Genomic DNA, 72089 nt, shown 5'->3' with positions numbered 1-72089 from the left:
CACACACACACCAGCGAGAGCAGCAGCGCATTTACAACTTGGAGATATAACCACTATTTTCAATTTGTGGGGATAAAGGACGCACTAAATATTACGGTCAAATGTAAACTGTGTGCAGGACAGAAACCATTGTCCACATTGAATAACAGCAATGCCAATCTCCTGAAGCACCTAACTTGTTACTTTATAATTTAGTAACTAATAAAGTAACTAGTTACTTTTTGAGGGCAGTAACTATTACTAGTTACTTTTTAAAAGTAACTTACCCAACACTGGTGATATGATATGAATGATAATGGGACACATCGACGTCTGCACTCACAGTGCCGCGGAATGTACTGTAGGCTACACTGTAAAAAAAAAAACTCGTAAAAAAACGGTCAAAGTACTGGCAGCAGCGGCTGCTCATTTTTTGTAAAGCACTTTGAATTGCCTTGTGTTGAAAAGTGCTATATAAATAAATTTGCCTTGCCTTAAATAAAGTTCTGATGAGAAAAACAGTTTACATTTTTTTTATTAGATTTGTATGATCAAACACTAAAATATATACAGAACCTAAAGTTCTACAGCTAGAATACTGTTATCTTACAGCTTTTTTCTAACATTTTCCAATCAAACAGGTTCAACAAAATGACATCACAAAATGTTCTGTAGGAAACAATTACTCTGAAAACTTAAAATATAAAAATATTTGTAGAATTATAGTACAACTAATGAATACAGCATTTAATATGTAAAGATCATACTGTACTTATAAACAGTAGAAACAAAAAGTAAGTTGCATTTTTTAAGATTACTTTGAAACATTCTCAACTGAAAATAACAGAAATTGCAAAATGGCGACATATGCTCACATTGTCAATTTGAAGGAGCAGTGTGCAGGATTTAGTACGTCTAACAATGGGGATGTAGGTTCCAACCAATTGATAACTTGTTCACTCACCCTCCTATCCCAAGTTTGTAGGATAATGAATATTGGCTGCAAAAAACTTGAGGCCCAATCATGTTTCCTCTGTCCATTCTGCGCTACTGTAGACGTGGCAGTGCAACCTAGAGGACAAACAGATCAGAATCAGAAACGGGTTTATTGCCAGGTAGGTTCACACGTACGAGGAATTTCACTAGGTGTCGTGGTGCATACATACAAATAAAAAAAATAAAAAAGTACACAGATAGCGAACTATATTAAGAACATTGTAATACAAATATAGTAAGATAGAAATAAAATAAAGCAGTAACTTACATCGAAATAGAATGCAATAAATTATAGAATATAAAATATGTGCAGTAAGCAATATTTAAACATTGCATTATTTACCATCCTGTGATCTCCATTATGTAATGCATAGAGTCTGCGTTGTGGCTGAGGTAAAGTGTCAGTGGGGGGGGGGGGGCTTTGTTGAGGTGGCGAGAGGTTTTGATCCTGATGGAGAGAGGTTTTGGTCCTGATGGAGAGAGGTGTTGGTCCTGATGGAGAGAGGTTCTGGTCCTGATGGAGAGGTGTTGGTCCTGATGGAGAGAGGTGTTGGTCCTGATGAAGAGGTGTTGGTCCTGATGGAGAGAGGTTCTGGTCCTAATGGAGAGAGGTGTTGGTCCTGATGGAGAGAGGTGTTGGTCCTGATGGAGACAGGTTCTGGTCCTGATGGAGAGGTTCTGGTCCTGATGGAGAGAGGTGTTGGTCCTTATGGAGAGGTGTTGGTCCTGATGGAGAGAGGTTCTGGTCCTGATGAAGAGAGGTGTTGGTCCTGATGGAGAGAGGTGTTGGTCCTGATGGAGAGAGGTTCTGGTCCTGATGGAGAGAGGTGTTGGTCCTGATGGAGAGAGGTTTTGGTCCTGATGGAGAGAGGTTCTGGTCCTGATGGAGAGGTTCTGGTCCTGATGGAGAGGTGTTGGTCCTGATGGAGAGAGGTTCTGGTCCTGATGGAGAGAGGTTCTGGTCCTAATGGAGAGAGGTGTTGGTCCTGATGGAGAGAGGTGTTGGTCCTGATGGAGAGAGGTTCTGGTCCTGATGGAGAGAGGTGTTGGTCCTGATGGAGCGCAGCCTCCAGCCAGAGGGTTGTGTTGAAGGCAGAGCTGAAGTCCACAAACAGGATCCTGGCGTAGGATCCTGCTGTGTCCAGGTGCTGGAGGAGGAAGTGAAGTGATAACTATTAGTAAACCATAATGATGGATGTTATTATCAGCAGCTGCCAATAGATCCCCTACATCTTGTATGATGGACCTTTGAAGCACAAGCGCACGCACGCACTATTGTGGGAACTAATCAAACGCACCCTCCCAGGCACTGCGTGTTAGCGAAGTACAACTGAGATTTCGAAGAGGAAGATATGCTTGGTCAATTCTTAATAAAAAAAGAAAAACCAACAAATTGAGCACTTGAGTTTTCATTAGCAGCGCCTAGCTACAGCTGCGGAGCTTTGGTAAATACCGCTAACAGTCTATTTCCTTAAAATGGTACATATCGCTGAATCTATATTTTCATCTTCAGGTGATGAAATCTGCATAATGTTCCTGTACAATAAGATTCAAGCATTTTGTAATCCAGTGAGGAAATTCAAGACCAGTAAATATTGATTGATTAAACAACACTAAATAAAATGTTAGTGTTTTCTTCAAACTCAGACTCTCTGCTGCGGCTGTTGAACAAGGTCTGATTGTCCTGTACATGTACAATGTGGGGTATTTTTTAGGGATGCACCGAATATTCGGCCACCGAAAATTATCGGCCGAAAATGGTTAAAAAGGCCCTTTCGGCTTTCGGCCGAAAGGGTTTTAGCACCGAAAAAATATCACCGAATGTCAGAACAGGCTTACGTTGGTAACCTAACGTGTTGTTGTGATGACGTAATAAAGACGCGGCGACCATGCTCGCGGCTGGCTCACAGGGGGGGGGGGGGAATTGACCTTTGTCATCGAGATTGCCCTGAGCCTTTAACAAATCGTATTAAATAATCTGATGACAGACTGTAAACAGAATAGCTGAAATTTTAACAAACTAAATAACTCAGTTACCTCTAATCATTAACCCATGTTTGTATAATGTAGTTAACTCCGTGTGTTGCTGCTAGCATACATAACACCTGACGTGGAAACGTTACTCGTGGATGGGGCTACAGAGCTGCTAGAAAGACGGTCGAACCCGGTACATTCCTCCGTCTGCATGCGGTGCACTTTTGCTAAATGTTTAGACAAATTGCTCGTGCTTACATGCTAAACTCTTATTGCACTTATGGTAACAAGTATTCTCCACATCGAGACGGGTAAAGTTTAACCACACCTCGGAGCGCGTTCTCTCCGCCATCTCCGCAGTGTGCTCCGCTGCATGTAGCAGCTGCGTGTGTGTAAACTGCCCCGCCCCCTCGCACACAGACGGGGGAGAGAGATCTCGTCTGATCGAAATACATCATAGACGCATTTGTTGTCTTTGCATATTAGAAACGAGTTGGCGACACTAAGACTGCGATATAATGTTTTTTAGCAATAATACATGACAGTAGGCTACTGTATGCATTCAAAAGTGCTGAATAAATGTTTTATGGACCCATAATAGTGATTATTATTTAAGTTAAGTTTTGCCATAATCATGTCTATTTCCATAATCAGGTAGCTGAACAACATTGGTAAAAAATGTATACATTATATATATATATAATTCTATTAATCATTTTCGGCCTTTCGGCATTCGGTTTTCGGCCAACTGTTTCCTATTTTCGGTATCGGTTTCGGCCAAGAATTTCCCATTCGGTGCACCCCTAGTATTTTTAAATACTTTACTAAACCACATTCAATATTATGTTAGACACAAGTTAGTTATTACTCACATATCAAAGTATTTTCATCTGCAAGATGGAAGAATAGCTGGGTGCTGCCTGGAGAGACTGATGAGAGGGACACAGGCTGGCTTCAGCAGCTTTCCACACAAAGCCATCACATATTTTCTTCCATAGTCCTCACTGTCCACTGGTGCTCTGTCAAAAGAGTGAACATCACAGCTGTCATGTTAACCCTTTGTTACACAACATACAACCAACATGTGTCAAAAGTGACCCGAATTAGTTTTAATTGTAAATATATTTGCAATAAATTACTTTAACCTTTCAGGATCCCAGGTATTCCTCAATTAACATGTTTTGGATCAACACCCATTCTAATTTTTATTTTTCCCTTTCTTACTTTTTGAATAAAAATCATGTTTGTATCACTACACTTCTAAGGCACAACATGGGTCAAACATTACCTGTATTCTTTTGTTATGTTATTTCATGCATGGCTGAGTGTTTCTTTACTATACATTTTCAAAAATAATAAATTTTAGCAGTGATTTGGACCAAGCATGTACGATGTAGTAATACAAAAAGTATTTTAGTTCACAGTGTGACATTAGCTATAGTCATGTTAGCGTGTAATATATCAGAGCTAACTAAGTTAGCCGAACGTTAGTGGTTAGCTGTTTATGCTATGCTAGCTGTTGGCTACTGAACATTAACAAACTAGATTCAGCTGTAAGAAAGCTGTGAAACTTGATATTAAACTTGGCGACAACACTGTGATAAGATAGCAAGGGGGGGCATATTGTGATGGCCAGGCCTGTCATAAAATGCCCCCCCCCCCCACCAAAAGAGGTTTCTATGAATCCCACCCTCAAGCATTTTTCAGGGTATGGTTCTAGGACTGGTACCAATAAATGGAGTAAGTTTCATGAATGTCACACTTTTATTTTGTAAGATAGCAAGGCGGGGGCATATTGTGATGGCCAGGCCTGTCATAAAATGCCCCCCCCACCAAAAGAGGTTTATATGAATCCCACCCTCAAGCATTTTTCAGGGTATGGTTCTAGGACTGGTACCAATAAATGGAGCAAGTTTCATGAATGTCACACTTTTATTTTGTAAGATAGCAAGGGGGGGCATATTGTGATGGCCAGGCCTGTCATAAAATGGGCGCAACATCTTGCAAGAAACAGCATCTCAGGGCTTCTTAACATTTAACAACCTATTAATGATGCATACCAACTTAACGGGAAGAAACTCAGCTAACTAGAAGAAGAAACGTAACCTTAAATAAAAAATAAAACATTCACAAACTAAGTAAGGATTATCTAAATACATGTTTAACTCCATTACAGTTGCAGGACTTAGTGATGGCAGTTTGACACTGAAGCTTCAAATGGAGCTTCAACCCTGGACTTCCTATTCCATAGAAGCAGTGCTTCGAAGCTTGCTTCAAATCACGTGACATATGACGTCCGAAGCAGCAACTGCTTCAAATCACGTGACATGTGACGTCCGAAGCAGCAACTGCTTCATTTCCTGAATGAATCACTTGACTGGTTCACGGTCCATTCACGCGATTCAATGCACTGCCTCGTCTCGATTCTGACAGGTGACAGGTTGAAACAGTTTCAAACTTGAGTGCTTCAACACTTTATGACCGCTCTAAACAATGCACAATGTGTGGGTTGTTGTCATAGTTTGCGTTGTTGCTGTTGAGTTGTTGTTGTTGTTATTGGATTTGATATCATTATAGAGCAAGCCAGGACGAAAGATAGGTCGTTCTGGCTCGGGAAACACTTTGAAATGTGGAGAAGTTGTGAACAAAAAGACAATTATCAGTAATATAAAAACAGTTAAATATTTCAAGGAATAGTTAGCCCAGTGGGTACAGCCGGCGGCCCGAATGCGGCGATGTCCTCCGCGCAGCTGGTTCAAATCCCGGAATGGACGTATTTTAATCATTGCTTTTCAACTTTAATAACTGATAAAAGGCCCTCTCCGCCCAAAAACATGTCTAGCACTCTCTAGTCTCTTCTCAATAACCCAATACACACAATTATCAATCTTTAATTGCAAATAGAACATGATATTCAGTCTTAGTGTGTGTGTGCATCGAATATTTTTCAAGGCAAAGATACGTTAAACCCACTGCAGCCTTGCACTTCGCCAGGAGAGGTCGCTGTAACTGAAGCTTCGAGAAATGAACCTATTTCCGACACAATTGTCCAAGTGGTTCGACGCTTCATTCAAAGCTTCATTTTGCCATCACTAGCAGGACTCACCAGATCTCAAGTATTCTGTTCTTTGTTGACGTCCCGATGCTCATATTTAACGTGTAGATGTAAAACGATCCCGATATTAATCCATAAACTCCTGTAGCAGACATACAGACAGCTGTAGCTCCAGCAGGAGGAGACCCGCTCAAACTGACTTGGATGTTTCAAATGTGAACGACAGGCGTGGACAGTTCTCATTGGCAGGTTTCTTCGATGACGTTTATATTAACCAATCAGGAGTGTTGTGGACTCATTCCAAACATGCCTGACTTGTCTGCCGTGTTTTGGCTGAATTCTATTTCAAGTGCCGTAGCTCTGGCTGTCGGCCAGAATCCGAAAACCATACATTATACTGTAAAACTAAGGGTTATTACTGTAAATTGACCAATGGAAAAAAAACACAGCAACATAAATAAAACAAGGATAACTGTGACTTATTGTTGAGTAAATAACAGTGTGTGTTTTAAACCTTGGTCCTCCCTGCAGAGATTTCTCCACATTCTATTAATTTAATTTTTTGTAATGATATTGTCAACTGTAGATGTCTACAAGTAAGTTAGGAATTTCATGAAAACATATTTATTTACTTTTGTTTCAACATTGGATATTTTGTGTTTGTGGTGGATTCAATCGAATATTGAGAAAATGATTTATGTAAAAATGTTTTACTTACATTTTACGTTTTTTTTATTTTACGGTTTTTTTACAGTTTTATGTTTACCTTAAAATTACAAAGAAAATCTTAAAGTCTTATAATAGTAATACACTTTTATATTACAAGTTACATATTTAATTAGAGATAAAAACATTTAATTTTACGTACATCTGCATGTATTTTCTGAAAGTGCAAAAATACTGTAAATATTATATAGTAAATTCACTGTAAAAAAAGGAAATAAACGTTATTTGTTGTTATTGTCAAAATACTTAAAATAATGTTTTGGGTTGTTAATTTATAGTTAATATCTGTCATTTTACAGGATTTTGCAAGTTATTTAAAAAAACATGATAATTACTATACAAATGTACAGTTATTTCCTGTAAAATTACGATCTTTTTTTACAGTGTACGTAATGTTATTTTGATCCGGTTACTTATGTTGTAGCAGATATTTAAGTAAGCTTTCTTAACGCTAATGTTATAATAGTCAGATTGCTCTGAAGATGGGAGGTGATATTCTATTCATTTTCGCGTTCACACAGTCAGTTGATTTTTGCCGGCCGTCTTTCCAGCAACGGCAGTTTTTCTGTATTTCCTCTATCCTGTAATATGACTTGATCGCATTAAACTCCGCACACGGAGCTCTGATTGGTCAGCAGGCGGTGCTTTCACTGAGTTCAATCAATCAATCAATCAATCAATCAATGTTTATTTATATAGCCCAATATCACAAATGTTACATTTGTCTCAGTGGTCTTCACAGTTTGTACAGAATATCAGTATGACAATACGACACCCTCTGTCCTTAGACCCTCACATCGTACAAGGAAACACTTCCGGAGAAAACCCACAGTTTAAAGGGAAAAATGGGAGAAACCTCAGGGGAGGAGGGATCCCGTGTGTAAATTCAAAAGATAATACATTTGCAACATAGGTAGTCCAAATGTTTGGAAATGCATGTGTGTATAATACGAAGATGAATCCACGAGGATATCCATCCAGGACCTATGATCCAGGACCACAGCCACGACTCAAGATCCAGGGCTCGCGATCCAGGACACAGGACCGCAGGATCATTCATGACTCCGGATCCCGGCGTATATAGACACTAAAAAGAAAGACATTTGGGGAAGCTGGGTTAATCGGAACATGAGAGTACACAGGTATAGACAGAGAGAAGGAAGAAGTAAGATGTCCCCTGACAAACTAAGCCTATATCAGCAAAACTAGGGGCTGAATCTTATCAGCCCTAACTATAAGCTTTATCAAAAAGGAAGGTCTTAAGCGCACTCTTAAAAACGGATAGGGTGTCTGCTGCCCGAACACAAACTGGAAGCTGATTCCACAAAAGTGGAGCTTGATAAGAAAAGGCTCTGGCTCCCATTGTAGTTTTAGAGACTCTAGGAACAACCAACAACCCTGCATTATTGGAACACAATGCCCTAGTAGGACAGTAGGGTATAATGAGTTATTTAAGGTAAGATGTCGCCTGCCCATTAAGGGCTTTGTAGGCGAGAAGAAGAATTTTAAATGATATCCTGTGTTCTATAGGGAGCCAGTGTAAGGCAGCCAGAACAGGAGTAATGTGGTCCCTTGTCCTAACTCTGGTTAGTACACGAGCTGCAGCATTTTGAATCAGCTGAAGCGACTTGACTGACTTCTTGGTACTCCCTGATAATAAGGAGTTACAATAATCCAGCCTTGAAGTAACAAATGCATGGATTAGTTTCTCTGCATCGTTTTGAGGCAAGATATGCCTGATTTTTGCAATGTTACGTAGATGGAAGTAGGCGGTCCTTGAAATTGATTTTATGTGGGCGTTAAAGGATAAATCCTGATCAAATATAACACCAAGGTTCCTTACAGTCTCACTGGAGGCCAAATTAATGCCATCCATAGTTAGTATATCTTTAAATAATTTGTTTCGTAGATTCTTCGGGCCAAGTACAATAACTTCAGTTTTGGTCGTGTTTAACATCAAAAAATGTAAGGTCATCCACGTTTTTAAGTCCTTGAGGCAGTCTTGAATTTTATTTAGATGATTAATTTCATCAGGCTTGATTGATAAATATAGTTGAGTATCATCCGCATAACAATGAAAGTGTACAGAATGATTCCTTATAATATTGCCTAACGGAAGCATATATAATGTGAACAAAATAGGTCCGAGCACTGAGCCCTGTGGCACTCCATGGCTAACTTTGGTTTGCGTGGAAGATTCATCGTTGACACGTACAAACTGAGAGCGTTCAGATAGATAGGACCTAAACCAGCCTAAAGCAGTTCCCTTTAAGCCAACTAAGTGCTCTAGTCTTTGCAATAGGATATCATGGTCGATAGTATCAAATGCAGCACTGAGATCGAGCAAAACAAGAATAGAGACAAGTCCCTTGTCTGAGGCTATTAGAATGTCATTTGTGACTTTAACCAGAGCTGTCTCTGTGCTATGATGTGTTCTAAAGCCAGACTGAAAAGCTTCAAATAAATCATTGTTTTTTAAGTAATCACACAGCTGTTTTGCCACCGCTTTCTCAATAATTTTTGAGAGGAACGGAAGATTAGAAATAGGTCTATAGTTGGCTAAAACCTCTGGATCGAGGTTGTGCTTTTTAAGAAGCGGTTTTATCACTGCTACTTTGAATGATTGTGGAACATAGCCTGATAATAAAGACATATTCAAAATATTTAATAAAGAAGTGCTAATTCATGGAAAAACTTCCTTCAACAGCTTAGTTGGAATTGGGTCTAACATGCACGTTGATGGTTTAGAAGAGAGAATCATTGAATTTAATTGTTCAAGGTTAATGGCTGAAAAGCATTCTAGTTTACTATCTAGTGTAATATTAGAACTTAGGTTTCCGGGAGCTGTTGATCTGGTCAAAGGCAAGAGGTCATTAATTTTGTTTCTAAGAGTAACAATTTTATCAATAAAAAAGCAGATAAAATCATTACTACTGAGTGCTATGGGAATAGAAGGCTCAATCGAGCTGTGGCTTTCTGTCAGCCTGGCTACAGTGCTGAAAAGAAATCTTGCATTATTCTTATTCTCATCTATTAATGAAGAGTAGTAGGCAGCTCTTGCTTTACGCAGTGCTTTCTTATATTCATTGAGAGTAATATGCCAAATTAAACGAGATTCTTCAAGTTTAGTGGAACGCCATATCCTTTCAAGTTGTCTCTCGACTTTTGCTTTATTTTGAGGGTTTCGGCATTATGCCATGGAGCTAATCTATGTTGTTTTATTTTCTTCTTTTTCAAAGGAGCAACAGAGTCTAATTTTATTCGCAGCGCATCTATAGCACTATCAACAACATGATCAATTTGGGGTGGTGTACATTTTGTATTCGTTTCGTCCCTTACATGCAGACATGCTATCGAGTTAAGTATTGGTGGAATCTCTTCCTTAAATTTGGCTATAGCACTAACAGAGAGGTTTCTGCTGCAGGAGGTTTTGACTAATGCTTTGTAGTCTAGTAACAGTACTTCAAAAGTTACTAAGAAATGGTCGGATAAAGCAGGATTATGCGGTTCGACTAATAGTTGCTCAATTTCAATACCATAAGTCAGAACAAGGTTGAGAGTCTGATTATAGCAGTGGGTTGGTTTATTTACACTCTGACAGAAACCAACAGAATCTAATATAGAGATAAATGCAACAGTAAGGCTATTTTTATCATCGTCAACATGAATATTAAAGTCACCTACGATAATTACTTTATCTGTTTTAAATACCAAAGTTGATAAAAACTCAGAGAATTCTGATAAGAATACTGAATAAGGACCTGGTGCACGGTACACTGTAACAAATAAGATTGGCTGCAAAGTTTTCCAGGTCGGATGCGTAAGACTAAAAACGAGGCTTTCAAAGTTGATCTCTTAGCCTGCAACCTAACCTGCTCCGGAGCAGGTTACCCGCTCAGCATGAGTTACCATGGAGATCTAGCCCGCTAAAAAGAGAACCAGCGTCGTAGGACCGGAAACCCCAAGTTTTCCCTGAAGTTTTCCCTGAAGTTAGCCCGCTAAGCGAAAATCCTGCTTCGTAGTACAGGCCTCAGGTTGAAGGCAATGTTAGACTGAAGATAGAAGGATAAGAAGTCTGACAGCATGGCAACAATATTTTGTTGCCAAACACATCAGTTAGTCGTTATCCTGAAAGCCTAGTTCTTGTAAAACATAAAATGAAAATAAACTAAATCTGATAAGTAGGCTTGTGAGGAAAGAAGGGCATACATCTGAGATCTCTGGCGGGTTTCTCATTCATATTTGTTTTTAGGAGTCGACCGCTAATGGTCTTGGTAATTATGATTGGAGCCATGTTTCACAACATATTTAAAACTGTGAATATTTCAACTGTGAATGGTCAAATGTGTGTTTTTGGGAGCCATTTGCAAACAACCCATTCTGTTTTTTAGGTATGAGGATGTGTTGGTGCCATCCTACAAAGCAAAGGTTGATAGGCGTAGCAGCAGTAACAAAGCAGGATGGGGCTTAGTGAAACTGTCAAAAACCCATTTTCCACCTTATTTCGATTACTCCCCCCTGCTGTTTCTCAATCCCCTCACATTCTTCTGTCCCAAATATACTCAGAGGAACTTTGTTCCTTCCTCTCACAACTTCCTGTCCCTCCGTCTATAATCTGTCACCTGCCGGATGAAACTTCTCTTTTACTTCTGCTACTTTGCACTTTCACTCCTATCTTCCTCCCCACTTTTTTTCTCCTCTGTCCTTTATTCCACTTCTCACCTCTGCTCTTTTTCCTCTTGGCTCTATCGCGGCCTTTTCTTCACACCCAACAGGGTTTTGAAAATGTTATATTCCCTTTTTCCCTTTGCTACTTATTTTCTTTGTAATTCTTTTTAACACTTGTTTTCCTCACTTGTAATGTCCTTGGTTTGATGCCCCGCAAACCCAGGCTCAGGGAAAACTGAGATGAGCAAGTGGGGTGCAGAGAAACAATAACACCAGGATGCATCCGGGAGAAGGGAACCATCTTAGAGTTTCATTACAGTACGCTGGTCTCTGTGATAGTGTGTGTGATAGTGTGTGTGTGTGTGTGTGTGTGTGTGTGTGTGTGTGTGTGTGTGTGTGTGTGTGCGCGTGTGTGCGTACATGTGTCTTTGTCTGAACAATGTGTGTGTGTGTTGGTCTCTGCATGGGGGCAAATGTGTCTGCTTGGAATTATGGTTGCCCTTGAGATATAAGACAACATTTGAAGCTGCAAACAGCCTCCATAAGCACTCCTGAAGTGGCTAAAAAACAGTTCTGTAAACTATTTCAAAAGTACAGATAAAGATGTTTGCTTTTGAAACTGAAATGACACCTGGGGGGTATACTACGAAGCAGGATTTTCGCTTAGCCGGCTAAATTCAGGGAAAACTCCGACTTTCCGGTCCTATGAAGCTGGTTCTCTTTTTAGCAGGCTAGATCTCCATGGTAACTTATGCTTAGCGGCTAACCTGGTCGGGACCAGGTTAGGTTGCAGGCTAAGAGCTCAACTCAGTGAAAGCACTGCCTGCTGACCAATCAGAGCTCAGTGTGCGGAGTTTAAAGCGATCAAGTCATATTACAGGAGAAAGGAAATACAGAAAAGCTGCCGTCGCAGGAAAGACGGCTGGCAAAAATCACCGACTGTGTGAACGTGAACATTAATAGAATATCACCTCCCATCTTCAGAGCAATCTGACTATTATAACATTAGCGTTAAGAAAGCTTACTTAAATATCTGCCACAACATAAGTAACCGGATCAGAGTAACATTAAGTAGGCTACAGTCCGCGGCATATCACTTCATAATGTATCATATATTTTCTTATCTGAGTCAGCTGAGCCGTATCTGGCCGTGCAACACTCACAGTGTCACATACTGTATGCAGAAGTATTATTTTAAGCAACACATTAAGTTGACGAAACACTCGAGACAAATGTAATTAAAGTCAAATCGTGTTTTAGACGGGGCAGTGATATCATAAACCTGTTAATGTATGCATTCAAACACTTTTTCTTTTACCAGCTGTATTCACCTTGCAGGTGCAGCTATGTGGCTTTTATCCTGGATAAAGTGTTTAAGTCATGGATGTTTAAAGTTTAACTTCTTCATTTTTGACTAATATTATAGTTCACTTTTCATTCAGGAAGTATGACGCTGTGCTGTCAGTACGCTTCTCCATGTTTGTGATTGGTCGAATGCTCCAAATACCACCCCTTTCATGTGAACGGGCACCTAACTAGATAGGAAATGGCTGGCTTGAGCGATCCACTTGATAACCAGCGTCGTAGTACAGTTTAGCGAGAGCGCGTATGTTTTGGATTAGGCCAACCGGCTAACTCAAACATATCCAGGTTAGGTTGAACCAGCTTCGTAGTATAGGCCCCTGGAATTGTAGGCACAATCAACGTTATCTTGTGCTATTGTCACTTTGAGGGGAGCAAGGTGTACTCAAATGCAGGGGCCACAACCCAGTATCACAAAAAAACGTGTAATAACTACGTTGGTCCACAACTTGGGACATAGTATTTCTACAAAAACGCCTCTGAAATTATAGGATCCCTACGTTTTTTTTCACCATTCATTTCCAATGGCTGGCGTCTATGTCATGTGATCTTTGCATTTCTCCCTGCAGAAAAAAAAAACATGGCCGACATTTGTTTTATTCTCGGTGGAAAATGCCTATTTTAAGGTTAGTTTGGCCATTAAAATGTGTTTTGATGTAATTTGATGCAACAAATATGAGTTGTTGTTTCAGATTATGTGTGCAGTGGATGAACATGATCTTTAGTTTGCTAGTTATTACGAAGATTATTTCAGGAATGGTGGTTGCTAGGGACGCTGCCACAAAATACCACTTACAGGCCCGGCATATGTACTACAACGTTTCCAGCGGGTCGAACGGTCTCGTGGGAACGGACACGTTAAATGAATCGAATGCGTATGACCGGAAGACTTTTTTGAAAACGCATACGGTGCGTAAACGCATACGGTGCGTAAACGCAAACGTTCCCGTGTAAATGGGGTCTAAACCAAAGCCAGGAGTTAAATACAGGCAGAACTAATGAGGACATAATCTGTAGTGTACAGTTCACGTGGTTTACAGGACTAACAGGAAACAGGAGGGACTACAGTGGGACACGACAGTCAATCATAAAATGTGGGAAAACATACAAAGACAGGAAGTTCAAACAGATATAGCAAAGGGGAAGAAAGCTTTTCAAAAATAAAACTGAACAAAGAAACCAAGACCATAGCAACTTTGCGTTGAATGAATGGAACTATTCTCTAATTCAAAGCTTACCCACTGACGAAAAACGAGTCTCCTATTTCCCCTATTATGTTTTATTACATTCTTATTTGTGTAGCAATAATATAGAATATACAATAGCTGGAATATGCAATACATTAATTATAAAACTTATTTTTGAGGAGGTCTATAGTCACACTACCTTTTTCCCATGACAATAACCACTTCTTTGAACTCAGCAACAGGGACTAGCTTTTCAACAGTTTTAAGCTTGCTGCTGTTTTTCCTACACTCAGGTGGCAGAGATCATGGCAGCTTATTCCTTTGGTCTTTCCTATCCAAACTTTATCAAACAGTCAGTAGAATTGGGTCCTCACATTTGTGTTATACTTGACAATGGCTGTCTCTACATAGAAATAGCACTACTAAGTGACATACTGGAAAAGAGGATTGATCCAGCCCCTGAAAGTCTCTGTAAAGCTCCCTTTGAACTCTCAGATAGTATTTATTGTGTCTTCACCTCTCTAGAATACATTGTCCTCTTCTGTTACCTGACATTTTATTCTGATGGAGTCTGGTGTTTGGTCTGTCGTAAAGGTAAGTATCCTTGAGGTGCCTCTGAGAATTCACTCCTCCTTTCTGTTCTGCAGAAATAAAGGCACAGCATGTACTGTTGCGTGAATCAAATACATGTACATAGTCAAATCAAGAAGTAGAAAGTAGAACAAATGTAATGTCAAGCCACGCATTGTTCTTTTATTTGTCAATCTTATCAACCTGGAATTGGCCAAACGTAAGCAACCACAACTGCAGTGATCATTTAAGGCACTATTGTATGAATGCAAACATAAAACAATTCAAACAGCATAAATAATTTGACGCAAAAGGCTTGATATAATGGTGTGTTTTTAATTAAAGGTAAGGCAATTTGTTGGCCTTAAGATTGGGCTCTTCATTTTCCCTGATGGTCCTTCTCACCTGTGATCATGAGCTTTCTGAGATGAACAAAGACTGGGTTCAGGGAATATAAAGTGGCCAAAATGACTTTCCCTTGCAGGGTGATTGGGTTCACCTTTAGAAGTAGGGTTGAGTAGAACTGCTTTACCTTCAGGTTGAAAGGTCAATTGAGGTGGTTAGGGCGTCCGATTCAGATTCGTCCTGGACACGTTTTGTCTTCGTATACATAGCACATCCAACTGGAGCAGTGCTTCTCAAAGTGTGGTCCGCGGACCACTGGTGGTCCATGAGCGCCCCCTAGTGGTCCGTGAGTATATTGGTAAAATTTCACATTTAAAATAAATAAATTGATTTAAGTTTTTCGCACTCTCGCGGGAATATCTCCGCAATGGAACGAGCTTAAGTTTCACTTTGATTGCATGATATAGCCCAGATAAGCACCTTCATCACACATGTTGCCACTTGTTTGTACAATTTTCAGGCGATTTGTAAAAAACGATGTGTTTTTGGATATTTGTGGAGTTAGGTGGTCCGCGAGTATTTTTTTTATTGGTTAAGTGGTCCTTGGTATGAAAAAGTTTGAGAAACACTGAACTGGAGGAAGACCACAAGGCATGTGGAGAACAGGCAGGAGGGATTGCATATCCCATCTGACCTAAGAACACCTCGCAATTGTTCAGGAAGAATTAAAGGATGTGACTAGGGAGAAGGACAGAAGGGTTACATCAGAACACTGGTTGGTCGGACTGATGACCCTTGGTGGAGTCAACAGATCTATCATTAAATTGAATAAACCTAAACAAATAAATATTATTTAAACTAAAATATCTTATATCTTCTTAAATCAGCATGAAGTTTCTTGTAGGGTAAAAGGTTATTTTCTTGATGAAAAAATGGCCATTAGAGGAACTGCATAATTCAAGCCTCATTATGCTTCAAACTAAGTGTTTGAAACCTGTCCAAATAATACAACTTTTTGAAACTGGAATCTCAAAAGCATGCCTACTTTTAGAGCAAATATTTAGCAAAGATTAAGAAAGGTTCATGTTAATGTTCCCGTCTATTCCAGTTAAACTTTACTGTGAGCATTTTGTTAACTTTTCTTGCCTTTTAAGTATTGGCATTATCTCTATGTGTGCATTAGCCTCAGAGAGAAACAGTCTTGCAATATTCAGAAGATATACATATCTTGATGTGAACCCTGGTTAAACCCAATATAAGCATGGATGTCTGCTTTCTTATCTTTTTGCTTTCAATGTAGAACTGTTTCCTGCACTGTGAGAGTCTGAACTTTTGGCGCACTGAGAACAAAAGTATTTGTTCCTTTTTACTCTGGAGGTTGTATAACTGCTGTAACACAGTAATGCTTCTTCATCCTCTCTATCTGTCTCTCTCACTCTCTGTCTCTCTGTATATATCTCTCTCCCTTCATGGTTGGAGTTTGACCTGAGGGTTTTCTCTTTGCAGCATGCTGAGGTTCTGATTGGAAGCCAGGATAACTCCAGCCCTCCTACCGTTATTTTGTGCTGAAAGCAGGCGGATTGACACTGAGAGGGTCATCCTTGTGCATTTGTAGCTATGTATGTGTGTGTTTGTGTGTGTGTACAGTTGTGTCAACCTATGAAGTTCTCCTTTACAGAAGACATAGTCTCATGGACTAGAATACAACACGACATGCAGTATATAAGAAAACTGCATACTGGTCCCTTTTTATAAGGAATATTTCTTACTTGAAATTGTGAATGTTTTATAGGATCAAACTTTAGAGTTCAGAAGTTGTTGTATTTTTATGATCTTTTACAATATTTTTCTCTCAAACAGACAAAGCTACAATTGCCAATCACACATTCCCAAATAACTTGCCCTGACCTTTGTCGAACATGCCTGAGCTTGAGGCTAACGATAGTTAAACAATGACAACACTAATAAGTAAAAAAAAAAATGCAGTAAACACTGAGCTGTGATGCTACTTCATTTTTATTTTAGAGCAATTTCTATTTCCTTTGTGTGATTCTCTGATTTCCACAATATGAAAATCTTGTGGAAATCTCTACTTTAAAATAAAGGTTTTTGTCAACTGTCTTCATGATGTTTTGTAAGAACTGCATTGAACCACCATAAACTTGACATGGACAATCTACTATTATAAAATAAATTGTCTATGTGTGAATATTTTAGAAACGCACGTTATTTAGATATTTAGATTGTTGGTGTAAAGCTTTTCATAAGTCAATTGATTGATTTGTAATTGATCCGGTTCAAATCTGGTCGTATCAGGTCAACAACAACATGTAACAGAATACCTCTTCTTCAATTACAACAATAGACAATTAACATATATTCAACACACTTCACACTTTTGCATTAATCTCACATCACACGATGGAGTTAAAATTAGCTAAATGTTACTTTTAGTTATTAAACTCTCAATTTAAATTAGCAATCTGTGTTGGTGAAATATTGCCAAAGCTTACTGTAGATACTATTAGATGTAATACTGTTGATGTAGTTGCATGCACAATTAATAACTTTAAAATAATTGTACAATATTAATACAGTATGTTGACCTACATTGGTGAATGCCTCTATTCTTTATTCATACCTTTCTTCGAAACAGTGTAGCACCTTTCATATTCTAACTGTTTAATGTATGGTGCACCAAGGTTTTGAGTTTAAGGGTTGAAAACCCAAAAGGGAGTCACATGATGATCTAACGGGTTCACACAACGATTAACAGGGTGGAGGAGGATTACAATGTTGTTTTGCTCCTACATCAAATGATGTCTTTTTGTCTGACTTTTGTCTAATAAAAGATTTCTTGTGAAACACTGGAAACTTTGATCAGCCCCTTTAACATTCAAATGAAAACCATTTGAGAAAAATAACTTGTTTAAACCTGCATACCAATGTCACACGTCAACATTGCTTTGTTATTATATTAGAAGACGCATGCCAAAAAAGTTGTTTCAAGAAAACTCAGGCTATTTAGTTTGGTTGGAAACTTTCTTTACATGTTTGTTATTATTATTATTATTATTATTATTATTACTATTACTGGAGTCGGTGGACGCGCCGGCGCGTCCAAGTGCACATTTATTTAATCATAGATTTTCGCTTGTAAGGAGTAGAAATATGATTCAGATATCTGCGGAATCGCTAGAATCGTAGCTTTTCAAGAGTATCTCCTGTGAGACTGTACCCAGGGCACAGCAGCCAATATTGCCGCTCAAAGCAGCTTGATTCGGCGTTACACTGTGTGTGATTGGTGGATTTGTGTGTCAGTCAAGGACATCTCGGCCGGCCGGCAGCCATGTCGGTCTGAAATGACCACACTCTAGAAATCTAAGGACCTACCCACCAATAAAAAAACATATAACAGGTGTCTCCCATCAGTTTCAGTCTTTTAGTCTGTGAAGAAGATAGAGAAAATGGCTCGAAGGAACTTTACCGTTGCGGACGCGCTGGATTTTATTTTCGCGAGCGGCAGTGAAGAAGATGGCTCATCAGAACCTGAAGGCTTCGACTCTTCTGAAGAAGAAGAATACAGGGACAGCAGGGATCCATTTGAGGATGGGTAAGTGTAAATATAACTTGTAGTGCATTTGCCATTTTGTGAGGAGTACCGCGAAAATGAACAATGGATTTATCAACCTATTTATTTTCCCCTCATGAACTTTTTCTCGGGACAAAATAGACTCTTGATTAGTAAACGTTTACTCTGTGTTAATGTTATTTATGTGTAAACGTTATTTTGGCATGTATAAGTAAGGTATGGAAGCCCATTTCCGCCACTTGAAAAAAATAAAATCCCCATGAAAAGTCATAATTATGAGATAAAAAAGTCGAAATTATGAGATAAAAAGTCATAATAATGAGATAAAAAAGTCTTAATTATGAGATAAGAAAGTCGAAATAATGAGATAAAAAGTCATAATTATGAGATAAAAAGAGACACTTTGTCACAACAGACAAACTAGCAGCTCTTTGGCTCGAATTCTCCTATTTATCTTGATACGGAAATGGATTGTGAGTACATTGAGGACTACTTTAAACGTGGATTTACAACAGATGAAATACTTAATTTGCTTGCTGATTCACATGGAGTTGTACTAAGCAAACGCACCCTTGAAAGGATTTTAAGCAAGAAGCAGCTCTGGCGTCGAAAGAATAAAACCGATGTGGCTGAGGTGGCAACCTTCATTGAACAGCAACTGGAAACATCTGGTCAGTGTCATGGTTACAGATGGATGCACCAAAAATGTTGGTTACATGGAATTGTGACTGACAGAGAAACAGTGCGAATACTGCTACAGTTATTGGATGGTGAAGGTGTTGATCTGAGGTCAAGAAACAGACTGCGAAGGCGCATCTACCACAGCTGTGGTCCAAACTATGTATGGCACATTGATGGTTACGACAAGCTTAAGCCATTTGGAATTGCAATCAGTGGATGCATTGACGGGTTTTCCAGAAAGATGATATGGCTTGAAGCTTACAAAACAAACAAAGACCCGAAGATCATCGCTGGCTACTTTATTGATGCTGTTATCAATGCTGGTGGGTGCCCTGCCAGACTCAGACTTGATTTAGGAACAGAAAATGGCCATATGGCTGAAATGCAGCAGTTTTTGCATTTTTCTGAGAACCAAGCTGAAACAGACAATGTAACCTTTGGTCCAAGCACTGGAAACCAACGTATTGAACGATGGTGGCTGACCTTGCGAAGTGAGTGTGTCCAGTTTTGGATGGACCTTTTTGACAAACTGAGTGTAGATGGCTACTTCTCAGACAACTTCTTGGACAAGTCCTTGATCCAGTTCTGCTTTCTACAAATAATACAGGTACTTGTCACATTATGAAAAAAATAAATGTTGAATGTGGTGAATATTTTTAAAGAGCCACAAATGACCATGTGTAAAATAGAAATTGCCTGTTTTCCGGGGAGAGAGTGAATAATAAGTTATTGTTTCTGGCTAACAAAAATATGTGGGTATTCAGAGTAGCTGTGTCAAATAAGTAGGGTTTATTTTCGGGTTTATCCACCACATTTGTATAGCTGTTAAGATATAACATTAGTTGCACTGCTGCAATTTACATTTTACAGTTATTAATATGATTGTGCCAACCTACCATAGTGCAACTAGAAGACACATCTCACAAATATAACAAACCATGGGTCAGGAGTATACTTGACTAAGGCAGTAATCACCACTGCCCAGTATTTTTATACATTCTATTTGACTGAATATTATTTGCCTCCTAGGAAGAACTTAATGAGGTTGTATTGACTTGGAACAATCACAGAGTCCGTCAAGTCCATAACTCACGATCACGCCATGGACGTCCCTCCATATTGCATGCAGTCCCTCATCTGTATGGAGGCAGAGATTGTTTGCACCACGTGGACCTGGAGAAAGTTCAAGTCTGCCTTGATGAGTGTGTGTTCAAGGACTTCCCATGTGATGAAGATGTGTTCCATATCTGTGTGGATCTAATGTCAGAGTATAATCTGAAATTAACAAATGATGTGTTTGAAACTGTTAACCTGTATATCACACTCAGACAACTGATGAACAATGAACTGGATCATTAACTTTCCTGGGGCAGTGTCACAATTTATATTTCAGAAATGTGTATTTGTTTCCTGTTTCATTCCAGAACAAATTGAAATATATATACTGATTGCTGATTACTGATATACTGATATACTTTAACCTGTGATGAATGAAAATATAATTGTAGCTGTTTGAGACACGTCAAATATGTACCAAATATTCTCAGTACATATATTTGTATGTACACACAAACAAAGTCATGTGTTGCCCTTAGATTGACTATGTGTAAAAAACAGGATACAAATGCAAAATACACACATGTATTAATATAATTATGTATTCAATTATTTAAACAGATAGCATACAAAATTGCTGTTTTCATTCATGCTCCATTTATCTGAATCCAACCAATCAGCTGGCAGACTTCAATAAACCTCTGAAATCAAAATTGCTGTTTTCATTTTGACTGCATTTTAATCTAACTTGCTACAGTATCAGCAGCCTTTAATCGTAATCCATCGATACGTTTATGAGTGGTTTAAATGCCAAACTGTCTTTTGGTAAATAACAAGAACAGCATCTGAATAGAATAGTGCTTAACAAAGGAATATATACATTGTTGTCTGAAATAACTGATTTAGACTCAGGTTATTAGTGAAGTCTAGCAATATAAACCATCAATCTTAAACGACTTCCTTAACTGAGGTATTCACAGAAAGTTATCTGCATTGAAACGTAAACATGTTCTTAAACTGAAAACAATGTTCAACAAAAGTGGCTAAAAGCAGTAAAGAAATATTGACAAGATGTTGATGCGGTGACACTCAGGAAGGTTAAACAAGCTGGATTACTTCCTTCACAATAATCTGGAAAACCTACAAATCCTAAACGTGAACCTCTGATTGCAGTCTAGTTGCTGTAAGCTGAAATCTTTGTATCTTAGACAATATCCATTACCCACACGTTGCTATCTAAGACTTTGTTCATTTCATGTCGAAAATCTGGGTAGTGGTCGTAACTGACTGGCAACTCCAAGTAACAGCCACATGTATGAGCAACAGGTCTTCTTTGAAATCCCTGAAGTTGTGTGAAGCTGACAGTGATGCTCTTTCCTGTGAACAAATCTGATCCTGTGCAAAATCTGAGGAAAAGGGAGAGGTGCTGGGTGTCTGACTCTCTAAGATATGCACTAACATACTTGACCATTTGTTTCTCCTGGGCATTCTGTGTACTGGGGTAAGTCATTGATCTCATGATCTTTCTTGATGTTGGTTGTAGCTCTTCATAGACTGCTGCAATCCCTTTCAGCTCTGATCTAAGAGGTGCAAGTGTGTTGTTCCACTGTTCAATCACAAAAGCAGGCTCTTGAATCAGTTTTTGGTGAGCAATCTCCTTCAAGATTTGCTCAAAGTTATCTGCTGTTGGAAGCCGCTGGCAGTTGTGGATATCCATGATTTCCAACAATTCTTCTTGGTTCACACCTTCAAAATCTGAACGACAAGATTCAAAGATCACCCGCTCAGACTCTGACACATACTTGAGAAAGCTGTCCACAAGATCACTCTCAACAAAGCCCAAAACAGCTTGCTCCAGAAGTACAGGTGAAAGTTTAACAGGAAGGTACTTCTCTTTTTGCCAGCCAAATGTGATTATTCGGCCTACACTTTCCCATTCTTGTTTACCAAAATCATGATGCAGGTATGGCACTTTGAAGCCATTTCCCATAGTGCACTGCTCATAAAAGTCATTCCAAAATTCGGACAGTATATCCCTCATAACACCTCCATCATCCACAGCATTTTCAAGCTTTCCATCGGGAAGAATAACTTGGAAGTGAAAGTCATTCTCCATGATATTTTCCTCAGAAAACACTAGAATAAGTTCTCTGAGAATCTGTCCACGATGAAGAACAATAATTTTCTTCACTCTTTCTCTCTGATTGGCTTGTTCCTGAAACATATCCATTGAAGGAGGCATGGATGATTCAATAGACAGTTCCGTAGAGAGAGGCAATGTATCATCAAGACTGGAGTACTCCATCAGAGAGATGCTGTCTGTGCGGAAAGTTACAATGCCACTATCATCTAAAGCACCGACATGAAACAGTGTTTCATGTTCTTGCAAACTGGATGCATCAGTTGGGTTGACTGTGGTGTAAAGAAGGGAAACACTATCACTGTTTTCATTTGCAAAAACTGTGCTGCTTCCAACAAAAATGACATCTGAAGTCCTTATCTCCACCGGATCTCTTACAGATGTGTCTGTAGAGAGGTGATAGATATCAGGTCTGGCATGTGTGTTTTCACCTTCTTGAGCAGTTGCATCACTATTGTTTTCCACCAGATTTATGTCACTGGCAATGTCTCTCTTCTTGGTTGTTAAATAGAAACGTAAGAGAGGTAATGTTGTCTTTTCATACAGTTCCTTGACTGTGATACTATCCTCTAATGAATGCCGCTGAAAGTCCGTTAAATCAATGTCAAAATCAGTAAGGCTCCCCTCTGCATTTTTTCCATCTGGAAAAAACAACTGCACAGCCTTTTCAATTAGGTTCTGTTTTGTACTGTCCTTCATGACACTCTCTTTTCTGGTCCCCCCACCCTTTTTGGTGCGTACCTGCACAAATTCCCCTTCTCTGAAATGCACCCATCCAATTTCAATCTTTCTTTGATTCTTCTGAGCATTCTTTGGAGCGGTTTGATGGTCTGTCTCAGACACATGATCACCTTTGTTTCTTGAGAGCTTTCCTCTAAGTCGCTCAAAGAGCTTTGACTTGCGACTCGTGGGTTCTTTTTCCTTTCGTCTACAGTATCCAAAAACAGCCAGTCGATCACCATAGGATGGCAGATACTCTCTCAGCTGGTCATCTGTCATGAGAGTTATGACACTGGAATCCATCTAAAATGAAGAAATATATCAAGAATTCTTAGGTCAAGTGAATTCAATTACAACAATGAAAAACCTGCATACACAGCACCAGGTATTATTTTCAAAGCTCTTCCAAACTTTGGGTTTTTTAATGTTTATTTGTGAATTGTCCAAATTAAGCATTTCCTGTATCAAATCAAATCAAATCAAGTGTCATTTATAGAGCAAATTTAAAAACGATTTTTGGTCGAGCCAAAGTACTGTACATGTAATAAAGACACTTTACTACAATAACAAGAAATGTTCAGAAATATAAAAACAAAATATATATAAACTACCTTCTCCTGTTCCATTCGCTGTATGTCTTCCTCAGGTACATGTCGTGACCTTAAATAGTCAGATAGCTCGTCCATCTTGTGACAGTTGAAAAAACCTCTCCACCTCTGTTGAATGAAATGAAAGCTTAAATGTAACCTTAAATACATTTGATTTTTAAAGTTGATTTTTACAAAATCGTTTTTGTTTGTCGTTTTGGTATTCAAGCATCTTCTCATTAAAGGTAGGTTGTGTAAGTTTGAGAAACCTGCTCGAGATCGCTAGAATTTGAAAATACACAACCGGAGAAAATCTGCCACTTCCTTATAGATCCCCTCCTCCAACACACACGAACGCGCACATGACCAATGAGGACACGAGATAAGTTTGTGCACAGATGGAAGGCTGACAGGCAGGTCGGCCATCCAGTTATTTTAGCCGGGCCGGCTAAAATGATTGGTCGTGCTTTTTACAGCGCCACGGCTTCCACTGATACATTTTTTTAATGGATTTTTTGTCAAAGCACTTAAGATATTCATTGCTATCGGGATGTTAAGAGCATTCCATGGACTATAACAAAAAGCGTATCTCGAGCCGGTTTCTCAAACTGACCTACCCTACCTTTAAATGTCATGTTTAAATAAGACTATTGTAGTGCCAGGAAAAGTGAGACGGAGGCGGTGTATTAAGAACAGAGTTCCAATCTTTATTAGCCATTAATAACAGAGAGGTTATCGCATGAACTGCTCTGCTTGACGAGCTAGCAGGAATGGAAGCTAACGCTACAGGTGTTCCCACTAAAGGGTCCGTGTGGCAACACAATACGAGAGGTGAATTATGTCCAATAACGTGTCACCACACTATAAACTATACTCCAAATTCTCCAACTAAGGAGGAAGGGGAGCATTATTTCATTAGATTTTATTGATCTTGTAATACTTAAAATAGGACTCTTGGTTATGTGTGTGTGTGTGTGTGTGTTGTGTGTGTGTGTGTGTGTGTGTGTGTTGTGTTGTGTTGTGTGTGCGTGCGTGCGTGCGTGCATGTGCATGGTGCGAGAGTGAGCGAGCGTTTTTATGTTTCTGGAAGTAAAACGAAGCAGCAGAAAATATAGGTCTGTGAAGTATTTTGTGTAACAAGAAGAACTAAACAAATGCAACGGCCTCTCTCCAGTCATTTCGATATTATTGAACCTGAAGCTTGTTGCTTCGGCCCTGGGAGACCACAGAGTAATCCCCTGTTTCCTCGACTACGGTCTGGGAGCCGACAGGAAAGTTCAACACATGCATAATGAATGCTATCCATGCTATCTGACTGTACCACTTCGGTTTGGTGATGTTACTGAATAATCGCTATGGCATTAGCATTTCCCCCAGAATAGCAAACTGAAAAGCGATAAAGAACGACAGTGCAATGTACAATTAACGCATGACTTTTTAACCACTGCGTTACATGTACTGTAGGCTACTATAATTAGTGGTGTATGTACCGTAGCTGAGATAACATTTACGGGTTAGTTAGGCTAGCAGCAGCAGTATGCCTACACTATTGTCATTAGTGGCGTGAACGTTACCACAAAACTATAGGCATAGGCCTATATATTATAGTTCATAACAGGTAATGTCAAAGCTATGAACTGCATTGTTGTAGTTTAGCTGCAATATAGGCTATATAACATCTAACATTTACAAAAGTCACCTTATTTAGGACTAGATGCCGTTTGCATGGTGGAGAGCAGCAAGGTGATGAAGGGACCTTTGAAGACAGCGCCACTGCAGCGCATGCGCACTTCTTATCTCATAATTATGACTTTTTATCTCATTATTTCGACTTTCTTATCTCATAATTATGACTTTTTATCTCATTATGACTTTTTATCTCATAATTTCGACTTTTTTATCTCATTATGACTTTTTATCTCATAACTTCGACTTTTTTATCTCATAATGACTTTTTATCTCATTATGACTTTTTATCTCATAATTTCGACTTTTTTATCTCATTATGACTTTTTATCTCATAATTTCGACTTTTTTATCTCATAATTATGACTTTTCATGGGGATTTTATTTTTTTCAAGTGGCGGAAATGGGCTTCCATAGTATGGTTACATGTGTAGATGAATAAAAATTATCCTTTATTCGTCCCACAACGGAGACATTTATAGACATGTATTTTATTTGATCATACTATTCTGTACAGATGAGACTTTGTCATAGACTTATTTACATGTGTGTCTGTGATAAACTTTATGTGTAAACGTTATTTTGGTGTGTATAAAGTAAGGTTACATGTGTAGATTCATGAGATAATCCTTTATTTGTCCCACAACGGAGATATTTATATATATGTGTGTGTGTGTGTGTGTGTGTGTGTGTGTGTGTGTCTTCGTAATAATTATTGTCCCACAATTTTTATTTGTTTTACAGAGAGGTTTCACAGCTGCCTGGGCCTAGCTGCCCACAGATGACATTTATCCAGGAGCCTCCAGCTGTGCCTGCCACCATGTTGAGATCTACCGTGGATCAAGGGCCTTCACCACTGCCATCCCCACCAAGCACTAGCGGACCAGCATCACGACAGCTGCCTCCATCTCTGCCTGCGACGAGGTCAAGATACACCTCAGCTCCACCACAGCCATCACCATCAACCCGGACAGCAAAGAGGTCTCGTAGAGCACACGTACCTCCCAAACAGCCACCAGCTGCCCATGCACCATCACCCCCACCTGCACAGCAGCCAGCTCCACTGTCTTGGAAGACAGGCGAGGACCCTGACACTGCTCCCCCTGTCTCCAGGTTTCAACCTGCTCGCACACCCGGGCCACAGCTCAGCTCAACAGTATCAAACAAACCCCTTGACCTGTTCAAGCTGTTCTTCAGTGCACTAACAGTACAGACACTCTGTACCAACACAAACAAGCGGGCTGCACAGGAGATGGGAAAGGGTAAAACCTACAAATGGACTGACTTGACTGTAGAGGATTTCTATAAATACATGGGGCTGCTGAAACTGGACAATGTATTGGACTACTGGAGGAAGGATCATTTTGTCAGTGTATAATGAATAGTTGGTTGAAGGAAAACAAGTTCTGATGTTCAATATTGTAAATAGTGAGATTTTGCAGTTATATTTATATACATTGTTGGTATTATAATAAATTGTTGGTTGAAAAAAAAAGTTCTAATGCTCAATTCTTTTTTTTTTACACATCACATGAACCTTGTTATGTAATATGAAGTCATTATTCAGTCCTGATATATCTCAGTCCCTGCTGTGGTGAAAGTAGAGTGATTGACAGCTGTTTTACTCAGAATGCGAATTTATAAAATGTCATTTTAGACATGAATAACACATTTATATACAGTGTAATTCAAATATTTCACTACTTTTGTAATCCTAAGACTTTGGTAACCAAATCTAAAACACCAAAACAATTCGATCACATGAGTAAATGTGTGTTTTCACAGGAGTTTTGAAGATTTTCCGAAAATCAGATGTCAAATTTTCAATTCAATTCAATTCAAAACCTTTATTTATACAGATAAAACCCATTGAGATCATAGACCTCTTTTACAATGGTGACCTGCTTCAATTAGTTCCAAACATTAATACAAACATGACAGAAAACAAAGGACATTATATGATACTACAGTTTGTATACTAGTAGCATTTACAGACACCAATATTTTCTGATTGTATAGCGTCTATCCTAGCTTTAAAAACATGAAATGGAATCAAACCGCTTAGCTTCCATTCCTTTTGTAGACTGTTCCATGCTAGCGGCGCTGCGCATCTAAAAGCTGTATTTCCTAATACAGTCCTAGCAGTTGGCACATGTAATACAACCACATCTTTAGATCTCAGGCAGTAGCCATTTACAATACGCTGTGAGATCAGGGAACAGATGTAAGACGGAAGTTTCCCTAACATTGCTTTATAAATAAAAAGATACCAGTGATTTAGCCGCCGTACAGTAAGTGAAAGCAACCCTGCCCTTGTATACAGGGTACAATGATGAGTCAAAGTCTTACAGTCTGTCACAAACCTTAGTGCACTATGATAGGGGGCATCTATCTTGGTGAGGTAATTGGCCGGCGCATTCATATAAAATAGATCACCATAGTCCAGCACAGGTAAAAAGGTCACAGTGACTAGCCTTTTCCTGGCCTCAAGCGAGAAACGACTTGTTTCTATAAAAAAAACCTAGCCTAACCCTCAGTTTTTTAAGCTGGTTATTTACATGCAGTTTAAAAGAAAGACAGTCATCAAGCCAGATACCAAGGTATTTGTAAGAGGTTACCACTTCAAGTTTTTTTCCTTGCATGGTTACAATATCTAAAACAGGCTCTGGTGACTTTTTAGCTTTTGAAAAGAGCATTAACTTGGTTTTATCCACATTTAAAAGAAGCTTAAGCGCTGAGAGCTGAGTCTGAACAGTGTTAAAAACAGTGTGTAATTTAACAACAGCCTCCTTAACTGAGGTACCTGCACAATACATCACAGTATCATCCGCATAAAAATATAAGGTAGCTTCCTCCACATTATCACCCAAGCTATTAATATAAATGGAGAATAAAAGTGGACCTAGAACAGAACCCTGAGGTACACCATTAGAAATGCTCAACCACTCAGAAGTGAGCCCATCAAAGTGTACACATTGGGACCTTTCAGAGAGGTAGTTCACAAACCACCCCACTGCAAGGCTGGACAAGCCAATGCTGAGTTGCCTCTGTTTTAAAATGCGATGATCAACGGTGTCAAACGCTTTAGAGAGATCAATAAACAGAGCTGCACAACTCTGCTTATTATCTAAAAAACTAGTGATGTCATTTACAACTTTCATTGTGGCAGTGATGGTGCTATGTTTTTTCCTGAAGCCCGACTGATGTTTCGACAGGATATCATTTATACATAAAAAGTCCTTTACTTGCTCACTCACTAGTCATTCAAGCACTTTAGCCAGAACTGACAATTTCGAGATTGGCCTATAGTTATTTAAAATAGTTGCCTCCCCTCCTTTCAGTAAAGGCAAGACATAAGCTGACTTCCATACTTTAGGAATTGTATTTGTGCTAAGGGAGAGGTTCAAAAGAGAAGTAAGCGGTGGAGCAATAAAATCTACAGCTATCTTTAAAAAGAAAGGTTCTAGGTTGTCCGGGCCAGCCGGTTTCCTAGGATCTAACTTGGATAAAACATCATGGACAACACCAACAGTAAAAGGGGTAAAACTGAAAGGGTTTTCCAGACCACATTGTTCAAGGATTGGAGCGTTCACAGAAGCAGAAGCACAGTCAGTGACAGAATCAAACAGCGAGCCACAAGACACAAAATGCTTATTAAAACAATTGAGCATAGTAGCCCTGTCTGATATAATGCCAGATTCTGTGGTAAGGCATGGAGGTAGCTCATTTGGAATATCACCAGTGGAAATCGATTTTATGGCTTTCCAAAATTTCCTAGGATTATTCAGATTTTCTGTGGTAACTGACAAATAGAACTTTGATTTAGCACTTTTTATTTGTGATGTGAAGCTATTTCTTAGCTGCCTAAAGCGTAGCCATTCTACCTCTGAGCCTGATTTCCTAGCCTTAGCCCAGGCATTGTTTCTCTCATGAAGGAGACTGGACAGTTCAGCGGAAAACCAGGGATTGTCTCGACCCTTCACTCTGAATTTACGCAGAGGTGCATGTTTATCTATAATTTTCATAAAACCAAGATAAAAATAAGACCATGCAGTTTCTACATCCGCACACAGATTGATCTTACCCCAATCAAAATCAAACAGATCGTGTAAAAAACCCTGCTCCACAAAGTGTTTTGTATCTCTCCTTGTGATAATGCGTGGTTTCACTTTTTGGATCTTAGTGTCCCTAATTGTGGCTACAACACGTGGTCACTCACATCATTAGCAAATACTCCCACAGATGAGTATTTATGTGGCACATTTGTTAAAATGAGATCAATTAAGGAGGATTTATTTGGGGACTTAATGTTTGGGCGAGTAGGACTATCTACAATCTGAGTAATGTTCAAAGAGGTACACAGGTTTTTAAAGTCCTCTGACACAGAAGTTAACCAGTCCCAATTAAAATCACCAAGCAGCACTATTTCCTTGTAGGAAAGTTGAGATAACAGTTTTGCCAGTGAAGATAAGGAGTCCTTGACAGCTGAGGGGGGTCTGCAGCAACCCACCACCATGACCTGTTGGCCCTTTGTGACTTCGACATTCACAGCTAAAAATTCCAGTTGTTTACTAACCGATTTGGAAACCATATTTGTTACACAAAACTTATTTTTCACATAAATGGCAACGCCACCACCTTTTTTAGGACGGTCAGTGCGATATACATTGTAACCATTTATGTAAATGTCAGAGGCCAGGATGGATTTGTCAAGCCACGTTTCTGATAAGACAATGACATCAGCATCAGTTGAACTCGCCCAAATACGGACAAAATCTAATTTAGGTAACAGACTACGCACATTTAAATGAATTAAACCTAACCCCGATCTAGAAATAAAATCAGCAGGAGTAGCTATTTGACTAAAAGTACTAGGTGGACCCGGATTTGGCTGTACATTCCCCGATAGCAACAACAATAAAAATACCAAGCACCTTTTCCTCTTAATCAACACACAAACATTGTCAACTGTTTTAGAGTCACCAGAAAACTTCGCGAAAGTGAGATTAGAGTTCAAAAAACAATTCTGAAGGACCATCGTGGCAGGCAAGTGAGAAAGACAGACATTTGACGAGATGAAAGTCCGCAACAGTGCAACCAGCAAATGTTTGTGCAACCCATCCGAACCTGTACAGGGGATGTCCACTGCCGGCGACAGAACAGACCCGAATCCAGCAGATTTTTCAGGATGACTACCGATCTTCTCATTGTCCAGCACAGTCAAAAAAAGGCACAGCAGAAACACGACATTTGCCATTTTCCCAGTTCAGCACAACAGCATCCACGAAGTTCCCGAAACAAAACCACGGACAGCAGCAAGGAATAGGCAACCAGCAGTGTGGCAACACTCCGGTTTCTCCGCGATATCCCCCGATCAGGCCTCCGCACCGGCAGAAGCAGAAAACAGCTGTGCAGGTCTCCCCAGCGGATGGCGGCCTTCAGCCGCGGGACTCCTCCGTTGCGAAATCTCCTCCACACAGCAGCGACAGGTGTGTATGTCTGGCGCGCGTGTTCAGCCTGTGGCCTCAACGTGTTCAGCCTGTGGCCTCAACGTGTTCAGCCTGTGGCCTCAACGTGTTCAGCCTGTGGCCTCAACGTGTTCAGCCTGTGGCCTCAACGTGTTCAGCCTGTGGCCTCAACGTGTTCAGCCTGTGAACACAATTTTAAGCTTTTGAGCTACTTATCTCATCAAACAGTGCTCTAAGGTGAGTCATTTGGATATATAGCAATACTAGAGATTGTCCTGAACATTTTGATATGTAACACATGGGTGCCATTTTAGAAGAAATACATTTAAAAGGTGATTTAAGAAAACATCTAAAAATCGAGAAAATACCCTTAGACTCCAGAGGGTTAAGAAGACTCGGACACAAGATTTTAAAAGTCATTGCAGCAAAAACGATGTTGCGATAAGTGCAAGGTAAACCCTAGAAATACATCTTTCACCTTTCAAATGTGTCCACATTTGGGCCAGGTTGACCTTTTTTTTCTGGGAACATTGCAACCTGGCCTTCCATCACAAGTGCCATTGTGTTGTCACTCCTGCTGGTCTCAAACTAAATAACTTTGACACGGTTATATATATATATGTATATATATATATGTGTGTATATGTATATATATGTGTATAATATATATATATGTATATATATGTGTATATATATATATATATATATATATATGTATATATATTTTTAATGTTTATTTTATTAGCTTTTCTTTTTAATGACTGATTTTAAATGCCATTTTCTTAATGTCTTTCGTTTTTTGTAAAGCACTTTGAATTGCCTTGTGTTGAAAGGTGCTATATAAATAAACTTGCCTTGCCTTAATCATTGACAGTGTCATTTAGTCCCATTGCCACAGGTGTATAAAGTCAAGCACCCATTCAGTCTACCTTTACAAACATTTGTGAAAGAAAGGGTCGTTCTAAAGAGCTCACTGAATTCCAACGTGGTACTGTAATAGGATGCCACAGTTGCAACAAGTCAGTTCGTGACATGTCTTCTCTCCTAGATATTCCACGGTAAACTGTAAGCGGTATTATTGCAAAGTGGAAATGTTTAGGAACCACAGCAACTCAGCCACGAAGTGGCAGACCACATAACGTTACAGAGCGGGAGGGGAAATAGTGAGGAGCATAGTGCGTAAAAGTGGCCAAAGCTCTGTTGGCTCAATAACTGCAGAGTTCCAGCTCTGGCATTAATATCAGCACCAAAACTTCTATGCTTCCAACTTTGTGGAAAACAGTTTGGGGAAGGCCCTTTTCTGTTCAAACATGACTGTGCCCCACAAAGCAGGGTGCATAAAGGCATGGTTGGATGAGTTTGGTGTGGAAGAAGTTGACTGGCCCGCACAGAGCCCTGACCATACCCCATTGAACACCTTTGGGATGAACTAGAACGGAGAGCCAGGCCTTCTCGTCCAACATTAGTGTCTGACCTCACAAATGCTCTTCTGGATGAATGGGCAAAGATTCCCACAGATACACTCCAAAATCTTGTAGAAAACCTTCCCAGAAGAGTGGAAGCTGATATAGCTGCAAAGGGGGACCAACTTCATAAAAGCTCCTGTAGGTGTAATGTGTAGGTGGCCCAATACTTTTGTCTTAATAGTGAATAAAGAGGCGCATGGAGGGCACGCCCCACCTCCAAAAGCACATTACAGGAGCAATGGAAAGCTGGGGCTAAAAATACCAAAAACACACACCACCCAGCCACATGTATTGTTTGGTCCAAATCACTGATAAAATAATTATTTTTAACAAAATTATTATTATAGTATGTTTTTTTTATCATTGTTATCAAACCTGATGTATTAATACAAAAACTGTTTTAGTTGATTGAAAATAATGATGTGTGGTGATCAAAAACAAGATATTTAATGAATACTTGGAATATTAAATGATTAAATAAATGGATTTACAAAAATATAGCTAAGAAACACTCACGCATGCATGAAATAACATTGTAGGTCAATACGGGTCATTTTTTACCCATGTTGTCCCTTGATTTTGAATAGCTTGTGTATCAAAGGGTTAAATGTGTCATAATGTCCAAATTGCACCAATTGGGTTCCCAGAAATATACCCACCAAGTGTAGATGTACAAACTATTCACTGAAAGTGTTCTCATGTATTAAATGTCTTTGTTTGGCAAAATGAGCCATATCAAAAAAATGGTGGTAACATGTCCCAAGTCTAAAGGACACCTATGCCAATCACAGATTCCCAAATATTGTCGAAATAGTTTAGGGTCTTCGTGTAGGGTAAGGCTACCATACAGAAACAGAGACATTTTGCAAATCATCCAATGAAAGCTCTATTTCTTGTCACTTTTGGTAATAGTTACAGTTGCTTAGGAACAAAACAGTTTATTCTAACATTTTTCTTTGTGCTATCATAGCCAACAGTGACGTTTCTCTTTCAGAAAACTCTTGCTTTAAGCAGTCGTGTTAAAGCTTTGCTTTCCTTCATTGGCACTCAAATATCAACTCAGCCGACAGGAGTTTTATGACACCACAATAAAGATTTCCCATTGTGTATCCTTGATAGCTTCCATTGTCTACCTATTCGCTATTCCTCAGAAGGAAATAATCAAGGGAGACAAGGAAAGAAAAAGAAAAACAGGCTTTTTGTTACAGTGACAAGTCGATACATGTGCACACGGGCGATGGTCTCAGCGAAAATGTGCGCAGACTCACAATATCTGTCACATGTGTGCTAGGGGGAACCATCTTTCCAAACTGGCCCTGATAGCTCCCCTCATTCCAAAAGCAATCAGGGACTCTGTGGCTTCCTCCGTCTTTCAATCACTCCTTCCATCACTGATGTAATTTGTCATTAGTGAACGGAGAAAACTTTTAATTGAGTCTCAACTGTTTGGGAGAAGATGACAACTCCTTCCCATTTGGCCGTTTTTTTTGTTTGCTTTGTTTGTGTTGCGCTGTAAAAGTATAACCTTTGTTTTTCTTCATATTTCATTATCCCTCCATGTTTGTGAGTCTGTGTGTGTGTAATGCCAATATGTTTGAGTCCATGTGCACACACACACACACACACACACACACACACACACACACACACACACACACACACACACACACACACACACACACACACACTTGTATTGGCTGCTTGTCCTATTTTGACCTCTCCAATTAATTTCACCATTATAAAGCAGGATCTCAAGGTGAATTGCAGAGATTCAAGAAAAGGTCAGTGCACTGCATTTATGTATATTCAAAACAATTGTAATTAAGCAGCAGTCATTAAAAATGCACATTGTGTGTGGTTGCTGCTCCAGGGGGTTGAGTGTGGTAGATAATGGCATAAAACATTTATTGTTTAAAGCCATCTGAGCAGAAAGTAAGGTATTGTCAGTCGCAGTCATGAGCAGCTGTTACAAGTATCTAGTGGGACTTTCGTGAAATGCATGGACACGTTACATATATGCAAAAGAACATGAATCATTTATAGTGATCACTAATTATGCTGTGTAAGAAAATACTGAGTAGGATAACGACGGAGAACAAGACCTTAAATTAGCATCAAATGTGAACTTTTGGTTTGAATTTCCTTTTGTTTGTTCCGGAAATAAGTTGGTAATAAACAGTCCCATGACAAAATGACACTTTATGATGTAATAACGATTTTTGGCTTGTGTAACCATTAGCTAATAACCAGCCAAGGTAACCCTGTGTTTTCCTTATATTTACAGTCTGGTGTTTTAATGCTGAAGCATTACGGTTGTTGTTGTTGTTGTTGTTGTTATTGTTAAGTATTGCTTTGTGATGGTCAGAGTTGGGTGTAACGCATTACTTTAATAATATTACTTTTGTCGGTAACGGAGTAGTGTAACGCGTTACTTTTATAATTCAGTATTCACACTACAGTTACTAACATTGGACGACCAGACGGCCTACTTGGCTCTTGACTACACTAGGCGATACATAACACCTGAGCAACTTTATACCTTAAGGAGACATGCCACCAAAGCCTGCAAAACAAGTCAAGAAAGACTCCATGCCTACGGAGAACGTCGCCACTAGCGACGTTAGCATGGAGGCGCTAACCAGTTTGTTGGAGAGCCATAAAGTGTCTCTCTCAACGGAATTCAAAACTGTCATCGCCGCACTCGAGTCCAAAATGTATCTGATTCATGGGACTATCTCTGATCATGAGCAGCGTATTACCTCTTTGGAGTCGAATGCGGATTTGGTCGACGGGCGCCTGTCGACTTTGGAAGCTACATGCGTGGAACTAGCCGCTAGCAATGCTAAGCTGCGGGCGAAAACTGCAGACCTCGAGGCCCGCAGCCGCCGCAAGAATATCCGCATCATTGGTCTCCCGGAGTCGATTGAGGGCCCGCGACCAACCGCCTTCTTCTCCGACCTACTACCCCAGCTTCTGGGGGACCAAATCCTGCCTACTTCTCCTGAACTGGTCCGGGCTCACAGGTCGTTAGCCGCAAAGCCGAAAGCCTGGGGAAAGACCGAGGCCTGTCATCATCCGATTTCAAAACTTCCAGACCAAGGAAAAAGTCATCCGTGAAGCCCGGAAAATGAGAGCGGATCAACGGTAGGCCACGAGGGGAAACCGATTGCCTTCTACGAAGATTATATTCCTGAGGTTGTGATGCAGCGAGCTCTGTACCGCTAGGTGATGGCGCAGCTGTATAAACTCGGACTCAGGCCTGCTCTCCAGTACCCGGCCAAGCTGATGATTACGGCGGAGAATGGAGACAAAGTTCGGCTGTCATCTGTCGAGGAAGCTAAGAAGTATCTTGCCGCTAAACAGAGGTAGCATGCACTGCTATAAAACACAGTAGCTATGGTCGGCCCATCTGCTATCTTGCCACATTACTGAGTGGTCTAACTTAGCTGCTCGTTAGCATAGCCCGGACTGCACTATTGCTACGCTGAACTGTATGGCAACTAGTCATGTTACTCTACGAATGACTCCCTGTAAGCACATTTTTACGTAGACTGGTCACTATTTCTAAATATAGCACTTTAAGTTGAATGTCAGTCTCACTGTTTACATACGTTTGTGATTAGCTGGTTGTGCTCAGATAATTGGTGTTATTCTGCCAGGTTGATGTCGGTCATGGCAGCTAACTCAGGGTTTTTTATGGGGAATTTGTTCACTGTTCAATGTCTGTCTGTCTGTCTGTCTGTCTGTCTGTATGTCTGTCTGTCTGTCCGTCTGTCTGTTTCTCCCCCCCCCCCAGGACTTCTCGTTGTCGGGCGCATCTGAGTCCGACGTCCACGAGGGTCCACCGCGATCTGCCCGTCAGGATTTTTCCGCTGGTGATGGCCATGGCGGCGGAGCGTGTGGGTCTACCGCTCCCCCCTCCGCTACCACCCAAACCGGTGAGCCCGGTTCATCCAGCCCAGCCGGCCTTTGTTTCGCCCCCGTTGCCAACGTGGCGGCACCCTCTGAAGACGAGGGCTCCGGTGGCTGGCATGGCAGGTTTGCTTAGGGTGCAGGTCTGCTCAGGGTGCAGGTCCCGATGGAGGGGAGAAGACCCCTGCCCCCGCTGCCTTGTGACCGTGAAACGCTGGAGTATCTTGATAAAATATTCCGGCTCGGGGCACAGCTGGCGGCGGCGGCCAATAATCTGGGCATGTTAGGGTTTCGCTGAGCACCCCTCAGCAGGAAGCCCCCGCCTCCCTGTCTCAGGAAGACCGGAGTGATTATTCAGACCGCTGCATCGGGCAGATTCATAATCTGGTCCATGGTGTAGCCACCGCAGCTGGCCGTGTGATGTCCCTGGCCACCAGTGGCGACTGGTCATTAGGGGCAGGTGGGGCACAGCCCCACCTAGTGTCAGCAGAAAGTATTAAAATAATGATTACAACAAAATGCAAAAAAATAATTAAAATATATTTTAAGATCATGTTTAATCATCTGATTCGTCTGTACATTGCTGTTTTAGTATGTGTTCTTCCAGAGATGTTCACAAGTCTTTTTTTGCAAGTCCAAGTCAAGTCTCAAGTCTTTGGTCACGAGTCCAAGTCAAGTCTCATGTCTCTTCTGGTTGTAATAAGCCTTCTATTGTCTGCTGCTATCCAGTCTGTTAAGAATACTGCACAGCTATATCTAAGAAATTCAAAGCATTAGGCGCTTTCACACTGCGGTACTTTTCCCACAAAGGTTCATGTGAACTTAGTTCATGTGAACTCTTTTATCGCGTTCACACCAAAAAGAGCCGGTACTAAAATTAGTTCATGTGAACCTTTTTACCCCCTCGAAAGTCCCTGCTAGAGAGCAGGGACTTTCGAACGGCTCTTTTGTGAGAAAAGAGCTACATTTCTGATTGGCTGGGCGGATTGCAAACCACGCCCCGCAAAACTCCCAAAAAGTTTTGTGAAGCCGCCATTTTATTATCCTCGCATTAGCATTATTAGCATTAGCCCAGCGCAGAAACGCAGAGAGACTAACTTATGGCAACACAAAATAAAACATGGGAGCGGTGGAGATGAGGAGGTGTCGGCGTTCTGGCGATTTACTCGGAAGGCTTCAGTAGAAGCTGCTGGGAGTCCCAGCAGCTTCTACTGAAGCCAGTCCCTAACTCCGGGGACTTCCGGCCGGGGACTTTGGGCGGCAGTATACGCCGTGAAGTGGTTTTGCGGCCTGCCAGTAAACCCAAAGCAGAAGAAGAACAAGTGACGTCAGCGGCTTCATTTGCCTAATCCACCCCCAGGGACTTTTTCCAGTGTGAACGCGATCTGTATTTAGTTCATGCGAACTAAAGAGTTCACATGAACTAAGTTCACATGAACCTTTGTGGGAAAAGTACCGCAGTGTGAAAGCGCCTATTTACTGTATTATTATCACTCCTATATCTATTAGCATACAGTATCAGTACTGATTAGTTGTTTGTTATATGATCACTTTAAACAGGCTATTGCAATGCAATATGAGGAACAACATCACACTTTAGCTAAATGCAAACAACTTATAAGCAAAACACTTCAGAATCAGAAATCAGTATCACAAATACTTTATTAATCCCCTGCAGGGAAACTGTGTTAAAAGTACTTAAAAGTAAACATTTGTTCTGTGCCATTTGCAACTAAAAAACTATTGCTGCAATATTATCTGAAATATACTGAACTGGTGATATTAAAACATGACCTGTTCCAAAAGAGATATCTACCATTAACACCATTTACCAGCCAAATGTAACTGCAGCAATGATATCCTGTCTAAACATCAGTCAGGCTTCAGAAAACAACATAGCACCATCACTGCCACAATGAAAGTGGTGAATGACATTACGAGTATTTTAGACAATAAGCAGAGTTGTGCAGCTCTATTTATTGACCTTTCCAAAGCGTTTGATACCGTCGATCATCGCATCTTAAAGCAGACGCTACTCAGTATCGGCATATCCAGCCATGCAGTGGGTTGGTTTGTGAACTACCTCTCTGAAAGGTCCCAATGTGTTCACTTTGATGGGATGTCTTCTGAGTGGTTAAACATTGCTAATGGTGTTCCTCAAGGTTCTGTTTTAGGTCCACTTTTATTCTCCATATATATCAACAGTTTAGGTGAAAATGTGGATGAAGCTACTTTACATTTGTATGCTGATGTATTGTGCAGGTCCCTCCATTAAGGAGGCTGGTGTTAAATTACAGGCTGTTTTTAACATTATTCAGACTCAGCTTGCTGAACTTAAGCTTATTTTAAATGTTGATAAAACCAAGGTAATGCTATTTTCAAAAGCTAAAAAGACACCAGAGCCTGTTTTGGATATTGTTACTATGCAAGGACAAGTACTTGAAGTGGTTACCAGTTATAAATACCGTGGTATCTGGCTTGATGACTGTCTTACTTTTAAACTTCATGTCAATAACCTGCTTAAAAAGCTGAGGGTTAGACTAGGTTTCTTTTTCAGAAACAAGTCCTGTTTCTCGCTTGAGGCCAGGAAAAGGCTAGTCACTGTGACCTTTTTACCTGTGCTGGACTATGGTGATTTGATCTATATGAATGCACCTGCCCATTGCCTGGAAAAGTTAGATGCCGCCTATCACAGTGCCCTGAGATTTGTTACTAACTGTAAAGCACTTACTCATCACTGTACCCTGTATGCCAAGGCAGGTCTGCCTTCACTAACTGTACGGAGGCTCAGTCATTGGTACATGTTCATTTACAAAGCCATGTTGGGTAAACTACCTTTTTATATCTGCTCTCTGATCTCTCGACGAATTGAAAGCACATATTGCCTGAGATCTCATGATGTTGTTTTATTCAATGTGCCAAGTGCTAGGACTGTCTTAGGGAAGAAAGCTTTTAGTTGTGCAGCTCCACTAAATTGGAACAGTCTGCAAACATGTTTAAAACTGAGCACTTTGGTTCCCCTGCATCATTTTAAAACTCAGCTGGGTGACATGCTGTTTGATACTCATGGTACCTGTCTCTGTAAATAGAGTATGTAAACTGTACCCTGTACATTATGTTGTTTGTCATCCTTATTGTTGTTCTGTTGTTTTTATGTTACTGTACATGTGTAACTAATGTCCTGCAGGTCACCCTTGAAAAAGAGATCTATTGATCTCAAGGGGCTTTCACCTGGTTAAATAAAGGCTACAAACAAATGCTGGTAAATCATGCAAGTGGCTGGTGCTGTATGTTGCACGCACCAGCCAAAAATAACAATGGCAATCTATTGAGTGGCTGGTACAATTTCAACATTCACTAGGCTAGCCATTTGGCCAGTGGACAAAAATGTTAAAATTTGACCTCTGCAACCGTATTGTTTAATTACACTGGGTCTCTAATGACATATTTTAAGTCTACTATAAATAAACATATTCCTCTATCCTCTCACTCAAACCCAGTGTAATGGTAACCTGATAAACCTGTAACATTAACGTTACGTGGTCAACAATAAACCTGTAACCTGCCTATAAACCGACAGATGTATTTATGTATGTAACTATGTATTTTTCTACGTTTAACGTTAGCCAGTAGATGGTGGCAGCTAAACGTAATGATTAACGTTACCGACCTTTTTTATGTCATGTCAAGAGTTGGATGTCAACGCCACTCAACGCAAACAAGTGTGACAAGCAAACATTCACTCATCTTTTCAAATATTCAGTTACAAAGCTAGTAGCAAGCTAAGTTAACATTATATAGCTGATGCTGAGCTAAACATGTTTGCTAACCGTCCATATGCGTTAATGTGACTGACCTCTCCGGGTGAGTTTTCAAGTGCCTGATGAAATTTGATGTTGTTGCACCAGCATCCTTGATTTTAATATTGCAGACTTTGCAGTGTGCGCTCCTTTTGTTGGTGCCGCCGGCGTTTTGTTCGAAGTTTGCATTGTTGAACCTAATTACAAGCGGTACAGCTGCAGGTGTCCCGCCGGTCGCCATGGTGTGACCATGATGTTAATGTTAATGTTAAAGGTGGGGTAGGTAAGTTTGAGAAACCGGCTCAAGATACACTTTTTGTTATATTCCATGGAATGCTCTTAACATCCCGATAGCCGGCCCGGCTAAAGTAACTGGATGGCCTACCTGCCTGTCAGCCTCCCATCGGGGCACAAACTTATCTCGTGCCCTCATTGGTCATGTGCGCGTTCGTGTGTGTTGGAGGAGGGGCTCTGTGAGGAAGTGGCAGATTTTCTCCGGTTGTGTATTTTCAAATTCTAGCGATCTCGAGCTGGTTTCTCAAACTTACCTACCCCACCTTTAATACGCCAAAAATAGAAAACACAATGATTGTCCACGAGTCCCAAAACACGAGTCCAAGTCGAGTCCGAAGTCTTTTGAGCAGGAGTCCAAGTCAAGTCTGAAGTCTCTTTGTGTGCGACTTAAGTGCGACTCGAGTCCGAGTCACAAACTCGAGTCCCCATCTTTGTGTTCTTCTAATAAGTGTCTACAGTGTGTGACTATTGAGCTGTTTAGAGGCATGTGGGACAAAACCCGATCCTGCCCCTCCCTCTCACTGTCTAAGTGAACGGTGACTGTAAAAACTACACTGCGCATGCTCAGAGTATTTTCCTATTTAATGTGTGTGGCAAAAAATAATGACCATAGGGGCACTGAGCTGCCATCCCCACCATACGTCATCTCACATAATTCAGAGCTGATTGGCTGTAAGTACGTGTGCCGCGAAAAGTGTGGTGTGTGAAGAGCAGGTGAAGAGGAGGAGAGAGACGCGTCCTAAAACCAGGAAGTAAGCTGCGCATGGCTTCCCTTCACAAAAAAGCAATGAGATTTCTCCATAGGCTTTTAGAAAATAGCTCAAAATAAGATATGTGGGAAACGTAGCTGTTAGATAAATGCACGTTTTGTTCAGCAGGATAATATCCACATGTCTACCCTACTTTTATAATTTTGAATCATAAATCCATCATTTAGATTTATGATAGACTTTTGAAACTACAAGAAGATAAGGAGGACTTTTACAAAAAAGTAATAGAGATTTTTGTCCAGAAGGATAGGCAAATGGACTTCATCTTCAAGTCAAGGTAAGACCACCATTTTATTGAAAATGGGATCTTACTAAGAGAGAACAATTCAATATTTAAATGATAAAATTACATTTTTTGGGTATCCTTCTGTTGAACTGTCTGTTTAAAATTAATTGAAGCATCAGACTAAAGAGGATTTTGAAAATAATATTATAATTTGATTTAGGTCAAAATATAATATTTGTAAACCTGAAGAGTCAGTGCCAGTGCCTCACCAGCCATGAACCTCACTGCAGAAACTTATATATAGACATCTAAGTTTTTTGTGCCCCACCACTTTTGTACATATAGAAACGCCACTGCTGGCCACAGTGGGATTACGCCACGTGTGGTTATGACTCACGGCGCTCTCCAAGATGGACCGTGATGATGGAGCCCCCGTATCCATGGAAGGGCTCTTCGGATCGATCACCTCGGTCATGCAGCGCTTCAGCCGCTTAGAGGAGGAAAGAGCGCAGCTGGGGTGAGCGTGAAGTCATGGTGAGGAGGAGAGAGAGGCGCAGGTACAGAGCGCCCACGGCTCCCGCTGCCTCTCCTGCTCCCTCGGCTGGTTCTACGGGGCGGGTTCAATTCGAGCACCCGCGGGGCCAGGCCGGGCGATCCCGACGGGCCTCTGTCCCGGCTCCGCGTCAGCAGAGGGCTTCGGGATGGGGTGCACCGTCCTCCCGGAGATGACGGGCGGTGGGAGGAAGTGTCCCGGCGGAGATGGCTTTCTCCACCCAGGACGCAAGGGTGAATCCCGCCTCCTCCCTTTATGATGTGCCAATACTGAAGAATGCTTTTAATAAAAATGATTGCATTCATCCCAGTCTAAGAGTCATTCCTCTCCACAATTACACACTTCACCATAATGTTGTCTGTACAGATTCCCCACTCGCCGCCCATCTTGCGCATGTGAGTGTGATAAACCGCAGGAAGTGCTATCAAAGCGCTATGCGAGTGCAGGGGCATTATCAGCCTATGCCTCGGCATAGGCAGTATAGGTGAATGCTAAGGGCGCATCAACCCATCGGGGGCGCCAAAAATTGGGGAGAAAAAAAAAGAAAAAAAATTGTTGTTTACATTTCATAACAACACAATTTCCCGATTATGGATCAACAAAGTACATCTTATTATGTTATACTAACATAACTACGCCTATATTGCGTACGGCGCTCATAAACTATGGCGCACCCCTCCCCAAAAAAATCAAGTTGAACTACCCCAGCCTCAGTAAAAACCAGAGGTTTATGTGAAATAGTTATTTTTTTGAAATAATGGTTTTAGTGTGCAATTATAGGTTTTCATTTTGTATTAGTGTTAATTTAAAATAAATCAAACTCCCAAAAAACGTATATACTTCTATGTGCTTTTATTAACATTGGAATTTACTGTGTAAACGGCCGCGGGGGCGAGAGCTTAGAGAGCTCTCTCCTGAAAGACTGAGCGGCTCTGATAACCTCAGTGAGGTAAAGGTACACCTTTATATGATCATTATAGTTATAAAAAAATAAGAGCATAGATGAAAAAAAGGTATAAAATACTATATGACAGTACAAAAAAGTTGTTATTAATAAACAAGAATACAGTTTAAAAGGGGAGTGATTTGTAAAATATCCATAAAGAAAAATAATATCTGCTTACAGTTCTGTTTCATATGGATGTTGAGAGATGTATCCATAGATCTCTTAATTTTGCTCTCAAAGTTCACCAGATTGATGCTTTTAACTGTTTTTAAATTATCTTCCCGGGGGAGCATGCCCCCGGACCCCCCTACAGGATGTTAGGTCCACCCCCCACTTAAATCATGTCCACATGGATAGGTAACTAAATACAGTTGCACACATCTTGTGTCCATATCTTTCTGTTTTGGTGGTCATGCCACAACCGTGCACGTGCATGCATGCACGAGTCATAGTGAGTGTCTGCATTTTTTGGGGGGGGGCGCCAACTAAAGTCTTCAACAAATCTCAAACTAAAATTTCAACAGAAATTCAGGTCCTGTTGCAAAAACAGGCTGTGTCTGTTCTGCACTCTCAGGACAGAGAAAAGGGGCTTTACTCGATGTACTTCCTGGTTCCCAAGACGACAGGAGAATTCAGACTGATTCTGGATCTTCACATCCTGAATCAGCACATTGTCTGCAAAAAGTTCCATATGTTAACCATAAAACAATTGATGGAACTGGTGCAGCCGGGCGATTGGTTCACAACCATCGACTTGAGGGACGCTTACTATGTCAAAATTACTCCAAAGCACAGAAAGTATTTGCGTTTTGCCTTCCAGGGTCAAATCTATCATCCCAAGAGGAGATAGGTTTCCTCTCGGCAGAGATTCAGGTCCTGTTGCAAAAACAGGCGGTGTCTGTTGTGCACTCTCAGGACAGGGAAAAGAGGCACTATTCCATGTACTTCCTGGTTCCCAAGAAGACGAGAATTCAGGCCCATTCTGGATCTTCACAGCCTGAATCGACCTGAAGGACGCTTACTTTCATGTCGAAATTGCTCCAAAACACGGAAAGTATTTGCGTTTCGCCTTTCAAGGGGTAGCCTACGAGTACAACAGACTACCGTTCGGCTACTCCCTATCCCCACGGACGTTCAGCAAATGTGTGGCCACAGCGCTCCAGCCGCTGCGCGACCATGGCATGAGGGTGTTCTTTTATCTAGACCAGCGGTTTTCAAAGTGTGAGTCGTGCCTCCCCTGGGGGGCGCCAGAGAGCTTCAGGGGAGAAATGAGAAAAAAAAATAACGAGAAAAAGACGAGTGACACTTGCACACTTTTGGCTGTCTGTGGAGACCGAGTTCCCCCACCTCGCCAAAAAGGCTGTAAAAGTGCTCATTCCCTTCACCTCCACCTACCTGTGTGAGTGTGGGTTTTCCGCATTGAATTTGATCAAAAGCAAGTGCCGGTCAAGGCTGCAGCCAGAGGATGATCTGCGTTTATTCCTGTGTCCATCAAAGACGCAGACTCATTGTTCCCACTAAAGTAGGGATGAGTGTAATAGGGAGGCACAGTTGACGTTGAGTGTGTTGCCGGGAGCATATAAGGATGTATCCACGATGTTGAAAATGTTGAAAAAAATTAAAAAATATACGGGTCGTGCTGCAGCTAGATTTGCCTGTCCTCTGTAAGAAGGTGTTGGCGACTGACATGCAAGGAAGAACGGCTGTCCACAGGCTGTTCTAACTTTATTAACTTTCAGGGTAGTGAATTGAACATGCAATTGTAATTGGGTGTGTCATGGTATATTTTCATGCACGCGCACGCATGTTCCACAAGACACAAACTGAACAACACTCAAATGTCCGATCGCTACCAGTGTCCTTGCGATCTTGTTATAACAAGTGCACATTACTGATGCAATATGGTTGAGACCATTTGGGCTTCTTGCAGATTTGGTAACCTGTTGACCTGCAAAACAAGTCTTTGCTAATGATGATCGTGGTGTTTTTCCGTAAATATGACTGAGAGAGTCCTTTTGCGAGGCCTGCATGTACTTCCACATTACCAATTAGCTCATTGCCTTTTCTGTAAAAGAGCTCTGTCCATGTCAGCAGAAAGCTTTATGATGTCCTCAGGTACTAAGCATGGAAAAAAGTGTTTTGGCCTTGTTCCCTGGTGGCTGATAAGGAGACAAAGCATGGAGACTGAAAACAGCAGAAAACTGTTGGTCTAGCTTCCTTATAACTGAAATAAATGCCTTACAACAATTATAAAGCTCTTATTGGCTCTAGTTACACAGTTATCATTTGCCAAATGTATGTAAGTGGTAATAATGCTTGAACATTTGTGGGGAATTAATATGGAAAGACTTAAAGCAAAAACATGTTTTAATAAAACAAAAGACGGTGGGTGCGACACACCATTACAAGGTTTTATCATTTTCACCAGTTATTATTCTGTTCCATGCGACATCTAATAATCCTCACTCCCAATTTGGCAAATACAGCATGTTGATCAAGACCCCTTAGCCAAACCTGGTGGTACCCAATTAGCAGTCACGTATAGGCAAATAAATGTATTGGCTAGGTTAAGGTAAAGATCATGGTTTTGGTTAAAACAACTCAAGCTACGTACCTTAGAAAGGAGCGAGACAAAGGTTTGGTGTGACCCATCCATCCAACCTGACCCCCTTCCAAGTTTGGACTAAGTCGTTCTTTATAATACTACTACTACTACTAATACTATTGCTGCTGTCCTGACCTCCTCCATTACTCCGATTCTAATCCTCACAACGACAAGAGGCAGCCCTGCACATGCAAAACTAATTATATGTTTCATCATTTGACGTACAGGGCACCTGACCCTTTTATTGTATTTGACAACTATCGAATTTCAGCGTAACTTCAGCCATTATCACATTACAGACTCTGTCCCAGTTTGTTGTAAGGAGTAAAGATTAAATATGCATGAGGCGGCAGTGGCTCAGTCTGTAGGGACTTGGTCTTGGAACCGAAGGCTCGCCGGTTCACGTCCCGATCGGACCAACAACAAAAAAAGATGGAGTGAGCTGGTTGCTGGAGAGGTGCCAGTTCACCTCTAAGGCCACTGCCGAGGTGCCCTTGAGCAAGGCACCTAACCTCGAAACTTCTCCCTTGGTGCCGGGTACCTGGCTGCCTTTCTGTTCTGCCACCGGTTGTGTGTGTGCATGTATATCCTCCCCTGTGTGTGAAATGTACATAAACAAAACAGAGTGGGGAAATAAATGTCCCTGTGAGGGATTAATAAAGTGTATCTTCTTCTTTATACACATGCATAGAGTGAAATAATTACTAGTTCAGCAGCACTAAAACAACAGTGCAATGGTTGGTCCTAGATGTCCATCATTCATTAAAGACAGTACATTCCTGACCGTGACATGAAGCAGAGGTCTTAATCAGAAGCAAATTCACTAAGCAGATTTTGCTTTTGGATAACAATTAATTACTACATGGTTTTACCAACTTAACAATGTATGAGTTGGCAAATCATGTAGCATTCACAGGTTGTAGTACATGTGAAAATATTTGTCTTTCTTTCTTTCGTCACATTGTTTATTTCAGTCTCAGGCATACTGCGCTGCATCTGCATCTACTTACAATTGTCACATGTTGTCTTGTGACAGCCTGTTTGACTCCTCCGGCATTATCACATCAAGATTGCCACCGGTGATGATAGCTTAACATCAGATCCCTGATGAAAAACAGCTAATTGTGCTGTTCAGAACATATCATTTGTATCAAATCCCAATGGCTTACTACACGACATAGGCAATGACATCTCGTGCATCAAGCAAGCTTTGATTTTTTCTCAGAGCCTGTGTAGTTATTGGAACTCAGAGCAAATTCAATAAATTGTCCCTCGTTGCTGTGTGAATTGATGGCTCTTTAATATCCACATTTCCCATTTACCTCACGTCTTCCAACATGCAAGTGTAAAGGAAACAGAAAAATACACAAAGCCACACATGCAATCAGGAAGACCACACATACACACTCCCTTGGGATTCCATTAAAAGTCATATTTATGTTGGATTGTATGGCTGATGCAGCAGCACAGCCTAAGAAGTACAATGACAATTGTAAGCAAGATAGAGGACAGAAAAGCACTGTGTGTGTGTTTGTGCGTGTGTGTATTTCGATAATGGTATTTCTGGATATATCCCAAGTTATTACTATAAATCAGGCAGGCTTTCAAGACCTTTAACACAAAGTAACAGTCCCTAACAGAAGCCCTAGGCTGCCATATATAAATTACATGAATATGGATTAGAAAAGAGAAATGGGATGGAAGGAATGAGAGACAGATGGAAGGATTGAGTAAGGAAGAGAAAGATGGAGAAAGAAGGAGAAGTATTAGGATAGAGAGGGAGAAAGTGCGGACAGAGAGAGAAAATGCGGGGAATGAGGATGGACAGACTGAAGGGTGGAGGGAGGTTAAACCGGAGAGTGGTGTTTGATAGAGGTATAACAGCATGAGGTGGGTAAGAGGGGCGGGGAGAGAATGTGCAGGTGGAAGGGCAGACCGGGGCCAATGTGTGGAATGGAAGAGATGGAAAAAAGGGGAGAAAAAAAGAAAAAAGAAAGGAAGACCATTTCACATTAAGAGTCTTTCACCACAAGTGGACCACTTCCACCCCTGGCCCTTTGGCTGAGGCTCACAACAGTCTCCACTCATATGCAAACCATTTATGGAAATGACTGGTCCAGTGTGGACTTAAAAATAGGATTGGCTCTCTTGTACCCTCATGAATCATGCATCCTTTTTGAAGTCAGAGACTTTTACTAATGGGTCATTGTGAGGAAAGGACTGTCATTTGACACATACTATATTTATGATTCTTTCAAAAGGATTTGGTGGCCTTAACACAATTTTACCAAACAAGTCATGGCCGAACCACTGCAGGTACTTCATTCCTTTTGATGGAGCACATTGGAAATGCGTTACATTGATAACTATTTGCTTACTATGTCACATGTTTAAAATGATCGAAAACCTATTATCTTGTGTTCAAATGTCAGGTTATGTACATAGGTTCATTTTGAATCAAATTATTTGATGGACTGCCATTACATTTGGTACAGTCATTCATGTTAGATAGCAAATGGTCATTTACTTTTCTCTTTCTGTCCGACCTTAAACATTGCATGTAAAACATGTTATGCATTTGAGACTAAGTTGGACGGCATTTTTTGTTTTACTTTCAGAGACATGCCTTCCCCTGCTTTGATTGTTCACGCTAAGCTAACATGACTCATGATATCATGAATGCAATCCATACCTAACACATGCATATATTTATCTTATCTGGTCCTAGGAAAAAACAGATGTGAACTTCCCAAAATCTTCCTTTACAGCATGGAGCTCTGAACTCACTTGTACTATAAATGTGAAAAATGTTAGGTATTAAAGTATCAGAGGTAGAGAGGGACTACCCTACAGGCTTTGCGGTACTTTATCCCTCGTCACACAGAAGAGATTTTCAATTATCCCTCCTCAATGCTAGACGTTCTTTTAATATAAATGTTCACGTGTCCGTGTGCATGCACGCACACACACACATACGCAGTCATGCACATTTCGCCCCAAATGTCCTCACTCCTTTAACCAACACATCAGAGAACTCCAACTTCATTTTGTGCTTAGAAGTTAGGAGTTCAAAGAGATTGAAATCCACATATGCAGTCACATACCCAAACACACACACACACACACACACACACATGCTCACCCTGCAGATGTATTCCCACTATTACTGTGCGAGGAACACTATTAAGGAAGTGCTGTGTTTGCATCTGTTCTGAGTGTGTGTACAGCCCTGAGCGAGTCATCTATTTCCGCAACCTTCCCCTCTCCTCTAGTCAACGCAACAGAACACTCTGCGCCTCTGAACACAGCTCTCCAGCGCTGAGAGGGACAGGCCCTGTAGTTCAGCACATCTCGTGTCAATTTCTCTCTCTGTCATTATCTTCCTGTTCCTTTAACTCGTTCCCAGAATCTGGATTTTTTTCCTAATCTCGATATTGTATCATCGTGAGTGTTGAGCGTGCTTACTCACCAAGGCAAAGAGCGAGACGCTGACTGCATGTCTGCAACCTATCGCGTGGTGACATTTTGCAGACGGTAACACCGCGGCCAGATAAGGTGTCATTTGATACAAGAGTTGCGATAACGATCCGAAACGGAATCCGGTAATTTTAGCATTTGCTCAGATTCGTGTATGTGTGTCTCTGTCTCCTGCTGCCGGGACACACGGAGAGCAACAAAAAGCTCATCATTGTTATCCTGTGACATTGCAAAAAACTGTCAAGTATATGGTTGAGGTTCTGGGGATACTGCAGACATGATATCATGAAACATGCACAGGGAAGCACATGTTAATTTTGATCCCATATGCTGTTGTCTCTTGAGTACTGGAATATCTTTAATCTGCATCTGGAAGTGCTGATTTCACATGTACGCACAATCATGTGTGCACCATGGCCATGCACAGAGTTAGATGTGTGTGTGAGTGTAAGACGGTTTTTCTGCAGTGCTACAGTGCCATCTACAGGCGGCTCTCACTCAAACACAGAGCCTTTGGCCAAATGCGAGCAGTGGCCTTCCATTGGCTCCCACCATGGGATCCGAGTGTTTCCTCTGAGGTGTGTGTGTGTGTGTGTGTGTGTGTGTGTGTGTGTGTGTGTGTGTGTGTGTGTGTGTGTGTGTGTGTGTGTGTGTGTGTGTACTTGTGTTGCAGAACGGTGGACACCATAAAGGTGAGAGGATGCAGGGGGAGGAAACAGCCTTGTGTATGTGTGGCGTTTCACTTCTCTGGCTGACAACTAAAATACCACACTGCTCCAGTCTCACAGACATGGTCTTTTCTTTTCCCTCCCTACGCGACTCCCCCCTTTTTCCACTTCCAAACTCACCGCCGGCCCAGAAGTGTTGTTCTCCTCTCATCGTTCTCCGCTTCCTCACATAAGAATGACACTCCCTCTCTTGAATCTTACTCTCACTTTGCTCTTATCTTATACTATTTTAAATTCTAAGACGCAGTCCCCCCCTCTAGCCTCACCAATGTAAATACAGTTGAGAAACTTTTCAGACCAATCATTTGAATTCCATCCGCTTGCACTGCTGTCAATGCTTCTCAGGCACAACACTGCGTCCGTCAGAGACGTGATTCAAATTCCACCCTGTGATTGATGACAGTGGCAACAAGATGTATGAATAAGAATAGCATTTGAATTACAGTGCTTGGACAGAATTGCTTACACGTTTTTGTGAGCCACTCCTGTCTGTCTCTCTCCCTTTATCTCTTCTCTCTGTGTATTCATTCTCTCCCACAGCGTCGGTGCTCATCTTCCCGCTCCCCCTCCGCTGGGGTTAATGAATGACTTGGTAGGAGACGGTAGCTGTGGCTGTGAGGGAGCCAGTGGGGCTCGGAGAGGTGAGGAGACACTCTTCCTGTCACCTCCAAGCTACTATTCTCACTCACCGGGCTTCACTGCCATGCAACCCTGCCAGGAACAGGATGGTACCGGTTTATTGGATTATCTGTTACAATGACTTCCTGGTCCCATGTAGGGTTTGCACACGGCTAAAAAACAAACTGAATTTTCAACCACGTTTGTTTTTGTCAGTGTCAGCACATGAAAATCACAGGGAAAAAAAGGGAACAGATGCTCACATTCACCTTAAGCCGTAAGGGTACATTCAAATGGAGGATGACACAGTACACTGTTAATAGCCGCACAGGCTGCAGCACAGCTGTGGATGGGTATGTTAGTCCAACCCACTCTCTTCAGTCTGCGTACAATTGACACGACTTTATACATTGGAAATGCGTGCAATAGATACGCAGAAGTCCGATTTTGCTTGCAATTTTTTTGCGTGCAATTATCCTTGTTTTTATTTATTCGTTTAATTCTATAATCTTGGGCTTTTTAGCCGTTCCTCAGGAACTGAATTTCAAAAATAATTTCACCGGAAACAGACGTAGGCCTATAAGGGACATTTCGAGCATCATTGCGATACACACCACACACCCACTGCACTGATTACCCAAGCTCCTCAGCTTGAAGCTCGGTGATTGGATGTTTTAGCCGCAATGCACATTGGGATATGGTGTTAATCATTAACACCATATCCCAACGTGCATTGCTAAAAAGCCCAAGATTATAGAATTAAACTAATAAATAAGAACAAGGATAAGTGTGTGTTATTGTTGAGTAAATAACAATGTGTTATTTAGAAAAGAATAATATCATATATATTAGAAGGAAAACAATGTTTAATTCAGTATTCGAGGCTCTGAGACCCATTTATTTTTCTCACAGACGGCAAAAAAACATCCGACATTATACGATTTAAAATAAAAACAATAATCGTGGCTTGGTATTGAGTAAGAACATGTTTTTATGAACCACACAGCTTCCGGTCTACCATGACCCGACTGGACAAAACGTGGCGTATCATATGCACGCAAAACTCGGCCTCAGAACCCAATGGGAATGGTTAGCGTATCATATGCACGCAACATCGGACTTCTGCGCATCTATTTCCAATGTGTAAAGTCGTGTCATTTGTACGCAGACTGAAGAGAGTGGGTTGGTTAGTCAGTCAGTCCACCACTTATCTTTTGGACGGATTGACATCAACATTTGACTCATCAATGTAGGCTCCTCAGAGGGTTAATCGTAATGACTTTTGAGTTTAAAGCTCATCTATTATGCTATATTTGAACAAAATATTATTGGGCCATATCTATACAAAACATGTCTCTGAAGTGTTTTGCTCAAAATACCAACAGATCACCAACTGTAGCCAAGCCTCATTCCCCTCTATTTCAGCCCTGTTACAAAAGTGCTGATTCAGGGTCTGGCCCTTTAAATTTAACTGAGCTGCTACTGGCCATGCCCCTTTGGAGCTACTGCTTTCCACGCCCCTTTGGAGTGTCTGCATGCAAGCAGTGAGCTCTGCTAAAGAGAAGGCTGTCTACCATTAGAAACTCAGCTAAACGCTTTCATGATTAAACTCCATATTATGTTCCAAACCACATCAAGCATTATTTCTTAAACAGTATGGAGCTCAAACGCTTTTCTCTCTCGCGGGTTTACCACAAGGACAGTACCTTTTTATATCTGGCTTCTTTACACATATTCTCGACTGTAGCCTATATGGGGACGATAGGTTGGGACGTGGGCAGAACGTTACCAGGAGTTCAATGTAAAGCCAACCCACATTTTAGTTATGTCGTCATGAACGCAGCAAATCTGGATCAGCTCCGTTGTACCCCCGTTTTTAGAGATGTGGGTAAGGAGGAAAAAAACAGGGACACATATTTATGTATAAAAGACATCACAACGTTTCCATAATAGGTGACATTTAAAGTGTATACTTAGCTATTGACATGTTTTGATTGTCTATGTTATATTATTTATAAATTGGTCAAGGATCCAGATAGAACCGTCACTCGTTTGGAGTTCCGGCTATGACCCAATTCCCAATTTGGTAGAGATATTCATGGCTCTAAGACAATGCATTCCATTGCATCGTTGTCACAAAGAGTGGATCAGGTGGACCCAAATCCAGGAGAATTACGGCAACAGGAAATTACTTGAATCTCAGATTTGGTGCAGGCAAGTTAAAACAGAACATCATGTTTCAACCCAAACACAAAAGGATCGAAAAGGGGCTGAACAGAAAACAGAACTTAAATACAGACCAATCAGATGAGGGGATGGAGAGTAGGTGTACAGGAGTTCAGGGGGCTGCAAGGCAGATGGAGCACAGGTGAAACTAATTAGCTCAGGGAGGACAATCAAAACAGGCAGGACACTCAGAGGCAGGAAGTGAAAGGCAGCCATGACAGAGGGTGGTATACTTTTAAAACAGAACAAATATCACCAAAAGCTAGGATCAGGAAATGTTCCTGTGATGTTTGGTGTGGTAATATTTGAAAAAACAAGTGTCCTGTCCAGGGATGTATAATAATAAATGGATATCTTACAAAATGAAGCACAGTCACTTCAATGAAACACAAAAAAGCTCCCGTCACACATAAGCTTAGCTATCAGTGATATCTTCCAGTCCATCAATTTGGTCCAGAGTAAAATATATCAACAGCTAATAGATCATTGTGAAATGTTTTGGACTTCCTTTTCATAGCACTATCATTGTAACAAAATGTCACTTATCTAATAGTGTATACTATTGGATGCAAAATGTTATAATAACATTTTTGCAAAAATATATAAGCATAACATGTACTTTTAAATATATACTAAATATGAATGCATTATTGTGTTTTTACTCCATACTGCCCTCTACATTCTGTGATTTCACCAAGCAATTCTAAGTGGAGTAAAAAGCACAGTACCAGTCTTTGGATTTTCATATATTGTAGTATAAGTCTGAAGGAATTGGAAATACTCAAGTAGAGTACAAGAACCTCAAAGTTGTACTCAAGTACATTACAGTAACTACTGTGCACCACCACCAGTTATTTGCAAAATAAATGTGACTAGTAGTTTTTAAAGCAAGTTTGCATTTTGCACCAAACTAAGAAGTTAGATATATTTGACCACGAAACTGCTGCAATTTCGACATTTACTTTTGCTCGACTGCTGAAGAAAACACATTTTAGACCTCCAGTCTACCCTCTCGCAGCTGATAACGTGGCTTTAAGTCTTGATATAAGTTATTAAATGATAATGGAAGCCTAGAAACAGGAAATAAACAGGTACATATTATGTAGGAGTTAATCCACCAAAAATATATGCCGTCTACTTTCAAAACTTTGACAGTAACTAAAGGAAACACCTCGCACGGTGCCTCTTATTTCAATTACTACATGAGAAAAACAATACTGTACTTTTGTGATCCTGGCACCTAGATGCCAAACAATGATATTTTTCTTTTCAACGATGCATATTACTCACTTTGGCACCTGCAACAAGCCATAATCAGATGTGCCGCAAGCTTTCTTTTTTACCTTGTGAATTCTTTGAAAGGTCTTTTGTGAATCCCCCCGATGGTAGTTTGTATGCGTACATTGCTAATGGGCAGACATTTGAAAGCTATCATAATCCTTTTGAAAGAAACGATGGCAGATCACTGAATTTATTAACTGTCTCTCTTGTTACCTTTTTACTAACGGTATCTCGGCACCGAAACCGTAGTTTCGAATACACACCGGTGGTTTCTGACTTGGCTCGTTGTCAGCCGGTAACCAGCTGCCCAGACATTTCGAGGGGAAAAAGGATGGAAACGAGGCGTTCGGGTGCCGTGGGAAGAAGCTCCGTTTATTCACGTTCTTCAAGCTATATTGACACTGTATTCCATACATACAGACTCAGGGGCGTCGCCTGGACCTGGAAACATTCGGGGCTTAGCCCACAGTGGCGGCGCTACAGTCACATTTTCTACTGCAAGACTGCCCACACGCACATACACAATTGCGCCATCTGGTGTCACAAACGTGTGCCTGCATTAGCTTTGTTACGGCAATGCATTGTGGGAGATTCTCATAGCACGTGAGGATCTCGAGGGTAAGGTGCCTGTATTATCTCGGTGGACAAAATGTTTGTTTTTATTTTATAAGGACAATAACGTACTGTTGTGTTTGTTTAGTGTAATGTTAATTGTTTAATGCTCACAGTCACAGCAACATGTTTTTAGTGTGATTGGCTATTTGTTTTATATGATTTATCAACGTGATCATCAATAGCTAATCTGAGCACCAGAACCCAGCTCACGAGTCCTTTTATGCTGTCCATTGAAATGCAGGTATGTGAGTTTTGTACACCAGTTTATTTATGTTTAATGTTTCACATTGCTCCACATGATGCCTCGACTACAAAGTCTTCCATGTTTCTACGCTTCTTCCTCTGTGTCACAGTTTCGGGAATATCACGATCATTGCACAGGGCCTTGGTCTTGTCATAGACCTCATGTGCTTTCTCGTTACTTTGGTAACTTTTCAGTATGTTCTCAACTGCTGTTTTGTAATCTACTGCCTGCACCAAGTCAATTGTTTCTTTCTGCAGGTATTTGTGCAGGCCCTGAGTGGTTGAGAGCAGTGTCTGGAACATGACAGCATGTAGATGGTACTGCATTTTCAAAGCTTGCTTTCCAGTCCCTTTACTAGAGGGGCTGAAAGGCTCCCTAAAGTTTTGATCAAAGCAGGGAGGTTTTTGACATGCCCAGCGAACAAGTTGTTTGTCCCCTACCTCTAGCTGTTTCTGAAATGTTTGCAATCTCTGATGGTGGAAAGAGATGTGGAGAAGAAAGAGTAGAGACACTCCAGGAGATCAACGCAGGTATGTGAGTTTTGTACACCAGTTTGTATAAGTTTAATGTTTCACATTGCTTGTGAAAAATATACTACCACTATCACTGATGTTTTGTTGTTGACTGGACACTTATTTTGTAAAAGAGATAGCATGTTAGGATCTCTTAAGCATGAGAGGATCTCTTAAGCAATGCAGCTCACGTTAGGGCTGTGCGATTATGGCAAAAATCATAATCACGATTATTTGGGTCAATAATTGATATCACGATTATTTTGACGATTATTCATTGACCATTTATTGAACTTTAAAACAAATAATATTTTACCAATAAACAAGACCAAATATGTTGGAGCGCACTTCCAAAACCATACTAAACATATATTATTAATATGATAAATACAAATAAATAAATAAATTAAATCAAATATGATGCAGTGCACTGTCACAACCTACTGAAAACTCCTTAACATATAGCCAACATTTTTGTAAAACATATTCAACATATTCCACTCAGTTAAACGTTGAAGGCTGGCCAACCGTCATGGTCCAAAAGTAACAGGAAATAAATGTTGAACTACAATTTAAGACCAAATAAAAATGTTTAGGCCACCATGGCAAATGCTGGTAGGGCTGCTCATGTCATCTCTTAAAGATGTTTTGCAAGAAACACCAGCCTGTTTACATGGTCTAGTTTCAGAGATGAGCGCAGGCAGGTGACGATATTGCCACCTGTACTGAAGACCCTCAGCCACGCTCCGACACATGTGACGCCGGCCAATCACAAAGCTTTGATGCGTTCAAGTGCATTATTTTGGCACAGGAAGATTATGTTACAGGACATTAACGATAAAACAGAATATTGTTGTTCTATTTTTAGACACATCTCGCGATCGACTGGTTGGGCACCCCTGGGCTAGACCATAGCATAGGTCCGTTGTGGTCGCAAAGTAGTCAGCTGAAGCCACATCTCTCAACTTCCCCACGGCATTTGTCATATAGCGCAGGCAGCGCAGACCTGCTGAAATAATACCGAGACGGCATCGCGTAACGCTTGTCCAACGTGTTGACAAGTTGCTTAAAGCCCTGGTTGCTAACAGTGCTAACTGGGCACATATCTTTAGCGATGTGAAATGTAATGGCAAAGTACTTGCAAATAGTGGAAATAGTTTTACCCTTCTTTTAACGAGTTGCTGCTCTTGTTCTGACATCTTCGCTCGCGCTGAACACTCACAACACATGTCACTCCCACGTGGCCGAGTGGGCTTTTAGGGTGGGGCGAAAGCGCACCCAGCAAAATAATCGTATTTTGTCAATTATGCTGTTTTCATAATCGTCGCAAACCATAATCGTAATCGCGATTAAAATACGATTAATTGCACAGCCCTAGCTCACGTGTCCTTTTTATATGCTGTCCATTGAAATGCAGGAAAGTAATCACCAGCTCTAAGTGATCTGTTGCCGAGGGGACACTACACCGGAGTTACATAAGCAGAGATAAAGTGCTATTTTGGGGGGAACTCACCTCCTCTGGGGTCCCCCAGGAAGACTTTTTTTAAATACTGAAGTTAAAAGCATCAATCTTGTGCACTTTGAGAGCAACATTAAGAGATATGGATACATCTCTCAACACCCAGATGTCAAAAAGAAATCAAAGAATCAGAATCAGAAACGGGTTTATTATTTAAAAACACTTCATTTTCCAATTAAATCATAAACTATGTCAATTATTAGAAGTTGTTAGTAATCAGATTAAACAGAAAAAAGGGATGGAAGGATGAAATAATAATCCCTCATCTCTTGCTGTTTGCGGTTGAAATGATTTCTTTTGCTGGCCAAATGGAAAGCAGTGATGTCTCACTTGCCTTGGCCCTGTATCTGCAGTCCCTAAATCAGTCATGTTACTCATTGACTCTTGTCTGTTCTGGTGTTCCTGTTCATTGTTGTCTCCATTGTCGTTCTTGTCTGTTGTATCTCCTTCTTGTGTGTCCCTTTCTCCTGTTCTCCTTTCTTCATCCTCTACTCTGTTTGGCTCATCTGTGATGACTGTGTAGGTAAACACAAACAAGTATGTAAGTCAATCAGTTTCCAGCTCTGTCAAATAAATGAATTTCAAGATACACACATTTGTCTTCATTAAAATGAGTGTCACCACACTGTCACAAAATGTAATACTAACCAATTGAAAATAGTTAAATGTACATCTCTTGTAGATATCACTGTTAGAGTAGTTATCTGCCAATAGGACAGAATCATTCCTATACAAATGCAGTTTGAGTAATTCACTTAATATATTTACTTAAAACTTTAATATAGTCATTTTCACTTAATACTCTAATATAGTCATATTTCTGCATTCAACACTAAGGAAAGCTGTACAATTTGACATGATAATGAGGAAAAAAAGGCCTCCGACAATGCAGATCATTTTTTTGATCATATCAATTTTAAGATGCGGGTCAAGGCTTAATATTTGGGAGCATAGTGTCCCTTGCCCCCTTTCAGGAGCCCCACTGGATTAGCTTTGATCTGAAATATTTGTATAGAAAGCTTGTTAGCTGGCTGTCCATCTCATAATGTTCACATAGAAACTAGCTGTCAATAGGAAATATAAATCAGAAGAATTATATTTTCATGCAAAATCTGTCACAAAAAGAGGTTGCACATTTAAATGCAGGTGTTGTTATGGCAACGTCAGTGGCCAGACAGCCACATTTACTGCTGCAAATACGTTCAAACATGCTGTCGACACGTAAAGCAGTGGCAACTATGCCACCATTTCAGCTGACTTTTCCTCAGAAATACTGTCACATAACATCCATATATTTCAGTGCTAGGTTGATGCTTAGCTAAGCTAACTATGAAACACTTTAACTGACAGGACTCAGGATCAACTGTGTAATACTGTAAGGTAGCTTCTAGCTTCATGTCGAACACAGACAGTAAGTCAACATTTCCCAGAGAGCTTTCTTTGAAATCACCAAGTAACGCTAAAAAACACAACATTTAGATTGTATGACAAAGTGTTTATTTAATATATCTAGCTAGCTATAGCTACTTGCTAACGGTTTAGCTTACCCGCGCGATTCAAAGTAACGTCAACGTAGCTATAATGTATGCTTTGCTTACATGTTCGCATAACTTGTAAGTTTACTGACAGGTACATACCTTGTTAACCTGGCTCTGGGGTTGTTGTGTGAGCCACCACTTGAGAATTGCCGTCTTTTTTATTAAAGAAATGTCTAATGTCCATCTTCAGAATCTCCGCGTCCGGGGCTGACAGTTTAAAGTTTAAACATTGTCACAGAGGAGAGGTACGTACCTGTCAGCCAATAAAACACGTTTATTTCCATGCAACTCTCTGATTGGTCTGGTGGCGTCGTCTTGCCTCTGTGTTGCATTCACTGAACATGGGAAATTACAATTCTACCGTCCGTCCTATAGGTAAAGTAGGTTAATGTATTATATTATTGAGGGAGAATTTGTCCGGGGCTAAAGAAAAAACATCCGGGGCTAAAGCCCCGGATGCCTACCCCAGGCGACGCCCCTGTACAGACTAGATACTATTCATTTTCTGACCACTTTCTCTATACTTTCGTCTCTCTATCCATAACTCTGCACTTCGCCTTGGCCATCACATTTCACACACACAGGCTGCTTCTCAGGTCGACTATTTTCATTTCCTCGCTCCTCCGTCTAACCGGAAGTTGATTTGCCTGCGCCATCTTGAGTACCGTCCCATGGCTCTTATTTCTGCCGGAGGACCGAGGATCGAGGAGCGATCATGGAGGAGCGATAACCGAGGAACCACCAGACCATCCTCCGATGAAATCCTCAGATACTCACCCCGCCCCCTTACTGTGTATCGCTCACTGATTGGACGAGGCAGTGCATGCCCTGATCTGATGCTTCTTGACATGAGAGCAGAGTGAAGAAAATACATGAACCTCACGGGAGTCACTCCTCAGTTTATACCGTGTTTTGTTTCAATTCATGTATCATTTAGTTACAAATATGTGATATATCTGAACAACAAAGTGGTCAAAAATCATTTAATTCATTTTTTGGAAACATTTTCATGATCGCTTTTTTCGTTTTACATTTTCATTTATTGTCATTTCCATTCAGTCAGTCATTAAAGGAATGGTATGCTCATGACACTCATTTTTAAATAATTATCATCCGATAAAACAGACCAGTCTCTGCCAGTCTTTTTTTTTTTTTTTTTAATCCGATGACATTATCAGTGATTTTAAACTGATTAATTACCGAAATAACATCAACACTGTGGGCGGCGCCATTTTACCGGACGTGACGTAAACCATGCGTTTGGTTTCGAGGACACGTTGATGTTCATGTTATTTACTGTAGTTACTCTCTTCAAATATGCCTCATTGTATCGCGAAACATTGCCACAATTCTGATAGGAACAATCCACGGAATGCTCGGTTCCATCTGTTGCCAAAAGGTAAGCGTAGGAAGTACTTTCGGAGGCAGTGGCTAGCGAAATGTGGCCGGCCCGAACCGAAAGATCCACAGGCGCATGTATGCAGCGAACATTTCAAGTTTCCGGACGACTACTCTGAGAGTATGATAAAACATAACATAGGATTTATTGAACAACCATTACTTAATGGAGATGCAGTACCATCGGTCTTTCTGGTGTCATCACCGACCAGGACACCAGTTCGGCCAGTTGAGAAATCGCCCTCTGCAAGTGTGAAGCGACGGAGGACCAGAAGTAGTGCTCGGACTAAGAATAAGGTATGTTATAGCGCATTTCCATTGCAGCGGGTAGCCCCGTTTAAACGTCCTTTATCGTCCAGGCCAGGCCAGTTTTTGGTGGCCTTTCCATATAGCGTAGTACCGGCTAGTGGGTATTTTCCCCCAGTTTTTCCGGCCCCATAAAATCGTGGTTCTAGGGCCAGGGACAACGAGGCTGAGTATGCTAAACTAGAGAGGGAATCACAGCTTTTTCTAACACCACAGTGTCGAATTCCCTGTGTAAACATATGCAATCCAAGTCGTCTGTGAACAGTTTATTTCAAGCTCTTCAAGCTCATGACAACATATGTTCATAAGAGGATTGTCCATGGCTACACACCGATCGCAAGTACACCATTCATGTACAGGTCTTCCTACTCGCCTCCCGAAATCAATTGCACGAGTAAAGGGATCGTCTCCAGCAAGATCACCGTGCTGTTCATCCTCATCGTCACTGTCCCTGGATTCCTGACGGTTCTGACTACTTGGCTCGAACCTTTATGGCTGAATTCCCCCATCCAATCTCTTCATATTGCTCAAAACTTCTTCCTCGGCTGACGAGTCCGAACTCAAATACTCCGCCATGTTTTCGTGTGTTTACAAAGTGAACGCATGGATGACGTCACGACCATCACGTGACTACTGAAAATGGCCAAAATGGCAGCGGCCTGACGGAATATACAGGTTTTGATAAAAAAGAGCTATAAAATCATTATTTACCGGGGAATATCGCTGATTTCTTCAGGGTATGGTTTAAACATAATGTTTCACTAAATACTGAAGTTTTGATTAATTATCTAATGAGTGGAGCATTCCTTTAAGTGCTATTAAAATGTTAATTTACTACATATCCAAACAAACAAACAAAGTGTGCAATCCAATGAATGTTAATCTAACTGGGTTTTGATAGATAACATATCTCTTTTTCTTCTCTCAATTATTGTATTTCTATTGTGCACTCTAATCAATATTAATCAAACTATTGTTCGTTTATACATTTTAAGAATGGCATTTATCTTTTTTGAGAATTAGTTCTTATTTTTATTTTATTTATTGGGGTCTACAACAGATGATACAAATGTTTGTGTCAGTAAATGTGTACTAACAGAGGCGGGGGGGGTGTGTGGAAATAACGGGGACAGAGCTGCTGTCAGACGATCAGCTGTGCAGCGTCATCACAAACTGACATCGCTTCACGTGACGCTCCGGAGGAAAGGACGTCCCATTGCTCTTAAAACTCATTTCCCTGCTTCTCGTGATTTCCTTGCGTCCCTCCATGCTTCCCTGGTGGGAGGGACTAAACACAGGGAAACGACGCAAGTGAGGGAAGCAAGGATTTCATTTAATCGACCTGAGAAGCAGCCACAGAGACTCCAAAACCCCACAACCCCTTGCGGCTGCTACTCTTAAAGTGACAGGCCAAGCCTGTAACACTCTCATCTGCCTGTGAGGTGTTTAGGGTAGGTGTGGAGAGCGGGGTGGGGGTACCACGTTGAGCTAGAAGCAGCTGCGGAAAAAGGACTTCGGGCAAAGTCACAAATAGACAAATGAGCTGATTTGTTGGCTGATTGAGCACCGCTTGTCAATTCAATCCCTTTCAGTGTTTGCTGTGCTGAACAACAAGAAAGAGAAAAGAAAGAAGGGAAGAAAGTGCATGAAAGCGCAAACTGGGAGACGGAAGGAGACTGCTAAGGCCCCATTTACACGGAGACAGAAACGACAATGAACCAAATTCAATATAAAAAAAGTCTTCCGTTCACACGCAATCGGCTCAATAAACGTATCCGTCCACACGAGACCGCTCAACCCGCTGGATATGCTGTAGTACATATGCCGGGCCTGTAAGTGGCGCTGTATTTCCTCCACAAAATACACCAAAAGCAGCGAAGAAGACCTCCCGAGCATGATTGCCATGGTTTGAGAGGTAATTAAAATAGCTAAGGGTGATGATCTAACTTGAAGTGTGTGTTTTGCTCCGCTCATCGCTCCATCACAGCGGGCGGAGCTGCAAGGCCGAAGAGTAAATCATTTCCATGGGATTTGGGAGGACGAACAAGAGGCACAGCCCAGCGCTCTGAAATCTGTGATGCGCCTCTTCAACCCCTATTCCTACTAGGAAACAGCCGTGGACAGCTGCTAAAGGGAGAACTACAAACAATCCTCCTAAACCACAGAGTGTGCCAATCCAGAACAGATACGATCCACTGACCCATAACCGGAGATCTCTTTCTGATGACCTGGATAACCTGTCCTCTTCACACAGCAGGGTAAGGACTAATAGCTACTCCATAAGTAAAAGGCTAGAGGGAAAGCTAACGACTGGGCCTGAAACTCTGATTGTGGGTGACTCTGCTGTAAGAGATGTGAAAAATCTGTGGAGTAAGAACAACACCAAAGTACTCTGTTTTCCCAAATATATGGTCTCTGACTTGGCTGAGAAGATCCTGCATATTGGGGCTGAACATCCAACCCAGTCTCATGGCATTTCGTGTTCACCAACACGATTTTTTATTTATTGATTCGTGTTCACCAACACGATTTTCCCTTTTTTTTCGTGTTGTACAGCACGATTTTAAAAGCAATGTATTTCTACTGGTAATGTGTTTCGTTCCTGCAGCACGTCTTTTTCTCTGGTCGGGTCGTGGAAGACCGGAAGCTGTGTGGTTCATAAAAACATGTTCTTACTCAATATCAAGCCACAATTATTGCTTTTATTTTAAATCGTATAATTTTGGACTTTTGTTGCCGTCTGTGAGGAAAATAAATGGGGCTCAGAGCCTCAGAATACTGAAATCTGTATTTTTAAATATTTTTTTCCTTCTAATTTGTTATTCTTTTCAAAATAACACACTGTTATTTACTCACCAATAACACACAATTATCCTTGCTTTTATTTATTGGTTTAATTCCATAATCTCTGGCTTTTTTGGCGTCCGTCAGGAACTGAATTTCAAAATAAATGCTGACAGCAGGAATGTCCACCAGAGCTGTTGCCCGTGAATTGAATGTTCATTTCTCTACCAAAGGCGTTTCAGAGAATTTGGCAGTACATCCAACCGGCCTCACAACCGCAGACCACGTGTAACCACACCAGCCCAGGACCTCCACATCCAGCATGTTCACCTCCAAGATCGTCTGAGACCAGCCACTCGGACAGCTGCTGCAACAATCGGTTTGCATAACCAAAGAATTTCTGCACTAACTGTCAGAAACCGTCTCAGGGAAGCTCATCTGCATGCTCGTCGTCCTCATCGGGGTCTCGACCTGACTCCGGTTCGTCATCGTAGCCGACTTGAGTGGGCAAATGCTCACATTCGATGGCATCTGGCACGTTGGAGAGGTGTTCTCTTCACGGATGAATCCCGGTTTTCACTGTTCAGGGCAGATGGCAGACAGCGTGTGTGGCGTCGTGTGGGTGAGCGGTTTTCTGATGTCAATGTTGTGAATCGAGTGGCCCATGGTGGTGGTGGGGTTATGGTATGGGCAGGCGTATGTTATGGACGACGAACACAGGTGCATTTTATTGATGGCATTGTGAATGCACAGAGATACCGTGACGAGATCCTGAGGCCCATTGTTGTGCCATTCATCCACGACCATCACCTCATGTTGCAGCATGATCATGCACGGCCCCATGTTGTAAGGATCTGTACACAATTCCTGGAGGCTGAAAACATCCCAGTTCTTGCATGGCCAGCATACTCACCGGACATGTCACCCATTGAGCATGTTTGGGATGCTCTGGATCGGCGTATACGACAGCGTGTTCCAGTTCCTACCAATATCCAGCAACTTCGCACAGCCATTGAAGAGGAGTGGACCAACATTCCACAGGCCACAATCAACAACCTGATCAACTCTATGCGAAGGAGATGTGTTGCACTGCGTGAGGCAAATGGTGGTAACACCAGATACTGACTGGTTTTCGGACCCCCCCAGACCCCCCCAATAAAGCAAAACGGCACGTTTCAGAGTGGCCTTTTATTGTGGCCAGCCTAAGGCACACCTGTGCAATAATCATGCTGTCTAATCAGCATCTTGATATGCCACACCTGTGAGGTGGGATGGATTATCTCGGCAAAGGAGAAGTGCTCACTATCACAGATGTTTTCAGATTTGTGAACAATATTTGAGAGAAATGGTTATTTTGTGTATATAGAACATTTTTTAGATCTTTGAGTTAATCTCATGAAAAATGGGAGCAAAAACAAAAGTGTTGCATTTATATTTTTGTTCAGTGTATATTGCAGTAACCAGCTTAAAACATTGGAGTGTGTTTGAACCTGAAAAATATAAGATTTATGAGGACCTTTTGAGTCAAGTGACTAAAGTGTGTGAAAAGTGTGTTAAGTTCCAGAAGTGACCACTAGTTGGCGTATTCATAGATGAGCAAAATCCATAAACACACTCACAAATTTCATGTCATGAAATTGTGATATTTTAGGACGTTGAAGATATTTGGTGTAGGCCTGTAGGGGCATTTGGGGGAGTTTAAAACACTGTAGTGAGTTCATTTTTCCGAGTGTCCTGATAGTGAAGGTGTATGTGTTATCATAAAATGGTCCTTATTTGTCATGAAAACAAGTGCACACACACACACAGAACAATTTGATACATGTCCCGCTCTTATGTGCCCATCCCCCCACATTGATCACACCTGGCACACACAATATGTCTATTCTTTGTATATTTACTGCAGTTTTTCATGTATACCAGTAGTGTGAGAAACATGACAATAAATGTAGTATTTTGTGAACTTGTGTATCTGTTTTACTTTAAGAAAGCCAGGCGAATAACTGTCGGAATGGTATTTTCAGACTATGGGTATTGGATAACATCTGTCCAGCAGAGGTGGGAGTAAGTCCTACATGTGCAAGTCATGAGCAAGTCTCAAGTCTTGACCTACAAGTATCAAGCAAGTCCCAAGTCACTGTGGTTAGAGTCAAGCAAGTCAAGTCAATGCTCAGGTCAAGCAAGTCAAGTCAAGTCAAATTCTGATGAATTAGCCCAGATTCCGCATTTAAATCAGTTAAAAGACAGTGGTTATGAAAATTGATTCAACCCACACTATGATCTTCATTACATACACAGCTAATCATTTGAAATCTAATTTAGACCGATGACTATCATATTAGATTCATATTAACCCTAGAACTGCAGACAATATAGCTAAGACTCAATCAAAAAGTCTGTTCAAAAAGGCAGGATTCCAGGTAAGAAAATCATATATGGCATTTGCAATTACACATATTTAATTTAAATGTATGTTAGAACCGCCAACAGCGTCAGCACCTACATGGATATCATTTCCAAATCATTTAATTTGTTTTCCTATAGGTTTTTCTCTTTCGATTCTGAGAGACACCTTTCTTTTTTCAGAGGTTTTGATAGGCTAAAATGTTGATTGTTTTAGCCGCAATGCATGTCGGGATATGGTGTTCATGCGATATGAAATCGGAAAAACATTTTTTTTTTAAATAAAATAATACTTTATTCCGAGTGTTCTTGCTTTTCTCTTTGGAAGTCATCACATAACGGCATTGTAATACACGGTTCGGCTGCATTAAATATTACATATCTGCCGTAGATATTTATTTATAGAGCCCTGATCAGAAGACCTTTTGACAAACTGTAAGAAATGCCGCCAAAACTGAATATGTGACGTGGATCATAAATATATTAGCAATTAAACAACATCTTCCATTTCTTTTCACACAATATGTCTCCTTGCAGTATCAACACTAATTCGGCTGACTTTTATATTTCATCCAATTGGTAGATAGGTTATATTTACACTATAACGGTGCACAGCTGATAGAAAGGGATTTTTTTGTAGTTTTTAAAGATATTATTTACTGAACTGCCTTTCGAACTCCTCATGCAGTTGACTGTTACAGGTCTATACAGGTTCATGGTACAATGCATACGCTTCAAATCGAGAGACTGAAACTGTATTTTCCTTTACCGTTCTGTTTTAATTTCACAATAAAGTTAATAGTCATATTATGTTTGATATTATGTTTTATTAACTACACCACTGGTTTTTTAACCCGCACGCCTAGTGGTTAAAGCACGTTATTGAATTTTGATGTGGAATATGTTTTATTTGATGAAAACATTTAAATATTAAGAGTAGCCTAGATACAAAATTGGGGGAAAGTAGAAGTCATGATAGAAAATATCAAGAAGATACTGTAGTGATCTCTACAATAAAACAGTTTAGTGCAGGACGTCCAAAGATATTAACAGGAGGATGTACAAAGCATACAAACTAATAAGGCTTTATTTAAACATTAAAGAACACTTTAAGTTAAGGTCTTCTTTTGAATAAAAAAAAATCGTTGGGGTTATCCACAGATAAATATTAAGTCTGACAAAGTACTTAACGTCCATTATAAAACGGACAAGTCAAATCAAGCAATCTGATTGGTTCTTAGCCGTGATATACTGAGCGTATACCACGGGTAGAATTGTAAGTTACTTTTCACAACAAGTCAGTATCCCTCCGCGTCTGAGTAAAACAGTATACCATTGGGCTGAAAAGCAAACTGTTAAGGGGGTTGTCGACCCTCCGCTTCGCGTCAGGCCGAACCACGCCCCTTAGCTGTGATATAATGAGCATATACCACGGCCTGTCGTGAGCTATTGCTTAAATATATTGCATAGTTTATTTTGGCACTTGACAATCACCTTCCCTGAATTTGACTCAGATGTAACTAAAGTCTGATTTAAGGGTTGTTTATATTTCACATCATTAATCAGAATCTGCAAAGTAACTAAAATAAATGTAGTGGAGTAAACCGGAATTGGACCCGTCCAATTCCAGTTTTGGAAATTCTGCCGTGGTTCTATTCCATTTCATAGAGCTGTTTGACGCTCAGCGTAACCTTGTCGCAATGCCACTCCAACATCCAATCACAGGGCTTGATGACTAATCACGGGGTTTGTAAAGCAAGGCGGATGTTGTAGTCCCAAACGATAGCTGGGGATTCTGGGTAGTGTAGTGTCTAAACTCAGAAAAAACGATTTGTTTCTCTGAATCGAAGGTTAAAAACACAAACGCATTGTACACAATTTAAACCAAGGCAAGTTTATTTATATAGCACCTTTCAACACAAGGCAATTCAAAGTGCTTTACAAAAAATGAAAGACATTAAGAAAATGGCATTTAAAATCAGTCATTAAAAAGAAAAGATAATAAAATAAACATTAAAAGAAAAAATACATGGATAAAAGTTATAGTGCAGTTTAAGATGTGAATAGTTCAATTAAAAGCAGCGACAAAAAGAAAAGTTTTTAGTCTGGATTTAAAAGTAGTCAGAGTTGCAGCGGACCTGCAGGTTTCTGGGAGTTTGTTCCAGATATTTGGAGCATAATAACTAAACGCTGCTTTACCATGTTTAGTTCTGACTCTGGGGACAGAAAGCTGACCAGTCCCTGAAGACCTGAGAGATCTGGATGGTTCATAATTTAGCAGTAGGTCAGAAATGTATTTTGGGCCTAAACCATTCAGTGCTTTATAAACAAGCAGCAGTATTTTGAAATCTATTCTTTGACACACAGGAAACCAGTGTAAAGACTTCAGAACAGGAGTGATGTGATCCACTTTCTTAGTGTTAGTGAGGACTCAAGCAGCGGTGTTCTGAATTAGCTGCAGCTTTCTAATAGATTTTTTAGTGATACCTGTAAAGACACCATTATAGTAGTCCAGTCTATTGAAGATAAAAGCATGGACAAGTTTTTCCAAATCCTGCTGTGACATTAGTCTTTTAATCCTAGATATATTCTTTAGGTGATAGTAGGCTGATTTAGTAACTGTTGAAACTCAGGTCAGAGTCCATGACTACACCTAGATTTCTGGCTTTATCTGTTGTTTTGAACATTGCAGACTGAATCTCAGCGCTAACTTTTATACGTTCTGCCTTGGCTCCAAAAACCATTACCTCAGTTTTATCTTTGTTTAATTGGAGAAAGTTCTGACACATCCAGTCATTGATTTGTTCAATGCACTTACTCAGTGTTTGAATTGGAGCATAGTCTCCTGGTGAAATTGTTACGTAAATTTGTGTGTCATCTGCATAGCTATGGTAACTTATATTGTTGTTTTTCATTATCTGAGCCAGTGGTAGCATGTAGATGTTAAAGAGAAGAGGCCCCAAGATGGAGCCTTGAGGTACCCCACATGTCATATTTGTCAACTCAGATGTATATTTACCTATAGAAACAAAGTTTTTTCTGTCCTTTAAGTAGGATTCAAACCAATTTAGAACTGTTTCCGAAAGTCCCACCCAGTTTTCTAGTCGGTCTAGTAATATGTTGTGGTCAACAGTGTCAAACGCAGCACTGAGATCTAATAATACTAACACCGAAGTTCTGCCACTGCCTGTGTTTAAGTGGATGTCATTGAAGACCTTTACAAGAGCAGTCTCAGTGCTGTGGTTTGGACGAAAGCCTGACTGGAACACATCAAAACAGTTATTTAAATGTAAGAAATTACTCAACCTTTGAAAAACAACTTTTTCAATGATTTTACCTAGAAATGGTTACAGAAGAAGTTACAGGTCTGTGAGAGCCAGAAATCTTGTTTGTTTGTAGGTGACCAAATACTTATTTTACCGAGGAATTTACCAATTAATTCATTAAAAATCCTACAATGTGATTTCCTGGATTCTTTCCCCCCATTCTGTCTCTCATAGTTGAAGTGTACCTAGGATGAAAATTACAGGCCTCTCTCATCTTTTTAAGTGGGAGAACTTGCACAATTGGTGGCAGACTAAATACTTTTTTGCCCCACTGTGGATACACCAAACCTTCCAGTTATATTCCTATCAATATTATGAAGGCTTTTACAGAAGGGTTTGTTCATATATCATTCATAGCCTGAATTATACAACATTGTATACCTAAAAACATGGCGAAAATTGATTTTAGGGCTGTTGACAGTATTTTCTGATGTATGGAATGATAAAAAGATATATCCAAAATCCCTTCTATAAAAGCCTTAGATACTAATATGACTACAAAATGAAACAAGAATTTTGAACCTGGCTTTATCCAAAGTTCAGATTTCAATTGAAATGTATTACATATGTGCATATTTAATGAGATAATGGATAATTTGCATATTTAAACATGCTATTTCAGAAGACTTGTAATACAAAAAACAATTAACTTATTGTAAGTAATTAACTGGAGAAATTTCTAGCTGATACCTTTAAGTTAAACATTTTCATATAATTCAGGCTTATAATTCACCCTTCTCTAAAAGCCTTCAACAATGACAATATTCATAGTAATTTAATCCTTCCAACACACATTGTAAAAAATAGCCTACTGTAAGTTAACAAATCATTCCAATATGTACATCTTCTGATGTAACAACAATAACATTATAAATAGTAACATAGCTGAACATGGTATTGTACATTTAGCTTTGAGTGTTACTGACCTGAGATGTTTTTATTACATGAATTAAGGTGACTGAGGCTTTTTAACATAGACAGAGCATAACTGAAACATAACATTTGAAACGATGTAACAACATAATACACTTTTTGGGGATGCAGCTTGGGATGTGAGGAGTGAGGGACACGGCTTAGAACGGGCGTGTCGCCTACTGAAAACCTCCTTCACTTCATGAAAGTGTTTTAACCACACATACCTCTACACACACACACACACACACACACACACACACACACACACACACACACACACACACACACACACACACACACACCACACACACACACACACACACACACACACACACACACACACACACACACACACACACACACACACACACACACACACACACACACACACACACACACACACACACACACACACACACACACACACACACACACACACACAATTAACATGAAATCACTGACAAATATGAATATACTGTATTCAACTTCATTAAAACGTTATTAACGTACCTAAACTCAGTAATTCACTAAAAATATTTATATTTTAATGGAGCCTCGTCGGCTTGATCAGCATGAAGGGTGTTATTTTCCCCATAAGGAACAAGTCGCTGCAAATTATCCTGCTTATTACATGGCCACATTCTCAACAAAGTAACGACATGACTCCCAATATTAATTGAAATGCTTTTATGGATTTAGAATTTTTTTTTATTGATTTAAAAAATAGTTGTATTGATTTAAATTGACATGCATCCGCTAAGAAAAATAGTCCGTTGGTACCGTTTTTTAAACAGTCTGAATGAAACGGCAGCTTTCAGCTGTGTATTTACACAACTAATGGCCCATCAACCACAGCTCTCTCCCCCCCTGATCTTTCTTCTCCAGCAGCTAAATTAACTGTAGGTTACTCTGAGTGACAAGCTTACAGTTAGACACAACACTGTCATTGCAAGTGACCCTCAGTTAGTTGACTTTTATGTTCAACTGCTAAATTCGTTACTGATAAAAAAGGGCTTCTGTACCTAATTACCTTAACACTAGAACCGCCAGAGGTTTTTGTATAGGCCTACCTAACACCATCTCGCCTTAAATTTCATATTTGCTCCTATTCTGGTTTATACTTCAATTTATATATTTTGCCAGCAATTCATTAAATGTAGAAACAAATAAAGTGTTTCATCCTTTTTTCACATAATTATTATTATTAGAGAATTTTTAACTTGAAAAATATGAAGACTTTAAGAGTAAACTGACCACAATGAAATGCTATATACCTTTTTAACTTAGCTTTTTTATGTTTCTGGACTGCTCAGTTTTAATGTTGTATCAACAAGTTAATATGAATAGACTTTTCGTGTCAGAGGTTACCTGACTGGCGAACATGACTAATTATTTAATGTTGAAGTTTTAGTTTTGTAATGTTTTATGCAGATATTTCAATCATAAGTAATGAAGGCATAGTTGCAAATACAGACTCTATTTTGTGTATTACTGGGTCTCCATAAGTCCCTTAAACTTGAAAATGTAGTGTGTATCTATGGGGTCACAATTCATATAAACATGACATATCAGTGTGTGTTGCTAAGGGGCTCATAAGTCACATAAACCTGTTCATGTCCTCAGAAGTAGTATTACAACCAGGTTTCCGCAAAATATAGCATTAGACAAAATCTCAATAGATGGATGTCTTCCAGGAAGCATGGATATGAAATACTTCGATTCCCAAGTCCCTAGGACCTTTGGAAAGGCATGTCCCAATTTGTCACGTTTTTTTCACAAGTCCTGATATGTCCTATAAACACGTGTGTTTGTGTGTGCCAGATGTGATTCACATGGGGGGATGGGCACATAAGGGGGGGGGGGAAACACATCTTGTGTTTGTGTGTGTGTTTTATCTGATCCGGATGGTTACTAATTAATTTTCTTTATGGCGGTCATTTTTGACCGGGAACACCATGGGTGTTACAAAGTTGACTAGATCATCCAAAATTCAATGAAAGTGGTGATCAGCAATTTTTTATGTTCAAATGTCTACTGTGAAGGATATCATAAAGCCTTAATGCAATCGAATGTAAAACAAAAAAGTTTTGATTGATGAAAGTAGTAAATCGGTCAGATTTGACCCGAACACAACAGGAGGGTCAATGACCGCATTTTGTGTTTACTTTGTTGGAGTTTTATCAGCTAGGAAGTCGAAGAACTCAATTTTGTTGTTATATGTAGGTGTGTATTTCAGATCTACATTTTTATCCTTTTGGTACAAAGAGTGTTGCAGTCATTTTGCCATTAAGAACAAACTGGAACAGAAATTCTCATGTTGTTAGATTGGTTTATCAAGGACTATAGGGAATATTGTTTTACGTCCTTAATCTCAGTAAGATGCACACTTGGGTATGTGATACAACTAGGTTAAAAAAAATGATATTGCTTACTCCTAGCCTGATCGTATATCTAGTGCCAGTAAAGTCCCGTTCAATCTGTACACCATGCGGGTCAATATAAATACCATTAATGCAAAGCTCCTTTACCCTTGACTCGGCTCTCCTGTGTCTGCACACCCTGTCCATTCTGGTGCTGTTACCAAACTACATGTAACTTTCCTGACAGCAGCCGAGATGTTGTAGCCCCAGCAGACCACACCATAAAAGATTGCTGATGCCATCACAGAGTCATAGAAGGTCTGAAGGAGTGCCCCCTGTCTCCTCAGCAGATACAGTCTGCTCTGTCTCTTCTTGTAGATAGCAGCAGTGATCCTACCAGTCCAGTTTAGTGTTCAGATTAACACAAAGGTATTTATTAGATTTCACAATCTCAATCTCTAAATGTGTTGAAATG

The sequence above is a fragment of the Gymnodraco acuticeps genome, unplaced genomic scaffold (assembly GCF_902827175.1).
Source record: "Gymnodraco acuticeps unplaced genomic scaffold, fGymAcu1.1, whole genome shotgun sequence".
NCBI lineage: Eukaryota > Metazoa > Chordata > Actinopteri > Perciformes > Bathydraconidae > Gymnodraco > Gymnodraco acuticeps.
Note: the sequence above shows the minus strand (reverse complement) of the source record.